General features: G+C 37.3%; 1 protein-coding gene and 1 pseudogene across 1 annotated transcript; one reads left to right on the top strand and one right to left on the bottom strand.

The window, feature by feature from the left end:
- Window positions 1–32472: 32472 nt before the first annotated feature.
- LOC120082069 lies at window positions 32473–35954 on the bottom strand (annotated as a pseudogene).
- A 4011-nt stretch (window positions 35955–39965) lies between these two features.
- On the top strand, window positions 39966–40469 carry LOC120081008 (secreted RxLR effector protein 161-like). Its single transcript, XM_039035690.1, has one exon. The coding sequence runs from the start codon at window positions 39966–39968 to the stop codon at window positions 40467–40469; it is 504 nt and encodes a 167-aa protein (XP_038891618.1).
- The last annotated feature ends 31620 nt before the right edge of the window (window positions 40470–72089 follow it).

The raw sequence follows: 72089 nt of genomic DNA, 5'->3' as shown, positions 1-72089 counted from the left end.
TAAAATATATCATATTTCACAGACTGTAGTAAATAAAATCTCATATTATTACATCACAAATGTTTGTTCATACATATGTTTGCAAACTACAGAACCCTACGAGATTTAGAGTATCAACCCCAACGACAACCTCTAGTATAAAAGGAAGTATGGAATAGAGAGCTCTGTTTGTGCAAATTACTCATGCCAAAAGAGAGAAGTTGCTGCCAAACTGAAGATTGATCAGTGCTAAAGTTGATCTAGGGCTGTCGAAAAGAAATTCTCATAGATTTGAGTTGAAAACTGAAAAATTTTACAAGTGCTCGAGGCTCTCGAGTTACTCGGACAAGTTAGAAAAATTTCAGAATCCCCAGTTCATTAAGAGGAATCAAAGGCTAAGACTTTAATGTAAGATAGTTAAAATGTTTAGGAAAAAATTCTTAGAAGGAAATTTCATGAGATAATGTCTATAATTTAAGTTATTTGAGCTAGAAGTTAAATCTAGAAATTTGGTTAGATGATCAAGCAGGCAGCTGCAACCCAAGCATAAGCAAGCAGCTGGTAGACTGAGGCTACGCATGGCTAGCGTGTGTGTTTACGAAAGCCCACGTTGGTGTAAACGGGCATTGGCCGAGGTGTATGTGCAGGGTAAGTGTGAGACTACATGCGATGATTGAGGCGTGCTGAGGGTTTCAACCATGAACGCTCATTGTGTAGGAAAGGTAGGCACATCTTGAAGCCAGTGAGCACCCGTGTTTGTGCTGCCATGCACTAACCTAGGTGCAAGGTAAAATTTTGGTTAAATGTGGTCTTGTGTTGAATTTACCCAAGTGTTAAGGATGCATTGAGCATGACTGAGTACGATGATGAGTTGAGTTAAGTTTAGACTTAGAATATTGTGAGGAAGTTCAATACAATAGTATTAATCCGAATATTGATGTTAAGCTTAAGATGGAGCTAAAGGCATTAACCAAAGATTTCTCTTATTTCCACAAGGTAGACGCCTATAGAGGAAGCCTACAACCATTGAGGAAGTAACTTAAAAACAGTGAGTGACTAGTTTTCATTAACTTGAACTTGAATTGACTCTCATGAACTAAGACTTATAGATCTATTAAGACTTCCGATGAGTTTTCAACGCATGACTACTCACTTTACATAGATGTTTACTTTTCAAAGATGTCTATTTTTTATGGAACGTTCTTGATATTGAGTAGCATCAATGCATTCTTGGTGATGGGTGGACGCATGGTCTCTTTTCCTTTTAAAAGCTTGAATTTTTATGTGAATTTGAGCATGCATGTTTTTCCTAGTTTCCAAACCCAGTTTAAAGCATATATGTGATGAGTCTTTAAAGAAATTGTGATACATACTTGGGTTTGAAGGCTTGATATCATGTTTATTAGCATTCCATAAGTTAAACTATTCTCTAATGATTTGACACTTATGATATAGATTTCCTACTGGAATGCTTTATACCTATGATTGATAAAGTTTATTTTAAGTAAATTTTTATGATGATATATTGAGGAAACCTAATACTGAAGGTATGAAAATATTCGGGTCTCCTGATACCTAAGGGGATAAAGGTATCCAGGGCATTGAGTAGCCTATGGGGCTTGACGACATGCACGTAGGTTCTTGATAGCTGGTAGAAATACAAGTTATTGTAGCCTTTTATTTAGAATTATGAGGGCTAACAAGCAGAATATGCGGTAATAATACTAAGAATTCATGTGAAAAGTGAGCTTGCGTCGATCAACACTGAAAATCTCTGCTAACCCAATATAATGCATTATTCTGCGTCAAAATGTCTTTTTTCGTAGCTATTGCGGGAATGATCGCATGCGTTCATCGCATGGATGAATCCAGACCATCGCAAAGTTAATCGCATGCGTTCATCGCATGGGTGTTGCGGCTATTGATCGCATGCTTTCATCGCATGGATTTTGCGGCTACAGAGTAATAACCATGATAGAAGGGTGATCACAAGGATGGTGGAATGCGATGATACTTCGAAAAAACAAGCATGAACGCATACCTTGGAGTATCAAAAGAATAAGATGATGTTGACATTTCTTCTACCGCGCCGAAAGTGGTAGTGATTCAGAGCAGGACCATCAATGCTATCGGCATTTAAGCTCTATAAATAGAGCCTTAGAGTCGAAATTCAAGGTATTCGGGAAACCTTAAGGCAGGTCCTCGTGATCAAAGATGAAAGCATGAGCAAGACATTCTTTGAGAGATCTTCATTCCTTCAATCCATTTTGAGTGATGACTGGAGCTTTGCCGGAGATAGAGCTCAAGAAAGATTACTCCACAGCCCATCTATGGCACACCTGCAGCCTTGACATACATTTGATGGAAGCAAGAGATTGCTGATAACGGGCAAAAATGCACGTTATTACAACGCAAAGATAAAAAAACAATGTAGGATTGCGACGGTAAAAATATATAAAATCGTGTCCAAAACTAATAAGTTCATAACATTGCGATTGCATGTGCCCAATACATTAAAGCAGCTAATTTACGTATTTTGTGCAGGAAAATGCATTGATGCAAGGCAGAATTGTGATCCAAGGAATTCAGCGTCCGAGCACAATAAGAGATTGCGACCGCAAGGCTATGCGATTGTATGCATTCGTGAAGATCTGCTCAAGGAGGTGGCTGCATAGAGACGGCGCATCGAGGTGAAAGCTTAATAAATCACGATGGGATAGAAAGCTGATGACGGCCGCATCCGAATTTAGTTGACAAGCTGTTAACAACACACTATAGCAAGTACACTCAACTTTTCGGTGACAATTAATTGGCGCATCAGATAGAGATTTAATGACATCCCATCAATGCAATCATTTGAGAGAAAAGCTTCTTCACCTTGATCTCTATAAATACCGAAGGCCACAACCGAAAAAGAGCTTAGCCATATAGAGAGTTCACCATATAGAAGATAAATTAGCCATTGTTCATAGTTTTCTTACACTTAGAAGGCGAAGGCGAACGAAGAGAGAAGACACTGGAAGATCGTTCTTGGCCAGCTTGAGAGAGTGTCGGGAAGTGTTGAGAACGAAGAGAGGGCCAACTCTTACAAAAGCAAGAATATTCTTTTGGGCAGAGTAGAGAAAAATGCAGTGTAAAGCCTTGGGAAGCAAGAAATTGCTACTAGGTTCCCTATCTTTATTTCCCATTGTCATTCTGTATTTTGTATTCTTATTTCATTTATAGAATGAAACTTGCATCTCTACATCTGTTCACTCTTTTTACATTACGCATAAGTAACTAAACCTCCGAATGGGTTGAGAAGCACTTAGCTAGCATGACCTAAGATCTTCATTATATGCGATCATCTTGTCTTATGTATGCGTCCATCACCCCTTTAGAGCTACTCGAGAGAGAGTCTAAGGAAAGAACCTAGACTTGCGAGAGCTAGGTTAGAATCTAGGCTTGAGAATGTTAGATTAAAACCGCATAAGCAAGAGATAGATTCTTAGAGATAAGTTCTGTTTGCTAATATGCATCGCATGCACCCTAGAAATATGTTATGGTAGTATGCGGTCGCCTTGTGTATGTGTGTGTCATTCATCATCACATAGACAAGAATAGAGGCTTAAACGTAAGTCCAATAGACATCATCGCATACATCGCATGTGTCCTAAAACTAGGAGCTATAGCATTTGTATTGAGAGATGACTTGCTGTTGTATGTGTGTAGCATGATCGCATAACGTGAACGCAATCTTAGGAAGTGTTAGCTAAATTCATTCTCAACCCGCTCCCCTACATACTCATTGTAACTTTCGTTGTTGTTAACTCTTTTCTCATTTCTGCCACATAGAATTTTTACCTTAAACAAACATACCAACCAACTCATTGTCTTATTTGTCACAACAAAGGAATCTGAAAGCACCGTCGCATGCTGTCTCCATAGTCCCTGTGTTCGACCCTGGGCTTACCGGGCAACCTAGTAGGATTTATACTTGGATTCTGCTAGAAAAACTTGCATGCACAACACATACACTACCATCGCAATATACACCATTATTTCATCATATTCACAACGCATCAATTGCCTACATCTAGCCCTCCATCTCTCTTCTTATCTCTGTATTGTTTTATATTTTGGCTTAAGACATTAATACATTTTGTAATCAATGCATCTCTTTATTTCCTTTGACTCCATCTTCATTAATTTCTTCTTTATCCCTTACTTTCATTGCAACGAACTAAGATTGCAAGAGTTATCGCATACTCAATCATGCGGCATAGAGATATGAAGCATGCAACAAACCACTAAGAGGTGTGCGTTGTGCGAGTATAGGGCATTAATCCTCTTTGCTTAGTGTGAGGTTGTCGCAATGCTTGTCTAAGCTGATTAACCGTGACTAGCTGCTCGAGAGGATAAGTAGTGGAACTCACTAAGCAAAGTAAGCAGTGTTCCTAGAGATAGGAATAATCTTATGCTCAACACAACCATGCGTTATAGAGATATAAGCATGCTGCTGACCACCGAAAGGTGTACGACGCGTTAGTGTGGCGAGCTGGGATTATCCTTGCAATCAAGCTTAATGATTCGGTGAATTTATTCCTCCACCATTCTATTTATTTTTCCATGCATCTTATTACGCGTTAACAATTGCCACGTTTCTACCAATTCTCATAATCATACTTCCATTGCTCAATCTGTTTAGTTAGAAGTAGGAGTAGTGCATAGTCTTTTAACTACCTTATTCTTTTATTCATCGCCTCAAATGCATTGCTTCGCAACATTTAGTTACAAGTCCCTGAGTTTGACCTCGGATCACCCCGAGAAACTTGCGATCTCGTTATACTTGGCGAAAGAGCAAGAAAACTTGTGATAGGAATGAATGATCATCACATACACGATTAACACATATTCTTTAGTTCAACGCATGATCATCGACGCATGAAGATCAACGCATATCATAGGACATGCATCACATATTTCCTCCCATCAGTTCTATATTGATGATGCTGATTACATTGAGATTACTTTGCACCAGCTAAGGACTTCGACGTTGAGCGATTAACAAAAGGGCTCTCTCTCAACTAAAGCTAAACAATGATGTTTTCCAAATGATTTGATTGATATTCGAGATTTTTAGGGTTCCTAAAGAATTTTCAAAGACGTTACGTTTCAATACTTTTTAATGTCTATTGATCCCTTAGTTTGTTAAGTTTCCACTCTGAGTATGTTTATGTTCTCATACCATGTTTACTAAAAAGAAATTTTTAAGAAGTCATTCATTGGTCGTTTAGCTCAGTATTTCCAATGTTTTCATTTTTCTCCAGGTAGTGGTCATCACCCCAGAGCCTAGTTGATCTGTTAGTCAGCCACTCAAAGATCAAGATCTCTAGAGGACATATAATATATGAACCTTAGATGGATAAGCTTGTCTTGTTTAGGTAAACTCTTATGTGCATATTAGGGCTAAGGGTAAACTTGAGATGGGTTTCAATGGTGTGTTACTATTTGGCATGTATATATATAGCTTATTCTTCTGAGTTGGCAGCTTATTGTTATTCGGGAGTGTTTAGTTGATTGTATGCCTATAAATTGTTTATCAAGTGCACAAGGCTTGGGAATATAGGATTCTAAGGTTGAGATGGGCAGTGGATGTCATTAGAGGGTTGACGTCTGTTGTCTTCACATCTCCTACTAGGAGGTAATTTGGGAGGGGTGTGACAATGGATGCAGAGTTGCTCGCTAAGTTCAAATTGTCAGCCATTAAACCGTATAACAAAAAGGATCCTGTTGAACATTTTGACACTTACCACTCTTGGATGAAACTCCATGGGCTGTAGAATGCAATAAGTGTTGAGTTTTGTATCCTAAACTCGTGGTTTGTAATAATGTAAATTCATCAATAAAATAATTGTTATTTTATTATGCCTTTTACAATTGTGTAACTCAAATCCAATAAACTAAAATCCTAGGTTATTTAATGAAACTTGAAGGGTATGTGGTTGACATATAGTGAATTCCATTCAAGTAATAACCTAAAGGGTCTATAGTATATAGATAAGATTAGGTGTCTTATTCTGGTAACACTATGGATACAACTCACTTAATAAAGGTTACAAACAATATAATCCAAATAGTTAATGTAGAGACATGTGAGTGGGGCTATCATATACAATGAGTTTGTATAAGATTGGACCACGAAATATTATTCTCTCTTTGTAACAGTATTGACTAAAGAGATTAATATTTCATTATGATGACCATATGTGACTCGATTTCAATCCTGAGTGAGTTATGAACTCCTGCCTATGAGGGATCATCCTTTGATTTTTATGGGTAAAAGTGGCCCGTGTCCCCAACTCAAGATGCCTACCATTTTCGGGATAAGACCAAATTGGGAGCTGAGAACATAATTACATAAGTTGGAATTCGCTCCTTCCCGCCTTTAGGGTAAGTAGATGAATTATTCCCTTAAGTGCTAACTTCAAGTTTTGAAAAATGGGGCCCTACTCTCTCACTGGCCCGAGATAGATTTGGTTTATGGTTGGATCATAAACAGATTGTTCATTAGAAGACCAGTAATACTTAAGGAGAATGAGGTAATTACAAGGGTAAAACAATAATTCCACCAAACATGCAACAATATTTCAGTGATAGCTCTCATGATCGCAAATCTAAAAGTTCATAGAGTACTTGTAGATGGAGGGAGCTCGGCCGATGTCCTGACTCTCATAGCATTTGGTCAAATGGGATTAGGGAGAGGGTAGTTAAGAAGCAGTTTGACGCTTTTGGTCGAGTTTAAAGGAGAGAAAGTAATCCCCAAAGAACTCATAGACCTCTCTCTCTCACATTTGGAGAAGGGGTAAATATCGTTAATAAGGTAGTAAGTTTCCTAGTGGTAAATTGTTCCACCACATACAATATGATAATAGGAAGACCTATTTTGCATGGATTAAAAGTCATCACCTCGACTTATCACCAGGCTATGAAATTCCCAACCTCTACAGGAGTGGGAATAGTTTGAGAGGGGTAGAAGACTTTAAGAGAATGTTACTTTGCAACATTGAAAGTGCTAAGTTAGACAAGGGAAAAGGTTAAGGACGACCCTTATCTTTTCATTGGTTTTAGTGTTTAATCATTTTTAGCTTAAACTTTAACTCCAGTTCTTAGGAATATTTTTCTTATTTCAAAAAGGGAATGGCCGAGGCCGACCTAATGTTTTAAAATTTTTGGCATTAGATTAATTTTAGGCTTAAAGGATAATTGTGTAAACTTATTGCTTAGAAGTAAGGTGGTCGAGGCCGACTGATAATTCTGATTTTTTAGAATTATTTAGCTTATAAACCTAAGTATTTTGATATAAAAATGCACACATTTAGTCTTTTTCATAGAAAAATCAAGTTTAAAATAGAAAATAATTCATTGATGGCATTATTTATCTTAGTTATGAAAAAATAGTTGAAGTTGGCAAGAACATTTTTTAATTTTGGCATAATTTTAGAGAAAATTTGTTGAAGTTGAATTATCGCAGCACTAAAATAGCAATCTGTCATAGCAGAATTAAATTTTCACATTCAATTTTGGGCTTAATTTTGGGATTTTCTCCACCAATCTTGGCAATCTAAGACAACCTATGAGCCCTAATCTTCAAGAGCAACAACCATCATTCATTTTGTAGTAGTGAATTTAAGAAATTGAAATTTTACTTCATTTTGAACTTATTTACTACCCCTTTGTTCTTCGTAGTAGTAATTTTTTATCCACATTATGGTTTGTCTGTCTTTAAGATTAATCTTGTGAGTTCAAGTTTTGTTCTTATTTTTGCATTAATCATTCTCTATCTCCTTTTCTTAATCCATTTCTACACATTATTGCTTAATCTTTCACTAATTTTGAACACTTTAATATAAGGTTTTGACCGAAATTTTGTGCCCTTTCCTTATTAATATTCCCTAATTATGCATGAAATAATGTATATTGATACATTATTATATAGTTAATATGAATGCAATTCATTCTTTTAGTACAAATTGAGGGATGGTGGGATTTGAACCATGGACTTCTTGGTCATCAACACATATAAATACCAATTGAGTTAAACTATTGTTGGAAAATTAGATTCAAATTAAAACTATAGAATATGAGAGGATTAATGCATTTGCCTATGACTCAAGTAACTAATCATTTTAATATAAGATATTAAAATTGATTAATTAAGTAATTAGATTTTAACATAATTAGATCCTATAAATAGGATCTTATAGTGAACTCAAAACCCTAAGTTATTACGTATTATTTCTCTCCTTCTCAAAAAGAATAAAAAATACATAAAAGAGTTATCTGAGTTTTTCCCTTCTAGTTTCTACATATTCTTTTAAGGATGCTCCCACAAGCTAGTCTTTGCCTGAGATGTAGAGAGGAAGATCTCGTGGAGGAGAATTGTCAATTCAAGGAGAATTCACTACTGAAAAGGGTTTTCATCAAAGGTAATATCTTATACTCTTAACATATTTTTTGTATCAACTATTTTTAGTTTTATCAAGAACTAAAGCATGCGATTCAATCACTTCCATTATGAGATCAAATTGCTTTATCCCTTCTGAACAACCAAATGTATGAGTAATGAAAAAATATGGATAAGTTAGGTCTATGTGCAAGCATGCACTGTCGAAGAAGTAATAAACCTTGGAGTATTCCAAGAGTCGAATCCACAAGATTAGTTCTAAATTTTTTTTTTTTTTTTTTACTGTAACTAAATGTGACCAGCGGTAACTGGTGGAAAATTGGGCTATGAATAGTTGAAAAATTAGATTAAAGCCAGTAAACAATGGTAATTGAACATGGGCTAATAATGCTTCAACCTTTCAGACTCTATGCCAAAAGTGATACGACCGCATCACATCAAGACAATGAAATATACATGAATAGAATACTACTCCTATTCGGTCTTGTGTCAAGTTCCTTTAGGAGATCTAAGCAACTAATGCCTAATGTTTCCATGGTTAGCTAAATCTTAGATTAGTTAAGTTCAAATTCTTTATCCTATTGTATCTCTTATTTCTAAGGCGACTAACCCTTCTATTTATAGGTCTCTAGTCCTGTAACCTTCTCAGAATTAGAGCTTCGCTAGATTGTTAAATTAAGTGGTCAATTTAATTTACCAATGCTATCTTCAAATTCAACAAAGAGATTGCATAAATCAAGTTGGTATAAGGTGCAACATTACTCAAGCTATAAAAATCCCAGGGCATCCACATTGTCAAACCCTTAGAGAAATGTAGCTTATGATAAATGAAAAAATAAATCAAGAATCATCACTACAATATGGAGTTCAATTGGAAGAATGAGAATAAACTCAGTGCAAGAATTAAATGGAAAAGAAAATTTCGAAAATACAACTCCAAAAAACTTGGGATGAACCCTTAAGCTCAAGTCTTTTCCTAGGTGGGTTCCCCCTCTTCCAAGGTGAAACTGCCCCTCAATGCACACTTTTGTGGGATGAGATAACCTAGAGCTACAACGCCTCAGTGGAACATTTGTTCTTAAAGCTACTGACTTAAAACACCGGGAAATGACCCAAGGAGCTGCTGTAAAAATGGCAGAAACTATGAAGGTGGTGATGGAATCGGTAGATGGGAGTTTTTATCGTGAAAATGGGGGCTTCCATCCCTTTTATAGGCCCCAAAATGGTTTAGGAGGACTGGATTTTGTGTTTTAAACATTTTCTAGGCCAAAACAGAGCTATCCAACTAATTAGATCGTGAAAATTGCAACTGCCTCTGACTGGTCAAATTCTGGAATTTAGGACTCACTGATGCGAGCGCATCACTTTACTGTTGCGGGCGCATCGAATAGAAAATTTGCAGAAACAACAAAAAACATGCCAAAATCCACCAAATTAGCACCAAATGAGCAAATAACATCTCTTAAGAATCATTATCCCCTAATAAACTCAATTTAATATATTATGACTAAAATTAAAGTAAAAGTGCATAAACAAAATCTCAAAGTGATGCATTTCATGGCATGAATCACCTTCATATTAGGCACACTCTAATAATAAACAATAGCTTAACAAGCGTCCAAAATTATGCTAAAAGGAAAGCAAGCCAAATTAATAAGGGAAATAGTGAAATTAGAGGAGTCAAATGACAAACAAGCAAAATATGTAAATAAGGAAGATCGTGGATAGAGGTGAAGAGAAGTGAAGAATGTCGAAACCCGATCAGCAGAAAAAGATGGGCAGGCTAACTCCGCCCAAAAAGGCAGGAGGATGAGAATTAGGGAACTGATTAAGACCGATGACAAATTAGACAATATTCCTCATTAAGCTCATAAGTTAGGGATGAAACCCACAATTGACAAAAGAAAAGTTAAGTTCTTTTTTGCTCATACCTTTGCTAGAAAAGAAGGTATGGGATAAACGTTACACTTAACATTGCACAAAACCATACTCGTTAGTGATTTGAGATTTCTAAAATATCCATACACAGAAAAATTCAGAAAAAATTACAGAGACTAAGAAAATTATAGCCTATAGTAAAATATCTTATTCTAGGTTAAGCATGCATAAGTTAATTCTACAAAGAAAGGAAAAGGAAACCTTACTTTTGTGGAATCAAACAAAATTCAATTCTCCAATTGATTTCACGAGCAACACCACAAGAGTTGCCTCCCTACCCTCTGAGATTTCTTGAGGTAAAATTTGATTTGTGGGAACAAAAAATGATTGGAAGAGTAAGGGAATAATTTTGTTTCTAGAGAGAAAAAGCTTCACAGAACCTTTATGTGTTTTCTAAAATCTATCTCAATTCACCTGTAAAACTTACGTTTTGCAAGTCCCATAACCAGCAGGAGAGAAATAGAGCATGAACGTGGAAGAGCCCACGATTCAGATAACTCCCCTACGTGGAAGTTATCTTTTTAATTAATTTAATTAATTAACATTAATAATTAATTAATAATTAATTAAATCTTTTTTAATTAATTATTTTATTTAAATATTTAAATGAAACATCTCTCACATAACCTGTAGTATTAATTCAATTAATTTAACTAAATTAAATGAAATGAAATGAAATTAAATAATTATTTAATTCTCCAATTAAATATTTACCAAATTAAATACCAAATATATAATTTAGCATACATTCGAATCATATTCAATTGTATCTCTCATAAACTATAGTCTTAATGCACATCTAATACACACTAATTTTAACCTATAGTTTTAATATGAATCCAATTCATATTCATTAATATTTGAACCCATTCAAATATTTAATTCTCCCATAAATTAATTTTGAATCATATCTAAAATTAGATTTATATTATAAAGTTTAACTAAAATATAGACTTTATATTATAATCTATTATTATATATTAATATTATTTCCTTAAGTGAATTTGAACATTTCAAATTCAAGACATAGTGTACCTCAATTCCCTTTACGAACTAGAAAGGGGACCTTATGGACCTACAAATCAGAATTCGTTAACTGTGGCTATACTCCACTAAAGACCCATAGTTCTACTCTTCTAATTGCAGATATATTTTTGTGTCCACAGATGAAGACCAATGACAGCAATGAAGGGAAACCGATGAAGGTCCCTGTGCGAAAGCGGGGATTGTTCCCAATTTTAATTTTTCACAGAACTTTAAATTACAGAAACAAAACAGTTATGCATTATCAAACATAAATTACATCATGTTTTTTTTGGGAATAACTTAGGGAAGAAAACGACGTACCCATGAGGCCAATTTTCTTTACGTATTCTCTCTTTATCACGATCTCTTTAGTTTTCAATTCGAAATTACCAATTGGACACCACCACTTGAGAACCCTCTAGTATTCTCTTTAGGGATTAAGAATTCAAACAAGAGTTGTGGGGTTTGCTTGAATTCATGGAAGAGGGAAAAGAGAAAAGAGAAAAGAGAATAATTTTCCCAGAGAACTTTTCTCTGTTATCTACAGGAAGAAGACGGAGAGTACACAAAAAAAAAAAAAAAATTATCCACTGCATGTAATGTTTAGAGAAATTAGGGGAGGGAGTTCTTTAATTAAATTAAATTAAATTTAAATAATATATATATAATAACTACCTTATTATAATATATATATATATATATAAACATAACATATAGTTTTATATTGTATCAAATACAATATAACCTATAGTTTTATTTCTCTCAACAATGCATGACATTTAATATAAATCATATTTATATTAAATTCAATTATATGAATATTATTCATATAATTAATATTTGAATCATATTCAAATATTTAATTCCTCTCAACTATTTATGATATTTAATAAAAGTTGTATTTATATTAAATTTAATTATATAAATCTCATTCATATAAGTAGTATTTGAATCATATTCAAATTGCTCTCAAAATACTTTATATTATAATGTATCAAATACATTATATTAATTATATCACATATAATTAATTTCCTCAATTAATTTGAACAATTCAAATTAATCCAAAAAATTAATTCTCAATTAAAACTCTGTTGAGCTACAGATGGGATCTTATGGACTTGTAGATTGAAGCTCTAATGGTACTTGGATAATTAATTAGAATCTTTAATTAAATTACCTAACATCCATTAACTACCGGTCATTCCACTAAAGACCGATAGTTGTACTCTTTGCACTACAGATATATTTCTCTGTCCATTAAGCAGTCAACAGTGTTATAACCCTTCACAAATTGTTTGTAAGTACAGTAGGGCCAAAATTACCATTTTACCCCTATAGTTACATCTAACTCCTTAAGTACCACTGGTTCTTCTAGTGAACAATAAATCATAGTCCAACTATGACCAAGTCCATCTCGGGCCAAGAGAGGGTGTGGCCACATTGTTCAAGCCCCGGAATCAGCCCTTAAGGGAGCAATTTATCTACTTGCCTCAACAATGAGGAAGAAGTGAATTTCATCTTGTGTAGATATGTTCCCAGCTCCTCAATCAGACAAATCCCCAAAATGGTAGACATATTGAGTTGGCAATCGAGCCACTCTCACCCATACAAATCAAAGGACTGCCTTCATGAGTATGAGTTCACAACTCACTCAAGATTCAGGTCATGTCACCTATGGTCATCCTAGTGAAATGTAAGTCTCTATTATTAACGGTGTTATATAATGAGACTAATCATTTCATAGTCCGGTCTTATACAAACTCTTTGTATAGAATACCCTCACTCACATGTTTCCACATGAATGATCAGGATCAGATCATTTGTAGCACTTTACAACACTTATAACATCTACAAAGTAGGTCATATCCTTAATGTCACCAGGATAAGGTACCCAACCTTATCCATCTACTACAAACCCGTTTAGGTTATTATTTAAACAAGATTCACCTGTATGTCTTTACATACTTGTTTAAATTACATAAAACAACCTAAGATCTTAGTTTATTGGATTGAGTGTATACTCATAAAATAACAATTATTTTATTAATACAATTTCTTTATACAATATTTACAAACTACAAGAATACAAGAGATGTAGGACACCAATCCCAATAAGCAAGTTAGTCCTTCACGAGTGTTCGTTACACCAACTGGGTCAAATTACTGTTTTACACCTGGTTTACCTCTACATCCTTCAGTACCAGTGCTTCTCTAATGAACAATCTATTTATGGTCCAACCATTAAACAGGAACCCCTCCCAGGCTAATGAGAGGGTATGGCCCTTTGTTCAAGTCCTAAAGACACCACTGAAGGAAACACTCATCTACTTACCCTAAAGTCAGGAAGAAATAAAATCCATCTTGTATTATTATCTTTCTAACTACCCACTCGGTCTTGTCCCCAAAATGATAGGCTTATTAAGTCAGTGAACTGACCACTCTCACCCACATAAATTAAAGAACAATCCCCCGTGAATAGGGAATCATAATACACTTAGGATTAAGACTAAGTTTCCTAAGTCATCCTATTGAAATAGAAACCTAACTAGTCAACGGTGTTATATCTAGTGGTTACTATTTCGTGGTTTGGTCTTATGTAAATTCATTGCATAGGATATTTCCATTCGCATGTCGCCTACCGAACGCGTTGGATCATTGCATTTATATCAAATACATAGTGGGTCATATCCATAGTATCACCAGGATAACGTATCTAGCCTTATCCCTATACTATAAACCCTTTAGGTTGTATCTTAAATATAGATCCCTATATATCTCCACATACAGTTCAAGACTTATAAGACAACCTAGGATATTAGTTTATTGGATTTAGGATTATTAAGACAAAATGAATACAATGCAATAGTAACATTTATCGAAATAATGTCGATAACTCTTTATTGATGACGATCAATTAATTACATTTACTATCTACGAGTTTTAGGGCATAAAACCCAACAAACTCCCACTTGAACTAAAATCTAGTCAGTGGGATGTATATAATATCAAAACCCAGAACAATAGGAATGGTAATATATACAATAAACTAGGGCATCCATATACCCATTACACATCTCCTGCTTGCTCTAGATTATACAATGTACATGTCTCGCAGACCTAGATTCTCTAGATGACTCTCGAACACTTTAGCTGAGAGAGCCTTCGTAAATGGATCAATAATGTTGTGCTCCGAATCGATCTTTGTGACGATCACATCTCCAAATCACTTAGGAACTTCCTGAGCCAAATTGCTTCCTTTGCTGCTTCACAAATAACTACATATTCAGCCTCTATAGTGGAGTCTACAATGCACCATTACTTGATACTACGACATACTATAGCTCTCCCATTCAGGTAAACACTGATCCTGACATGGATTTTATAGAATCCCTGTCAGTTTGAAAATTAGAGTTAATGTATCCCATAAGGATCAAATCCTTAGATCCATATATTGGTTTGTAGTCCCTCGTTCTGCTAAGATACTTTAGCCAATGCAAAGTCCTAACTTTGCATGCCCTCTTAAGCCTCCACCTAGCCTTGGCTCAAATCCTAACTCTCCCTTGTTCAGCCACATGTCCGGATGAGTTGCCATCTTAGCCTTGCTCTCTAAGACATAACTTGTCAATGCATACTTCATCGAAATTACCGAGGGTAAAACTTTTCATAAAATGCGTCACAAAATTATTCCCAACTAGGTTCACCTTTTCCTCCTCTCTTGTTTATTAACATCTTCCACCAATCCTCTGGCCGCTTCTGTAGTAAGAAGGTTACAAGATTTACCTTCCTATCCTTGGGGCATCGTATCACTTTAAAATATTTCTCTATTTGGTTAATCCATACCTTAGCATCAGCAGGGTCTGTTTTTCCTTCAAATGCAGTAGCTCTTAATGATCTTAGATGCTCTATCCCATACTTTTTCTCGGGATCGAGTTGTATGGTTCCCAGGATTTCTTGTAGTCTGTGAGCAAATTTATTCATTAACTATTCCTACTAGATTCTCCTTCACTCTGTTACTCTAACTTACTATTATTGAGTTGATTTTTGAAGTTTCTCACTTCTCAACATTGTTGTCTACGAATCAGATGGTGCCTTTGCACATGTCGCTTCTACTCCTGATAATCTTGACAAGTCAATTACAATTTTTACTGCTTATGTCTGTCAAAGGTTAATGTATGCTATTTAGCTTACAATGCTATCTAGTTATTTATCGTTTTCAACATTCATTGCTGGTATGAGGATTGATTAGAACCCCATTTTTTATGTCATGCATGTGATCTATCCTCATTTCCTTACTAAAATCAGAATTTCTATGACTTAGATAGCTCCATATCATCATTAATTTATATGAAGCTAGAATCTGGAGCTATGGTTTTTGCATTTAATTTGCTTGCCTTTTGTAATAGTTCTATTGTTAGGGTTTTCCATTATTGTAAATATCTTGTTATATTTTCCTTTTCCATGCTTTGTACACTTATATATATTCATTTCTTCAATGAATGAATAGAGTATTATGATTCTCTCTCAAACCTAAAAGTTTTACATAGTATGAGAGACCTCTAAAAAAACTTAGGATTTTGTAAACCTTAGGGTTTGAGAATTTAGAACCCGTTTGTATTACATCTAGGGTTTTATGGAGGGGTGAGTTTATACTTTTGTTCATAATTGCTGTCTTTGGTTCGTTCGTTGCCGTTAGCCGTCGTCATTGTAGCCGTTAGCTGCTGTCACCGCGGGAAAAAAATGGGGTAGCTTTTCAACACCGCCTAATCCGTCGAGGATCCCAATCACTGATTTATAGAACCCCAAAGTCTGTAATCCATTTGACCAGTGCGTGAGGCTCACACACCACTTTTCCCTTCTGCCATTTATCCACGAGCCGGCGCGTGTAGGGGCGTGCACCATTTTTTTCAGTTCGTCTTCTGTGGGTTTCCTCGGTTTGGTTGACTCTTCTTAGTGGTATGTTTCTTTGGGCTATATACTCATTGTTTGTAAAAACATCTCTTTGGTAAATTAGAGTTTGATTCTCTTCTATCTGATGTTTATTTTTAGAGGTAATGGCTGATAAGAAATTAGTAGTCATGCTTGAGATGGTTCCTATAGTGTCAAAAGTAACTGAACACAAATTGAATGGATCCAATTACTATTCATGGAGATTAAATGTTTGTCACTTTATTAGGAGCATGGAGATGGATAATCACATCACGGAAGAGCATCGATTGATGCTAATAAAAAGATTTGGTGACGGGACGATTCATGAATGTTTCTATAAATCAAGAATTCTATTGACCATCAAATTGTTGAACTAGTAAATCATTGCGAATCATCAAGGAATTACTAGAATATTTGGATTTTCTTTATTCTGGGAAAGAACATATTAATAGAGTGTTTGATGTTTGTAAGACTCTATATCAACCTGATTAAGGAGAAAAATCTCTTACAAGCTACTTTGTGGAGGTTAAAAATACAAGTGTGAAATTCAATGTCTTGGTGCCAATTAGCACGAATCCAAAAATTTTAATGGCTCAACATCAAAAGTTATTTATCATGAGTTTTTTAGTAGGTCTTGCACCTAAATATTAAATGGCCAAAAATCAAGTGTTGTCAAGCTCAAATATCTCATCGTTGGAAGAAGCTTATACTCGAACTTCGTACAGAGAAGACACAAGCAGTTATGTCATCTGATTCTAGTAGTGCTTTGATTGGGTGCACAAATGATTATAGAGGTAATAATAGGGTTGAATCAAATAGCTCCAAAGGTCATCTCAATAAACAAAGATCAAATCCAGGAGGTATTGTTTGCTATTACTGTCATAAACTGGCCATACGAAACGTGAATGTAGAAGATTGATGAATAACGGTCAGAGGGTGCCATCTGCACATGTCGCTTCTACTTCTGATAATCTTGACAAGTCAATTACGATTTATGCAGAGGAGTTTTCTAAGATGGAGATAAACCTAACTTAGGCCATCGTGAACTTGGTTTACGTAATATGGCATGCGCTCGATTATATGTGTTGAATTTCTAGTATGTGATAATTGTTATATGCTTTGCTGGGCGTGATACGAAGCGAGATGAATTCCTACTGCTCGGTCAAGGAAGTATGACTATAACGGAATATGAATTGAAGTATACTGAACTTTTAAGATATGCTTTTTGAGGACGAGAGGGAACATTGTAAGAGGTTTGAGGCTAGATTGAAGAAGGAGATTAGGACCCCCATGACAGTGAATGTTGCATGGGTAGAATTTTCGAAGTTAGTTGAAGAGGCGATGAGAGTAGAAAGGATTATGACGATGGAGGAACAAGGACCAAGTCTGTCGATAGGTAAGTGGATTAAAAAGGAAAATAAAAATTTTACTTTTGGAATTGGGAGTAAGAGTTTGTTTAAGCGGAAGGGAGCCGCAAAATCTGGATCAAGGTCTGGAAGAGCGAGTCATTTAAAGGAATCTGTGGCTAGTGCTAACCAAAGACACAAATACCATTGGAGAAGATGCCTGGAGCAAGTATATACTTACTATAGGTGCAGACAACGGGACATTTTAAGCGAGAGTGTCCCCAAGTAGTGGGCCATAAAGGAGGAAGCAGGTCACAAACAGTTAGTCAAGGAGTGAAATCTCCAAATTTAGGAGGGGACGTGGTGTTGGAAATCAGAAATATGAAATAGAAGAACAAAAACAGGGAAGATTATATGCTTTGACTCAGGATGGGGTAATGCCTGATTCTGGAAGGAATAAGAGCAAAACTCTGGAAGAGTAGTGTAAAAGCAAGTTTTGTAATTAACCTTGTTATTAAATAAAATTGTTGTGTGGTTTGTGTATAAGTGTTCGTTAAATTTGGAGGACAAAATTATTTTTAAGGATGTGATAAATGTAAAACCTTGAATTCCACCTAAATAAATTGAGTTAAAACTTGGTTAATAAAGAAGCTTGTAGAGGAATAAAAGAGAAGGAAAATGCCTTAAGAGTTGGAAATTGGACGTTAAAGGCTAAAACTTAAGTTGTGGCTAAGTGAAGTTTTAGGTGGAAAAAATTTGACTAAGTGTGGAAAGCATGAAGGCACCATGCGTTGGAAAGGATTGTGCATCGAGTACGCATTTTTATTATTTTCATATATTGAATTATATATATTAGTTCTTAAACAATGTTGGATTGCGTTGATAGAATATGTTAAATTGTGTCAATTAAGCATAAATTCTACAATATTACGGTCGCATGCATCCAACGCATTAGGGCAGTTGATTTCTATATTTTGTGCAGAATAATGCGTTATCACAATGGAAAGAATGCGATCCAAGGAATACATCGGTTGGGCACAACTTCACTGCAAGACTTTGCGTTGATCGTGCTTGCAAACATCCACCCAAGAAGAATCACCGCAACATGGTGGACGCATCCAGACGAAAGAACAATTAAGATCGATGGGACAGAAAGCTGATAGCGGTCGGATCCATCAACGCATATCATCTATTTTCCACACTTAATAAAATAACGCATCAAGTTTTTGGTGTCGTTGCCGGGGACTTCGGTAAAATAGTTGTTAACGGTAATTTTATTGAATTCTTTACAGAACTCTCAACCTCTAGCGAACTACGACCCAGAGATTGAGAGAACATTTCGAAGGAGACTAAGGAACTGCCATCAGCAACCACAATCCGATAAAGAAAAGATGGTGGAGCAGCCTAGGAATGAAGCACCAAACAACAATATTGTCATGGAAAATCTAATTCTGTTGGCCACGATCGCAATAGGCCCATTAGGGACTATGCATTGCCAAACCTCTATGATTTCTCTCTAAGAATCATGAGGCCTGCCTTAGATGGAAGTAGATTTGAAATGAAACCGGTGATACTGCAGATGATCCAGGCTACAACATCTGCAGGTCAATTCGGAGAAAGGTGTGGCGAGGATCCGCATGCCCATCTCCGAAGTTTTATTGAAATCTGCATTACTTTTGTGTTTCCGAATATCTTTGCTGAGGAGGTTCGACTAACGTTATTCCTATTTTCTCTCTGTGATCAGGCTAGGAAATGGGCTTATTCACTCGAACCAGGAGAGATCACTTCTTGGGAGCAGGTGGTGGAGAAGTTTATGAAGAAGTATTTCCCACCTACAGAGAACGCGAGACAAAGAAAGCTTATTACTAATTTTGAACAAGACATGGAAAAATTGCTCAGCGATGCCTGGGCGAGGTTTAAAAGGTTGGTCCAAGATTGTCCGCATGATGGGCTACCAGACTACCTTCAAATGGAAATTTTCTACCACGGTTTGAATCCTGCTTCACAGAATGCTGCCAATGCGGCAGCGACAAGACTTATGATGAAGCGAAGAATATCCTGGATCGCATCTCCAAGAATCATGAAGACTGGAGGGAGAACGACCAGAGATTAAGACTCACAAATTCTGACGCAAATAACGGTGCTATTGTTTCATGGTGACAGAGGGTATAGTGTTGGGGCACAAGGTCTCTCGAGAAGGGTTGGAGGTGGACAAAACAAAGATTGACACAATTGAAAAGCTTCCACCTCCAACCAACGTGAAGGCAGTACGAAGCTTCCTGGGGAATGTTGGATTCTACAGACGATTCGTTAAAGACTTTTCTAAGACAGCAAGACCATTGAGTGTGTTACTAGAGGTAGACAGAAAGTTTGAATTTGACAACAATTGCCTCAACGCATTTCGAATTTTAAAGGATGTGTTGATTATCGCACCTGTCTTAAATTGCGTCGGATTGGACACTGCCGTTCGAAATCATATGCGACGCAAGCGGGTATGCGATGGGAGCTGCATTAGCGCAAAAGAAGAAAACAATTTTGCACCCCATCGTATATGCGAGTAAAACCCTGAACCTTGCTCAACTTAATTACACCACCACTGAAAAAGAGCTCCTGGCTATAATTTTTGCATTGGAAAAATTCCGGGCATACTTGTTGGGAACCAAAGTACTCATTCATATTGATCACTCGACAATCAAATATTTGATGACAAAGAAGAATGCAAAGCTGAGATTGATCAGATGGGTTCTCCTCATTCAAGAATTTGACATCGAGATAATTGATCGCAAGGGGACAAAGAATTAAGTTGCAGATCGCTTGTCTTGACTGGAAAATCCTGAGGCTGACTGCAATGAATCTGAAGTGAGTGCCGTGTTCCCAGACAAGCAGTTGTTTTGCATAGAAGAACTACCATGGTATGCGGACATCGTTAATTATTTGGTCTGTGAATAATTTCCTAAAGATTACACCTACCATCAATGGAAGAAGCTCAAGAACGAATGCAGACACTACTATTGGGATGAGCCGAATTTGTATAAAAGAGGTGCAGACCAAATCATTCGATTATGTGTACCAAATGCTGCTCAACAATGCATATTTTCATAGTGCCACAATTCACCTTATGGAGGGCACTTTGGAGGACAACGTACTGTAGCCAAAGTTTTACAAAGTGGATTCTTTTAGCCTTCGTTATTTAAGGATGCTGCTGACTACACAATGAAATGTGATCGGTGCCAGCGCACTGGCAACATTTCATGGATGAACGCAATGCCGATGAATACTATCTTGGAGCTGGAACTATTCTACGTATGGGGGATTGATTTCATGGAACCATTCCCTCCTTCAAATGGTAAGCACTATATTTTATTAGCCTTTGACTATGTCTCCAAGTGGGTATAGGCAATTGCATGCGCCGTAAGTGATGCGGCCCCAGTTCCTGAAGAAAAATATTTTCATGTGTTTTGGCACTCTCCGTGCCATCATAAGTGATGAAAGATCACACTTTGTCAACCACAGTATAAAGGAGTTATTGCGCAAGTACAACATCCTCCACAAATTGGCCACTGCGTACCATTCATAAACAAATGGCCAAGCTGAAGTGTCCAATCAGGAAATTAAATCGATACTTGAGAAGGTAGTCAAACCTTCGTGGAAAGATTGGGCAATGAAGCTTGATGATGCGTTATGGGCATACCAGACCGCATTTAAAACACTCATAGGCATGTCCCCCTATGCGTTGGTATTTAGCAAAGCGTGTCACTTGCCCTTGGAGCTGGAATATAAAGCATTGTGGGCGGTCAAGAAATTGAATTTCGATTTAAAGGAAGCAGTGGAAGCGCGGAAAATGCAATTGGTCGAGCTAGAAGAATGGAGGAACAACACATATGAAAATGCGAAAATTTATAAGGAGCGCACCAAGCACTGGCATGATCAACGCATATGCGGCAAGAACCTCCAAGTCGGGCAGAAGGTCTTGCTTTTCAATTCACGTTTGCGACTCTTCTCGGAAAGCTAAAGTCTCGTTGGTCCGAAATGTTCATAATTCGACAAGTACTTCTGCATGGCGCGGTGGAATTATTAAATGACGACGGTACCAACATATTCAAAGTCAATGGGCAGTGAGTAAAGGTATACCATGGAGAAGACTGGCATCGCCAAGTCGACTCCATGGAACTAAGAAACTTTAAATAAAGAAGGAAGAAGGTAGTCCCTATGTTGTCACATGATCGCAATTTCTCAGGGACGAAAGTTTTGGAAAACTTCAAGTCTTCAACTCTTTTATCCACTACTCAAAATCTTCACTATCTTTCAGCTATCTTATCATGATAAAAAAAAAAAAAAAATTGCGTTAACGATTTTTCTTTTGTTTAAAATAATTTGACCCTCTCTTTATTTTTCTTACAACGATCAAGGCGCTGGGTTGCAGTGATGTTAGACGAAGAAGCATTAACCCACAGAAGAAAGATTGCCGCAAGGATGGATGCGTCAACACAATGCAGGCAACAACGCAAAAAATTTGGGGGTGTACTCTTTCTTATCTTTATTTCAAATTTTTGCTATCACATTGCATTTCTCTTTTCGAAGTTTTATCACTTCATCCTTCTTGATTACCACAATCATTTAACAAGTAGATAAATTTAATAGTTTACCGCATTTTGTTTCTTTGCCAAGTAAGATTTCAATGATGAAAAATATACTTCTATTTCTTTCGTATATATTAGAGTCAACTTAATCTTAAGATAGTCACCTCATAAAATATTTCTGAAAGTTAGGGGTTTGCTAGCTTTCTTTCAAACTCTCTTTACAACGCATTCTAAAACATCGCATAACTTATTTTAATCTTTTGACAATGGAGACATTGCCGTATATTTTCGACCTTGCTATTCTCAGTTCTAAAAAAAATATTTTTGAAAATAAAAACTCCACTGTCAACGCAAAGAGGAAACCCATGTTGATAAGAGTTAAGATGTGAAAGGCACTTACTCGTAGTTGGATGTCTGCATGACACACGAAAAAACGAAAGTAAGTTACCAGGGTCAACGCATAAATCAATGACCACAACTCTAATGCCAAATCGGTATGAGTTTTGTCTGAGAAAGAATGCATTGCTTGTAGTTAGATGTCTGCATGACACCCATGGGGGCAAGTCAAAAAGAAGGCAAGACACTCGGATCAGCGCAAGGTCAGAAAAAAAATAGCAATAAAGAAATTTTTTGTGCAAGGATAAATCTTTTGTCACCCAGGTAGAAAATTTTCTTTTTGAAATAAATCATGCGATGTTCCAGAATTTAGTAAAGTCCTTTTTAAAGTTAAACTTGCAGTCCCTAGGTCTTAGAAATATTTTAAGAGTAGACTTGAATAAGACTTAAGAAAATTCTAGTATATAGGATTGGAATGAAGTATCCTTGAGAAATCTAGGAAAAGAATTTTGCGGCTAACTTGCTAAAGGAATCTTTAGCTTATGCTTGAGGACAAGCATTGTTTAAATTTGGGGGTGTGATAACGGGCAGAAATGCACGTTATCAGAGTACCAAGTTCTTAAACAATGTTGGATTGCGTTGATAGAATATGTTAAATTGCGTCCATTAAACATAAATTCTACAATATTGCGGTCGCATGCATCCAACGCATTAGGGCAGTTGATTTCTATATTTTTGTGCAGAATAATGCGTTATCACAATGGAAAGAATGCGATCAAAGGAATACATCGGTTGGGTACAACTTCACCGCAAGACTTTGCGTTGATCGTGCTCGCAAACATCCACCCAAGAAGAATCACCGCAACATGGTGAACGCATCCACACGAAAGGACAATTAAGATCGATGGGACAAAAAGCTGATAGCGGTCGGATCCAAATTAAGTTGACAGCCGATAACGGTCACAAAGTACATCCAGCTTTATCGGTAACAACTATTCAGCGCATCAGTTAGGAATTAAAGTTGTCCCATCTGTACAACCAGGAGAGAGAAGCCACCTTTCACCTTTGATGCCCTATAAATACCAAGTGCATTATTCAGAGAAGGGGTTAAGCAGTCGATTACTTCATCACTTTACAAGTTCACGCCTCTGTTCATAGTTTTCTTTTCCATTTCACGGCGGAGCTAGAGAAGAGTGGTGAAACCGGAGATCGTCCAAGGCGGCTCGAGAGAGAACCTTGGGGTGTAAGAGCAGAGAGCGGGTTGACTCTCGCGTAAGGCCTGTCTCTTATACACATCTAGATGTGTATAAGAGACAGGAGTAGAACAGTATAACACTTGGTGGCAAGAAATTTCTCCAGGCTCTTTACTATACTTGCATTGTAATTCTATACTTCATCTTTTATCTATTCAATGGAAGTTCTATTTCTACATTTGCTCACTCTCTTAATACGCATGAGTAGCTAAACTAGTTGAATGGGTTGAGAGGAACTAAGCTAACATGATCTAGGAAGTTCATTGCTTGCGATTGTCTTGTTTTATGATGCTGTGTGAAACATCCCTTTAGAGTTGCATGAGAGAGAATATAAAGAAAGAACCTAATGTCTCGAGAGAGGTAGGTTAGAATCTGACTTGAAAGAGCAAGATTAGACCTGCATAAACAAGAAATAGGGACTTAGAGATAAGCTTTGTTTGTCAACTTGCATCGCATACATCCTAGGAATAGGAATGATATTATGCGGTCGCATATTTGTGTGAATGTCATGTTGTCATTGCATAAATAGAAATAGAGGTTTATGTGTAAACCCTGTAGACTTATCGCATATTTATCGCATGCGTTCTAGCCTTAGAAGCTGTGGCATTCACGTCGAGAGGTGGTTTACTATTGTTTGCATGTTGCATGATCACAAGGCATGAACGCATCCTAGGGAGTGTTGGCCGAAACCCTTCTCAAACCGTTAACCGCATATTAATCATATTTCCCATTGCCAACTCTTTTCGAACTCTGCCGCATTTATTATTATTTTTATTAACGCAACAACAAACCAACCACCTTATTTATTTTACCGATTACCGCAAGTTTTCATAAAAATCTCTAACGCAACTATTTTCATAAGTCCATGTGTTCGACCCTGGACTTACCAGGAAACTCAGAGGAATTTACACTTGAATTCCATTGGGGAAACTGGAGTGCACAACATAATTCCATCAACGAATATCATCCATTTTCCACACTTAATAAAATAACGCATCAGTAGCCCACGTTTTCCATGTTCAATTTTTCTTTTCCTCCCAGGTAGCGGAAGCGGAACGTTCTGGGAGAAGTCACCCACGGTCTGGAATTGCTACTTTCTCACAGAGCGAGACTCGGATCGGGTTAATTTGAAAGTCATTAAGATCACTAGGCTAATATTGTATAACAGTATAAATCTTTGTAATTGTTCATAAACTTATTAGTATTAATTCAAACATATTAGCTATTAGTGAGTTGGAAAAAGTTTGACAGTTGATATCACAAAAGGGTGGTATTAGCTGCCTTCACGCCCTCTTTCGTGTCTGGGGGATAAGGCTCGAAAGAGGGTGTGAAAGTTGGTATCAAAGCCAGGTTTACGTAAAACCTTATGAAATAAAATTGTTAAGTGGTTTATGTATAAGTGTTCGTTAAATTTCAAGGACGATTTTTTTTAAGGAGGTGGTAAATGTAAAACCCTGAATTCCACCTACATAAATTGGGTTAAAACTTGGTTAATAAAGAAGCTTGTAGAGGAACAAAAAAGGAGAAAAATGCCTTAAGAGTTGAAAATTAGACTTTAAAGGCTAAAACTTAAGTTGTGGCTATGTGAAGCTTTAGGTGGCAAACATTTGATTAAGTGTGGAATGCATGAAGGCACCATGCCTTGGAAAGGATCGTGCATCGAATATGCATGATCAAGGAAAATATCGTACATCGAGTATGCGTGAGGGAGGAAACGATCGTGTATTGAGTAATAGCCATCGTGTGTCAAGTAAAGGCCAACGTACATCGAGTAAAGACCATCATGCATCGAGTAAAGGCCATTGTACATCGAGTGAAGGCCATCATGCATCGATTTAAGGCCATCATGCATCGAGTAAAGGCCATGCATGAGCGAGGATACACCCGATTTCACGCAAGGAGTTAGGTGAGAGTTAGGCGTACGATTGTGAGTTGAGCATTGAGGCGTGCAATTGGTAGATGCAATGCCAAGAATGTTAAGCTAAGCATTGAGATGGTTATGCATTGATGAAGGCGTTGGTGTGAAGCTTGTGGCCAAGACACCAAGCAAGGGATTTTTTGCTTGGTAAGGCCATGGTGAACGCATGGTGAGGGTGGCCAAGACAAGGGACAAGGTGTTGGCCAAGGTAATTGAAAATTGATCGCATGAGGAGGGCAAGGCAATGCCTATGCATTGAAATCATATGATGGCTAGGTCATCGAGCAGTTAGGGAAGGCACATGGATGAATGTGACAAGGTTGGACTAGGCAGAGGTGCATGCATTTGTGGTGTTGTATGCGTTGGAAAACCATGCAATGGCCTAAGTATAAGTAGTGAAGCTCATGGGGATGTGTTTGCCAAGGAGGGCATACGCCAAAGAACAACCATGCATGGGGAAAGAAAGTATGGCCAAGGGAAGTCATGCAAAAGACTCAAGGCTAGTAAAAGCTAAGGAAGAGTCAAGCATTGAATGAGACCATGCGATCAAGAGAGCATGTGATCATTGGATGAAGTATGCGTTGACAAGTTATGTCTTGGAGAGCAAGGCTAAGATGACAACTCATCCGAACATGTGGCTGAATAAGGGAGAGTTAGGATTTGAGCCAAGGTTAGGTGAAGGCTTGAGAGGGCATGCAAAGTTAGGACTTTGCGTTGGCTAAAGAAGAGGAGGCCACTTCAGGGCTAAGGTGACAAGAGAAGGCATTGGCAGCACGAGATGAAAGCACATAGGCATGTAAGGAAGCTTGATGTGTCAAGCTGAGGGGAGTTCTGGGTGCCTATAAATAGGGCAATTTGGGGCGTTAAGCTCTCACAATTCACTTGTGTTATTTGAGTGAAACTGTGTTAGAATGCTAAGAAAAGAGTGACGTGAGAGGCTCCCAGCTACCCTGAGACTTAGAGTTCTGAAGAAAGAGGAATTTGCATTGAAAGTCAGGTGGCTAGCTGATTGCAACACCCATCGCCCAGCCCTGCTTATGTGTCATCGCGTCCTCCATACCCTAATGAATTTCGAATTAACCCGATCCGAGTCTCGCTCTATGAAAGAGTAGAAGTTCCAAACCTTGGGTGAATTCTCCCAGAACGTTCCACCTCTGCTACCTGGGAAGGGGGGGGGGAAATAAAACATGGAGAAAGTGAGCTACAAAGCTTAGTGGGTGGTGCCTTTTATTAAGAAAAATCGAAATTCATCTTTGGGAAAAACAATTCCACAATCAAACAATTATGACATAACAGAATGTAACTTGCCCAGCTTGTTAGTTGGATCGCCCTAGCATGATCATGTATTTCCCTGTGAATTCCTTGATCTGAATGATGTCGAAATAATCCCAGTACCAAATAACCCGTCAAATGTGCACATATCGAAAATATCCCGTTAGTCATACTCGAGTACGTTGATAATTCTAGCCAGTTAAACTGACAATCCTAGCCAAGCGTCCAAGTCGTATACTAACAATATCCTGGGTACAATCCCAGTTTCCAATGCAAATCACAACAAGCAAAATAACAACAATTACAATGACCAATAAAATCCAGACGAACAAATTTCTCGATTATGCCAATTTTTCAAACATTATATATATATAATTACATATATATATAGAATTCAACATACGAAAATAATAAAAATAACCACTCACAATTCCTCCTGATCAATTCCTCAGGAATTCCCTAAACAACTCTCGGCCTGGATTTCTTGAATTCCTCATTTTTTCAAAGAAATTCCAAATTAGTCCATAATTCCTTCAATAATTCCAATTTAATTTCAAAATTACCTTAAAAATAGAAATAACCAGCTTACCCCCTTTAAAATAACCAAAATATGCCTAACTTTCCATACCACAGCCTTTTGAGATTATTTTTGCAGGTCATGGGTGTAGGGCAATAGGGTAGGCATGGCCGCGTGTGTAGATAGGCACTGCTGGATGGCAGACCTCGCTCAGGGGCAACGTTGGGCATTAGTGTTGTGCTGGGCATACGCCTGGTCGGTCGCACGTGAGGCTGGCCAGTGGGATGCACGTAAGCATGCACTGGGATGTTCGCATGCCTTGTGTTGCGCGTCCGGGTGCCTGGCGATGACATATGGGCAGGGCTGGGTGATGGGCGTATGTGATCAGCTGGGCCATCTGACTTTGAATGCAAATTCTCTTTTCTTTAGAACTCCAATTTCACGGCAGCTTGGGGATCTCACTTCCATCTTTTCTGAGCACTCTCACACCAGTTTCACTCAAATAGCACGAGTTAATTGTGAGAGCTTAACGCCCCAACTTGCCCTATTTATAGGCGCCCATAACTCCCCTTAGCTTGACACTTCTAGCTTCCTTACATGCCTTATGTGCCTTCCTCTCGTGCTGCCAATGCTTGCCCTTGCCACCTTAGCCCTGAAGTGGCCTCCTCTCCTTTAGCCAACACAAAGTCTAAACTTTGCATGCCCTTTCAAGCCTCCACCTAACCTTAGCTCAAATCCTAACTTTCCCTTGTTCAACCACATGTCCGGATGAGTTTCCATCTTAGCCTTGCTCTTCAAGACGTAACTTGTCAATGCTTACTTAATCCAATGATCGCATGGTCTCATCAACTGCTTGACTCTTCCTTAGCTTTTACTAGCCTTGAGTCTTTTGCATGACTTCTCCTGGCCGTACTTTCTTTCCCCATGCATGGTTATTCTTTGGCACATGCCCTCCTTGGCCAACACATCCCCATGTGCTCACTACTTATACATAGGCCATCACATGGTTTTCCAAGGCATACAACACCACAAATGCATGCACCTCTGCCTAGGCCAACCTTGTCACATGAGTCCATATGCCTTCCCTAACCTCTCGATGAGCTAGCCATCGCATGATTTCAACACATAGGCATTGTCTTTCCCTCCTCATGTGATCAACTTCCAATTATCTTGGCCAATGCCTTGTCCCTTGTCTTAGCCACCCTCATCATGCGTTCACCATGCCCTTGCCAAGCACAAAAGCCCTTACTCAGTGTCTTGGACACAAGCTTCACACCAATGCCTTCATTAGTACATATCCATCTCAATGCTTAGCTTAACATTCCTGGCATCGCATAGCCTACCAGTCGCATGCCTCAATGCTCAACTCACAGTCGTATGCCTGACGTTCACCCAACGCCTTGCCTGAAATCGAGCGCATCCTCGCTCACGGATGTCCTTTACTCAATGCACGATGGCCTCTAATCGATACACGATGCCCTTTACTCGATGCACAATGGCCTTTACTCGATATACGATGGCCTTTACTCGATACACGATCGTTTCCTCGCTCACGCATACTCGATGCATGATCCTTTCCTCGATCATGCATACTTGATGCACGATCCTTTCCAATGTATGGTGCTTTCATGCATTCCACACTTAGTCAAACTTTTGCCACCTAAAACTTCACTTAGCCACAACTTAAGTTTTAGCCTTTAAAGTCCAATTTCCAACTTTTAAGACATTTTCCTCCTCTTTTATTCCTCTACAAGCTTCTTTATTAACCATGTTTTAACCCAATTTATTTAGCTGGAATTCAGGGTTTTACATTTACCACCTCCTTAAAAAAAATTTAGTCCTCGAAATTTAACGAACACTTATACACAAACCACACAACAATTTTATTTAATAACAAGGTTTTAATTACAAAACTTGCTTTTACACTACTCTCCAAAGTTTTGCCCTTGTTCCTTCCAGCATTGGGCATTACCTCATCCTAAGTCAAAGCATATAATCTTCCATGTTTTTGTTCCCCTATTTCATTTTTTCCTGTTTCCAACACCACGTCCCCCTCCCAAATTTGGAGATTTCACTCCTTAACTAACCATTTGTGATCTGCTTCCTCCTTCATGGCCCATTACTTAGGGACACTCTCGTTTAAAATGTCCCGTTGTTCGCACCTATAGCAAATATATAATTGCTTCAGGCATCTTTTCCAACGGTATTTGTGCCTTTGGTTAGCACTAGCCACAAATTCCTTTAAATGACTCGCTCCTCCCGAGCTTGATCCAGATTTTGCTGCTCCTATCTGCTTAAACAGACTCTTATTCTTGATTCCAAGAGTAAAATTTTTATTTTCCCCTTTATTCCACTTACTTACCGACGGACTTGGTCTTTGTTCCTCCGTCGTCATACTCCTTTATACTCTCATCGCCGCTTCAACTAACTTCGAAAATTTTACCCATGCAGCACTCGCTGTCACGGGGTCCTGGTCTCCTTTTTCAATCTAGCCTCAAACCTTTTACAACGTTCCCTCTCATCCTCAATAATACTTAAAGTATACCTCGAAAGTTCAGTATACTTCAATTCATATTCCGCTACAGTCATACTTCCTTGTACGAGTTGTAGGAATTCACCTCGCTTCATATCACATCCAGCAAAACATATAACAATTATCACATACCGGAAATTCAACACATATAATCGAGCGCATGCCATATTACGTAAACCAAGTTCATGATGGCCTAAGTTAGGTTTATCTCCATCTTAGCAAACTCCTTTGCATAAATCATAATTGACTTATCAAGATTATCATGAGTAGAAGCAACATGTGCAGATGACACCCTCTGACCCTTACTCATCAATCTTCTGCATTCACATTTCGTATGCCCAGGTTTATGACAGTAATAGAAAACAATACCTCCTTGATTTGATCTTTGTTTATTGGGATGACCTTTGGAGCTATTTAATTCAATCCCCTTATTACCTCTATTATCATTTGTGTGCCCAATCAAAGCTTTACTAGAATAAGATGACATAACTGCTTGTGTCTTCTCTGTATGAAGTATTCGAGTATAAGCTTCTTCCAATGATGAGATACTTGAGCTTGAAAACACTTGATATTTGGCTATCTCATATTTAGATGCAAGACCTACTAAAAAAAACTCGTAATAAACAACTTTTCACATTGAGCCATTAGAACTTTTGAATTCATGTTGATTAGCATCAAGGCATTGAATTTCACACTTGTATTTTTAACCTCCATAAAATAGCTTGTAGGCTGTAGGAGATTTTTCTCCTTGATCAGGTTGCTATAAAGTCTTACAAACATCAAACACTCTATTAATATTCTCTTTCCCAAAATAAAGGAAATCCAAATATTCCAATTTGACTGATTCGCAGTGATTTACTATTTCAACGATTTCACAGTCAATAGAGTTCTTGATTTGTAGAAGCATTCTTGAATCGTCCCGCCACTAAATCTTTTTATTAGCATCAATCAGTCACTTTTCCGTGATGTGATCATCCATCTCCATGCTCCTAATAAAGTGACGAACATTTGATCTCCATGAATAGTAATGCGTGTGGATCAATGGCAGAAGGGAAAAGTGGCACGTGAGCCTCACACACTGGTCAAATGGATTTCGGACTTTGGGGTCCTATAGATCGGTGGCTGGGATCCCCGCCGGGTCGAAAAACTACCATTTTTTTTTACAGCGATAGCGACTGACGGCTGCGATGGTTAACGACAACGAACAAACCGAAGACGGCGGCGGTGAGCAGAAGTGTAAACTCACCCCTCCACAAAACCCTAGATGTAACACAAACGGGTTCTAAATTCTCAAACCCTAAAGTTCACAAAACCCTAAGTTTGTTTATAGGTCTCTGATACCATGTAAAACTCTTAGGTTTGAGAGAGAATTAGAATGCCCTATTCATTCACCGAAGAAATGAATATATACAAATGTACAAAGCATAGAAAAGGAAAATATAACAAGATATTTACAATAATGGAAAACCCTAACAATATAACTATAACAAAAAGCAAGTAAATTAAATGCAAAAACCACAACTTCAGAAGCTTCATATAAATTAATAATGATATGGAGTTCTATCCAAGTCATAAAAATTCTGATTTTAGCAAGGAAATGAGGACAGATCACAGGCGTGACATCAAAAATGGGGTTCTAATCAATCGTCAGACCAGCAATGAATGTAGAAAACGATAAATAACTAGACAGCATTGTAGGCTAAATAACATACATCAATTTTTGACAGACAACCAGCAAAAACAAAATGTACTCGTGTTAATAAAGTACTGAGGCATAATCAAAGAATATACCGGCTAAAAGAAGATTTTAGCCACAATGGAAATGGCCCGTCTCTTCAGTTAGAGAATGACCATGGCGAGTGTAGGTTCGTAGTGAGCAGCCTTTAAGTTTCGTGATAAACTGTGCTCAAATTTGTCTAGCCATGCTATCCGCAACCATATTAATTTCTATACCTACCTCTGCAAATCAAAAATCCAAAAGCTAAACATTTTTTCAATGAAAAGCTACATTTGCATTGAGAACAAATGAAAGAAATAGAAATACAAGGGAAATTTTAAAACAAAAACCTCCCTATGAGGAGCCAATTAACCTAAAAAGGAGTTCCAATCCAACAAAATAAGACATAAAGGGTAATTACAAAAAGCTTTACACACGGATACCCAACGAGAGGTATGATATCTAAAAAGAGACCACACCTTCACATGGAAACTGCTAATTAACGTTGTGAGCAAAAGCCTAAACTGCAAAGATTGAGTCCATGCCTGATGGCAATTATGCAGTAATGAATATCCATACAACCTGCGAAATGTATGACTCTCCTGGTAATGAGAGCTCAAGTCCATTAGAAATTATAGACATGCTTCATTTTACATTTTAAGCATAACGATTATGCCGACTTTCCAAACAAAAAATTAATGACATTTCACAGTCTTCTCTCCAGTAGCCGTATCAAGAAGATTTGTTGGTTACACAATCTCACATTAAGAAAATATCTCGGTAAATTCCATCCTTGTTATGACAATGCAGATCTTCAATCACCAAATGAAGAACTGAGGACAAAGTGACCTCTAGAGTTGACATGACAGCACCATCTTCACTGTTGCTCAGTAGTAGATTGGTCTGTCACAAAAGCGAACGAGAGTTGAGAGTAAGCATTATCACCAAAAGCGCATTAACTTATCGTACATCAAGTGACAATTATAAGCAAATATTTGTTTATTGATCCATGAGATTGTGGATGAGGGTTCAAATCCAAATAGTAAGAGAAAAATGAGTTCATACAAAAACATACCTGGATAAAGACATTACCCTTGAAAGAACCAAGTTTCTTCAGTCCAGTAATTGTGATGGCTTCAACAAGCTTCCTCGGTATCAAAAGCATAAACCGACTCAACAATAAAGTCCATAGGGAAGCCACATCACCAAAATCATTGCATGAGCAAGCATCACTTTTAAATGGTGGAATCTATGAACATCACGAATAACTAGTTCTCGATTGGTGATACTTGATATAAAAGCTTCATGACATCATGGCAATCTCCACAAATACGTAAATTTTTTAAAAGACGAATTTTCTTCATTGTGTTCATACTTATAAGTGCAAAAGCAAGAGCCAATCTTTCACTGTGAAATCGAAGGTTTTCCTTTTTTTCTGTTTCTCCAACATTATGAAGCACGTATTCAGTTTTGGGCACATATCCTATGGAGGTCAGTTCTCTATCAAGCTCCTCTAGCTTTAGAGGCATTCCATGAATTTGTGGATGTGAACAATCATGAGACACAAATGTGTGAACTTGACCATTTGCCTCAACCCAGCTACACCCTGGTTCCTTTTTAACTCCTTTACTAGACATCAAATTCCGAACTCTTTTGATATCATCCCACCTTCCTTCTGTTGCAAAGATATTCGAGAGTAAAATATAATTTGTCTCCTCCTCCAGTTGAAGCTCAAAGAGTTTGTTTGCAGCTTTCTCACCCAGTGCTAAATTGACGTGCATTTTGCTAGCTCCAAGGACAGTCTCCCAAATAAGTGCATGTTGTGATAGTTGCATTTTTTGAATGAAATCTTCAAGCTTATCAAATTTTCCCACCCGGCCTAGAATATCGACTACAAGCACAATGCTCTACGGTAGGAGAAATACCAAAATCTCTGTACTTGTTAAAATGTTCTTTTCCCTCTTCAACTAATCCTTGATGACTGCATGCAGAAAGAATGCCTATGAAGGTGACCTCATCGGGCAATATTTCTTCATCTAACATCATCTTAAAGGCCCTGAGAGCTTTATCGCCTTGCCCATTTTGTGCATATCCACATATAATGGTGTTCCATGCAATTGTATCTCGCCAAACCAAAGCTTCAAATAACGTTTCAGCTTCTTCCATACAACCACATTTTGTGTGCATGTCAACAAGGGCACTACCGACAAACATATCACTTATGTGTCCACTCTTTAAAGCCATGGAATGAAGTTGTTGTCCACTTTCTAGAGAAGCCAAAGAGGAGCAACCACTCAAACAGCCAGCGAGCGTGAACTCGTTAGGCTTTACACCTTCTTGTTGCATTTGTCTGAAATAACTAAGAGCCTTTTCTCCTTGGTTTGTCTGTGCATAATTAGTAATGATAACTGTCCAAGTGAAAAGATCCCTAACAGCTAATCTGTTGAAAGCTACATCAGCATCTTCCAAGTGCATACATATGGCATACATGTCAAACATAGCTGTTTGAACAAAATCATTGTCATTCATATTATTTTTAATTATATGTGCATGCACTTGCCTCCCAAAGTGCACGTCAAAAAGACAAGAACATGATCTTAAAATACTAATAAAAGTATACATGTTCACAATAAAACCTTCCTCTAACATGAGACGAAAGATAGTAAGTGGACGATCATACATTCCAGAATCATGAAAACCAGACAATTATGTATTCCATGAAAACAAATCTCGGTGAACCATTGATTCAAATAACCTCGCACCCTCATGCACACATCCATTTTTAATGTACATTGTGACCAATGCATTGCTGACTGAAACATCAGTTTCAAATCCATATTTCCAAACACAAGCATGGATGCTTTGGCCATATTTCAAGTCTCTCATATTTGTAGCAGCACTTTTAAGGCTGCAAATAGTATACTGATTTGGTCTAGTACCACTCGATCTCATTTAGTGAAATAACTTAATTGATTCCTCACTTTGTCCTTGCTGATCAAGGCATGTAATCATGGCACTCCAAACAACTATATCAGGCTTTTTAATCTTCTTAAATACTTTTAATGCATCAATTGCAATCCCACAATTTGAGTACATATCTACCAAACCACAACCTAAGAACTCATCGCCTTCATACCCACATTATAATCAAGGAATGGATTACCTGCCCTTGTCTTAAATTTTTGGAGTTTGCACAACCCTTGAGAACCGTAGTTAAAGTGAACTTGCTACACTTCACTTATAATTCCATCATACTACAAAATAATTTCAAGACTCCTATCCCATTACCCCCTTGAGCATAGCCATTGAGTAGCACATTCCATGTCACATCATTTTGCTCAGGCATACCAATAAACATTTTAGATGCAAGTTCCATCTCTCCACATTTAGCATAAAGGTCAACAAGTGCAGATCCAACAAACAAATCTAGTAATAATCCAAGTTTAAAAGCTTGGGCATGCATCTGCTTTCCAAGAGCAAAGGCCATGCACAAAGAACATGCTTTTAATCCAGTAGCTAGAGTGAATTCATTGGGCATGATTCCTCCATTTTGCATCTCCTGAAATGAATAAATACTATCATTAGCAAATCCTTCTGCTACAAGACCTTGAATTAATGCCGTCTAAGAAACAACATCACGATCAGGCATTTTAGCAAGCACTAGTCGAGCATAGCAGAGTACCTGCATTTTGCATATACATTCACCAACGAAACCCACAAATGGGAATCTGGATTAATTACATCCTTCACAATAAGCCCATGAATGGTTTTGGCAGCACCCAAAGACCGTTTTGATGCACATTCATGCAACATGCTTGAATAATATTTCAACTTCTCCTTGCTACTCCAGCATACTCGATTTTCCATGCCATCTTCAGTCTTTTGGTGTTCAAAGTTACATCTATATGGGCAATTATGAACCGCATTCTTAAATTCATGACCAAATTGGCCTTTTGACATTGAAATTCCAATAGAGTCGGAAGGATACCTGGGATTTAGTAGTACTTTGAAACTGCTCCGTCGAATGGGAAAGAACAAAGATCTAGTAGTATTTTGAAACTTGTTGGGAAATTGAGGCGAACTGTGTAACCAACTTGATATCAAAAGATTTTGAAACCTAAAAGGTGAACCATGAATTCTCATAGCAATGAAGTTTCGTTCCATCAATTCAAACAAAAAGAATTCCTCCTAAAACAAAACTAAATCCAGTGAACATCCATTTAAAGAAGGAAAAATATCAATACCTTTAAGCTCAAGTACAGAAAAAACAGTGACATGTGTGCAACTAATAGTGTTTTAGGGTTCTATCACAAAGAACACCTTCTACTAGTACCAATGTAATTGTACAAAATCCATGTTAGAAACGATGCATGATCATGCGTATCAAGTATGGTGGATGACAAAACAGATCAAAGCTATTTGAAGTGGTTAAAAAGGAGAGGGAAAAAAAAACATAATCCTTAGAAGACCCAAATCAGAGATACTCCGAGGGAACTGTTAGAAATTAATATGCTAGATACATTATGGATAACACATTCCTAGATACATTTCTAATTTCAAGATACATGCATTTCTAGATATATGTAATTGTTCAAGTACATGAATGGTATGTATACATGTACTTCATTTATTTTGTGTCTTTTAGGAAGTGTCTCTTGAGTACTATATAAAGAGTTCACTTCCCTCATTTGTAAGCAAAAGAAAAGAATCAAAATCAATAGAAGCAAATTGATGAAAAGAAACTGAGTTTCAAGAGAACAATATTCTTCTCTTGTGCGTTCTTGAGTTTTGTAAGAGAACAAGTTTCTTCTCTTAAAAGTTTGGGAGATTCAGAGTGCATTTAGAGTGGGCTCGTCAACGCTTTCAACAAAGTGGTATCAGAGCAAAAAGATTGAAAGATGTCATCTAACATGTTGCAGCCTCAACTTCCTCGTTTTGAGGGAAAAAACTATAGATGGTGGAGCCAACAAATGAAGGTTTTTTATGGATCTCAAGATCTTTGGGATATTGTTGACAGAGGATATTCAGAGCCAGAAAGTGAGGATGGTCTTTCACCATAACAATTCAATGAGTTGAGAGATACTAGAAAAAAAAGATAAGAAGGCATTATTTTTCATCTACCAAGCTGTGGATGAAAATATTTTTGAAAGAATATCAGGAGTCTCTACTGCTAAAGCAGCATGGGATGCATTACAGAATTTGTACGAGGAGAAGAAAAGGTAAAATTGGTCCGATTGCAAACACTTCGAGCTGAATTTGATACCATTCGAAGGAAAGATGCTGAAACTATTGAAGATTTTTTCAACCGTGTTCTCTTAATTGTTAATCAATTGAGATCAAATGGAGAAACAATCAAAGATCAAAGGGTGGTTGAAAAGATCCTTAGAAGCATGACTAGAAGATATGAGCATATTGTTATAACAATTGAAGCATCCAAAGATTTGTCAACTCTCTCCATCAATAGCTTAATGGGATCTCTTCAATCTCATGAACTCAGATTGAAGTTGTTTGATTCTACTCCTTCAAAAGAAGATTTTCATATGCAATCCTCCTCTAGAGGGCGATCTGGTGGAAGAAGAGGCGGACGTGGCGGTAGAGGCAATGGACGATCCAACGTTGTAACAAATTCAGAGTCAGAGAGCAGAGACAATCAATCTTCTTTAAATAGAGGAAGGGGAAGAAGTTCAAATAGAGGAAGAGGTAGAAGTGGTGGTCGTGGATATTTTTCTCATATACAATGTTTCAATTGTAGACGTTATGGACATTTTCAAGCAGACTGATGGTCTAAGAAGGCTAATTCTAATCAAGCAGAAACCACTCTAAAGCATGAGCAATAGGATAATGATCAAGGTCTTCTCTTCCTCACATTCAACGTCCAAGAAACAAGCACTGAGGAAATATGATATCTTGATAGTGGTTGCAGTAACCACATGACAGGAAGAAATGATATTTTTATATCTTTAGATGAACCTCATCAAAATGTAGTGAAGACTGGTGACAACAAAAAGCTTGAGGTCAAAAGAAAAAGGAGATATTCTTGTCAAGACAAAAAAGGGAGCAAAAAGAATTACCGATGGGTATTATGTTTCAAGTCTCAAACACAATCTTTTAAGTGTTGGGCAACTTCTCCTAAGAGGACATGATGTTATCCTTGAAGATAACATATGTGAAATTAGAACCAAGAATGGAGGTCTCATAACGAAGGTACGCATGACTCACAATAAAATGTTTCCAATTAAAATATGCTATGAGAAGCTTGTTTGTTTTGAGACTTTAGTAAATGACTCTTCATGGTTGTGGCATTGTCGATTCGGGCACCTGAGTTTTGACACTTTGTCTTACATGTATCAACAACATATGGTGAGAGGAATGCCAAATATTAAAAAGGAAGATCAACTTTGTGAAGCATGTGTTTTCGGAAAGCATCATCGAAATTCATTTTCGACTGGAGGTTCTTGGAGAGCATCAAAACCTCTCGAGCTTGTCCATACAGATTTATGTGGACCTATGAGAACCACTACACATGGAGGTAACCGTTATTTTCTCACATTTATTGATGACTACAGTCGAAAAACATGGATTTATCTGCTAAAAGAAAAGAGCTCTACTTTCGAATGTTTCAAGACATTCAAAGCAATGGTGGAAAATGAAAGTAACTTGAAATTGAAAGCATTGCGTTCGGATCGTGGAGGAGAATATATAGTCTTTGTGGATTTCTTGAAGGAAACTGGAATCAAGCATCAAAAGACTGTTCGAAGAACTCCTCAACAAAATGGAGTTGTAGAGAGGAAAAACAGAATAATAATGGAACTTGCAAGAAGTATGTTGAAGGCCAAGAAGTTTCCAGATCAATTTTGGGGAGATGCAGTAACGTGTACTGTTTATCTCCTAAATCGAGCTTCAACTAAAAGTGTGCAAGGTATTACTCCTCAAGAATCATGGAGCGGATTGAAACCAACTGTTATTCACCTAAGAGTGTTTAGGTGTATTGCTTACTCTCATATTTCATATGAGAAAAGAGGTAAACTAGATGATAAATAAAAAAAATGCATTTTTGTTGGGTACAGTGAGAACTCCAAGGCTTACAGATTATATAACCCTGTAAGTAAGAAAGTTATTATTAGTCGAGATGTCAAGTTCGATGAAGCAAAATTCTGGCAATGGGATGCACCAAATAAAGACTAGAATCCATTATTTGTTGACATGAATGGCAAAGAAGATGCTCGAGACTTGGAGCTTGAAGAGACTCAACCACTGACTTCACCTTCTTCATCACACTCCACAAGTGATGAAGAATCTACTCTAAGGAAGACAAGAAATATTCAAGAGATCTATAATACTTCAAGAAGAATACAAGATGATGAACATGCTGATTTTGCTTTATTTGCAGATGTTGATCCTATATACTTTGAAGAAGCAATTCAAGATGAGAAATGGAAAGATGCAATGGATCAAGAGATTGATGCAATCAGAAGAAACGAGACATGGGAGTTAGTCAAATTACCAGAGAATAAAAAAGCTCTTGGAGTCAAATAGATCTATTGAACAAAACTGAAGCAAAATGGAGAAGTACAGAAATACAAGACCAGACTCGTTGTAAAAGGTTACAAACAAAAGTTTGGTGTGGATTATGAAGAAGTTTTTGCACCAATAACTCGCTTGGAGACTGTTCGTTTGATGTTAGCCCTTGCAGCACAAAATAAGTGGAAAGTTCATCAAATGGATGTTAAGTCAGCATTTCTAAATGGGTATTTAGAGGATGAAATTTATGTTGAGCAGCCCCCTGGTTATGCCAAAATTAGAGAAGAAAATAAGGTGTGTCGATTGAAGAAAGCATTGTATGGGCTAAAGCAAGCACCAAGAGCCTGGTACAAACGTATCGATATTTTTTTCTTGAAGGATGGTTTCAGAAGATGTCCATATGAATATGCTCTCTACATGAAAGAAGATGAAAATGGTAATTTCTTGATGCTTTGTCTATATGTTGATGATTTAATCTTTACGGGAAATTCAAACATGATGATTGACGAGTTCAAAAAGAGCATGAAGAAAGAATTTGAGATGACTGATATGGGTTTACTTCATTACTTTCTTGGTATTGAACTTAAACAAGGTGATAATGAGATTGCAATTTCCTAAAAGAAGTATGCAAAAGCTTTGTTGATAAAGTTCAAAATGGAGAATGCTTATCCTGCTAGTACTCCTATGGAACTGGGTTTAAAGTTAAGTAAGCATGATGATAGTGAAGCTTTTAATGCCACCATTTATAGAAGTCTTATTGGAAGTTTAATGTATTTAAATACAACTAGACCTGATCTTATGTTCTCAGTAAGTTTATTGAGTAAATTTATGGCATCACCAAAGGGAAGCCATTGGAAAGCTGGAAAGGGAGTTCTTAGATATATTCTTGGAACTGTTGATCATGAAATCCACTATAAAAGAAATGTGGATAATGTTCTAGTTGGCTACAGTGATAGTGATTGGGGAGGAAATGTTGATGATTTCAAAAGTACCTCTGGGTATGTATTTAATATTAGTTCTGGAGTAGTTTTGTGGGCATCAAAGAAGCAAGATGTTGTAGCATTGTCAACAACGGAAGCTGAATACATTTCTTTGTCTGCAGCTAGTTGTCAAGCACTTTGGCTTAGAAAGTTACTACATGAATTGAAGTGTCCTTAAGATAAAGGGACCGTCATGTTCTGTGCCAATAAATCATCTATTTCACTTTCGAAGAATCCAGTTTTTCATGGAAGAAGCAAACATATACAGATCAAATATCATTTCATCAGAGAATTTATCAAAGATGGAGAAGTATATATCAAGTATTGCAAGACACAAGATCAAGTTGCAAACATATTCACAAAAGCATTAAAGATAGACTTATTCTTGAAAATGAAAGAGAAGCTCGGAGTCAGGGAAGTCTAGCTTAAGGGGGCATTTTAGAAATTAATAAGCTAGATACATTATGGATAACACATTCCTAGATATATTTATAATTTCAAGATACATGCATTTCTAGATACATGTAATTGTTCAAATACATGAATGGTATGTATACATGTATTTCATTTATTTTATGTCTTTTAGGAAGTGTCTCTTGAGTACTATATAAAGAGTTCATTTCCCTCATTTGTAAGCAAGAGAAAAGAATCAAAATCAATAGAAGCAAATTGAAGTTTGAAAAGAAACTGAGTTTCAAGAGAACAATATTCTTCTCTTGTGCACTCTTGAGTTTTGTAAGAGAACAAGTTTCTTCTCTTAAAAGTTTGGGAGATTCAGAGTAAATTTAGAGTGAACTCATCAACAATTTCAACAGAAACGATAAATCCTTCTCAATAACAAATTCAAATTGCATGAGCCAAAAGATTCAAAATTGAGATGGAATGATTTTTCTATTTATAAAAAGCTTCCTTATCGAAACCTCATACGTAACAAGGAACATACTATATCAATGAAAAATTAGATAGCAAGCGAAATATACATGTTTGCCACATCAATAACCTCCCTCGAATTCCCAACCATTCATTTAAATTATAAAACTGAAAAGGCAAAGAAGGGTGGGAAATTTATACGGATGACCTATTTTTTGGGTCCAAAATATCAAATGACTCATTTTTAAAAAACAATGTCAATTGACCATCTGCTGACATCATCATAACAAATTATGTAAATTGCCTTCACCTTTTTGTCTTCCTACCTTTTTACTGAAAACCAACCAAAACTAAAAATGCTTCAAGCGTAACGGCTTCGTATCGCTCATAAGCTCCGGACGGTTTTGCTACATTTTAAAATCCATCATTTGGGCTTGCAAAAGCTTCCACCACTGCCGACAAATCGAATCTAATCAATAAGTGATTTCAATCTGTGCTTGCAAATGTCTTAAACTGATTGGTAATGGGGAAAGGATGGGTCGTTCTGGGTTTAGAATTACTGTAAACCTATGGTTTTCTTGTTTATTTTTTTTGGTTTTCAATGTGTTCTGAGGTTGAAGACGAGTAAAAAAAGAGAATATGAGCAAGATGAGTGAGAGTGAAATCGACGAGAGTGATACTAAAGAGAGTGACACCGAAAAGGATAGGTCGTTTTGGGGTTTAGAAATACTATGAACCTATGATTTTTTTTGTTTGTTTTTTTTTGGTTTTCGATGTGTTCTGAGGTTGAAGATGAGTGAAAAGAGAGAATGTGTGTGAGATAAATGAGGGTGAAATCGGCGAGAGTGATACTAGAGAGAGCGGCACCAGCGAGAGCGATACTAGAGAGAGCAACACTAATGAGACAATGTCCAGCGATATTGGTTCTAGCGAGACTTAAATAGAATGTTTTTTTACAAATTTTTTCTGAAGAAGATTATTGATTGAATCTTTATTTTATGCAAGTGTGATTTAATATGTCAACACGTTTCAGAATACCTTTAATGAACCGATTTCTTGATCAAGTAACGAGCTTGGCCCATATTGCTAATGTGAATAAGACTATGAAGGAGAAGCTAACAACGGAAGTTAGAGATGTTCAAGAGAATAGTTTTTTTGGCGATTTGTACACATTGACATGGTGTTCAATAGCCCAATTATCCATCATATGTTGTTGAGAGAAGTGAAGAGCACGAGAGTTGACTCAATGAGATTCTTTATTGGTGGAAAGGTCGTCATGTTTTCGAAGGATGGTTTTTTTATTAATGACTGGTTTGTGGCAATCCCCTACGCGAGTTTATCATAATGAGCAATCCTCATATGAACTTGCAATCAAGTATTTCGGTAATCGAGTGATGAAGGACACCTTACATATTAGTCTACTAGAAGAAAAATACAAGGAGTTGAAGTTTGAAGATGGCGAGGATGCTGTAAAGACTACATGAAGGTTGTAGTGATGGGAAAGAACAAGCAGAAAAGTGTAGTGGACCTTAAACATTTTAAGGACGTTCATAACATAGAGTACTACAACATTCTAGATTGGGGTACCATTATTTAGGGAGGACATTCGATGCCCTAAAAACTGCATTGAATGATAATAGTAGTTTATACAAGACGAAGGTGAAAGGAAATAAAAATTATGTTGTGAAGTACTATTTGCATGGATTTCCACAAGCATTCTAGGTAAATTTGCTTAACATAATAATCGTGTTGTTTGATTTAACATTACTATTGTTCTTAAAATATGTTAAATTTTATTTAGATATGGACGTACGAGATCTTAGCAACATTGATAGCTGGGAACATTGCGGGGCGAAGGAGCAAGGTGGCTTTGCCTCGTATATTATGATGGTCATGCTACCACTCAGTATCCTTCAAAGTACTCGAGAAAGATATATTCGAGTCTAACAATGTAAGTTTACTCTATGCATAATATATTTATTTGGTTGTTAAATTGACACTAACCATTTTACTGGGATGTTAATGCAGACAAAGGTTAAAGACAGTCTTGTCATGATCGATGCTGAGAGAGAGTTTTGGGATACTCCAATGGACAGACGACCTATATTTGATCTAGGTGCCAATGATGATAGTGCTGAAAGTGCCAGTAGGTCGAGTAGTAGGGGTAGTTCTGAAAGCGACAATGATGATCATCGTGGAGGTAACAATGATGAACACGAGCATTCTAAGCACGAGGATGTTGAATGTGGAAGGGTGGTGGGAGGGACATACACACCTAGTGATGATATGTTTCATGATGTGGTGGGGGACGTACGCGATGAGGATGAGTTGAACCCACATGATGTCCATCTTGCGGATTCCCATAGAGAGCGATCTATGGATGAAGAGTGTTTTGAATGTGTTGGCTGCAAGAAGAGAGCCAATCCCAACGATTCTATTTATTCGTACATGCAGAGCATTGACAGCTCACTATCGAGGTTGGATGGCCATATATCGAGTTTAGATAGTCATGTATCGAAGATCGAGAAAAACATGACAAACATGAAAGGACAATTGTCGGCCATCTTGTCACTGTTGCAGTCTATGTGCAAGGTTTGCATTTACTATCATTTTATGTTTTTACGTGTTTGTGAACTCATCATTGTAGTTTACTAATTGAAGGGTTCCATGGTGATTGAGGAGACGACAAGGTCACCCATCCCACATACAGGTGATGATGCCACAATGTCACTCATCCCATCTCGGGATCCCGATACCACTGATACGACTGCCTCTCATACTCCCATCTCCCATATAGAGCCTCAAAATACCACCACTACACCTACTCACATCCCTCCTTTAGAGCCCTGAAGGAAAATCAACATGAGGAGATCCTTGAGCAGAAGCAGATCTCCAAATTCAACTAACTATTGAATACAAAATTTACAGTGAACATATAAATAGATATGCATTCAAGGTTAAATTACAGCATGCTTTTAGATGAAAAATAGGTTTCAAGAAACCTCACATTTGAAGAACCTTTCTTCAAGTAATCCCTCGTATGAGCCACGAACAGAGCTCCTTCATCGCGGATCTTCTTCTTCATGCACAGACACTACTAAGCGAGAACCCTCTGTATTCTCTTTGGAATTAAATGATTCAAGCAGAAGTTGTGGGCTTTGCTTGAATCCTTGAAAGAGGGAAGGAGAATGAGAGGATGAGAGGGAAATTTTCTCAGGGAACTTTTCTCTTTCAGAGAACCATTCTCCGTGTTGAATTCTTGGAAGAAGATGATCTCTTAACTTCTTTTATCATAAGTTAGTTATTGAGAGAATAATGGGAGAAAGTTATAACTCCTTCCCTTTTATTAATTTCAAATAAATTAATAAAATATAATATATTATAACTATTTTATTATATATACACTATATTTTATATCGAATATAACATATTGCCTATAGTTTTATATTGCATCAAATACAACATAAACTATAGATTTTATTCTCTCTTAACTATACATGGCATTTAATATAAATCACATTTATATTAAATCCATTTATATGAATCTCATCCATATAAATGATATTTGGATCATATCCAAATATTTTATTTCCTCTCAATATAAATCATATTTATATTTAATTACATGAATCTCATTCATATAATTGGTATGAATCATATTCAAATTCCTCTCATATATAATGTATGAAATACATTATAATTAATTATATCATATATAATTAATTCCGTCAATTAATTTGAACACTTCAAATTAATCGAAAGATTAAATCTCTGTTGAGCTACAATAGGGACCTTATGGACCTATAGATTGAAGCTCCAACGGTACTCGGATAATTAATTAAACTCTTTAATTAAATTAGCCAACATCTGTTAACTGTCAGTCACTCCACTAAAGACCGACAGCTGCACTCTTCAAACTACAGATAAATTTTTATGTCCATTGGATATAACCAATCAATAGTGTGATGGTCCTTCACAAATTACTCGTAAGTATAGTTGGGCAAAAATACCGTTTTGCCCCTATAGTTACATCTAACTCCTTAAGTACCACTGATTCTCTAATGAACAACAAGTCATAATCCCACTATGACCAAGTTCTTTTGGCCAACAGAGGGTGTGGCCACTATGTTCAATACCCTGAATCAGCCCTAAAGGGAGTAATTTATCTACTTGCCCCTACATCGAGGAAGGAGTGAATCCCGTCTTGTGTAATTGAGTTCCTAGCTCTCTAGTCAGACGAATCCCCAAAATGGTAGGCTTGTTGAGTTGGAAATCTGGCCACTCTCACCCATACAAATCAAAGGACCGCCTTCATGAGCAGAAGTTCACAACTTACTCAGGATTCAGATCATGTCACCTATGGTCATCCTAGTGAAATGTAAATCTCTATTATTAACGGCGTTATATAAAGAGACTAATCATTTTGTGGTTTGGTCTTATACAAACTCTTTGTATAGGATACCCCTGCTCACATGTCTCCACATGAATGATCGGGATCAGATCATTTGTAGCACTTTACAACACTTGTAACACCTACAAAAGCGGGTTGTATCCGTAGTGTCACTAGGATAAGGTACCCAACCTTATCCATCTACTACAAACCATTTAGGTTATTATTTAAACAAGATCCACTTGTATGTCTCTACATACTTGTTTAAATTACATGAAATAACCTTGGATCTTAGTTTATTGAATTGAGTATATGCTTATAAAATAACACTTATTTTATTAACAATAATATGTTTATACAAAGTTTACAAACTACATGATTACAAGAATATTTAGGACACCATTTCCAACAAGCTCGATACAACAACATCACCCACTGACGTCCAACCTATAGAGGCCAACGTCCCACATACACAGTCTGACGTGCCTACCTCACCCACTAACATCCCACATCCAGAGGCCGACACGTCTGACTTACTTACCATGCCACATACAGAGGCCGACATGTCTGACATCCCAGAGGCCGACACTTCTAATATTGTTATGACCACGGAAGGAGTTAAATTGGTGAGTAATTTATTGATCAGTAATCTTTTATATTTCGTGATTTGAAATTATATTTTTTTTATATTTCTTGATGAGTAATTTTTTTGTTATCTGTTTATGTAGGAATCTCGAAGAACTACTCGTAAGATTAAAGGTGTTGACAAATATACACCTTCAGCTCAACTAAAGAAGAAAAGTGTGGATTCTAGGGTACACCTTCCATTTGAAAAGGTTAAGTATTCTCTCCCGAGTGTGCCTACGTCACTATTCGAGCAATTGTCGGGTACAACGTAGCACATGAAGTTCCACTTAATATCTTTATAGAAATGATGGGCTGGATCATAGATGAGAATACCGATAACGAGCTTCAAGAGAATTCTTTTAAGCCACTATCAAAGTAATTTTTCAAGGAATTAATTGAATAGAGTTTGTGGGTTGAGTGCGATGTAAGTTTCCTAGTCTGGACTTCTTTACAATTAGATATCTTGTACTTTGATTGACATAGTAATTTTTCGTGCATACCATAAATACTTTATTTCATTTTATGAAAGAAACGTCTTATACCCCACCTGACATGTGCATACACAGGTTCACCATCTTGCCAATTGAAATAACGGTAAACTTTGATATATTTTGTTGTGCAAAGTCATTTTACTATTTGTTACTTAACTTCTCATTTTATTTTGCGGAGTCACCTTAATGCTCGTAGCGGGGTATTTAAACGAATAAAGAATAAGTCGAGACTGGAGGCTGCCCTAGTATGGGAGGATGAAGACACGTACAAAGACTACGTCACCGGTAAATTCGATTTCAAATAGGCAGATATGGATTTTTTGTATACGACAATGGACATCAGTGAGCACTGGATAGTCCTTACAGTGGACATTAACAGAGCCCATATATTTATGGACATTAACAGAGGCCATATATTCGTGTTCGATTCACTTTCGTCATAAACACCAATGACGAAGTTGGGGACTTGGCTGGAGCCATTGACTGTCATACTACTATCACTACTTCACTACTGTGACGTGGATCATTCAAAGTCAGACCTATCCACATCCTGTTGGAAAATCATCCAACCTATGAACGGAAACATACAGCACAGGTCGCTTTATTGTGGCATCTTTGCAATAAAATTACTAGAACATTTGGTGACTGGTGTTGATCCTTTTGTAATCACTCAGGAGAAAATGAGTGAATATAGGATGCAGTTAGCATGTCAATTGTGGGCGAACACTCCGTATTTTTTATGTGTATAAAAAATGTATTTTTATTGTATTTTTTATGTATGTAAAACATGTATTTTTTATGTAGATAAAACATGTATTTTGTATGTATGTAAAACTTGTATAAAACAATTTTATCAAAGTTCAAAGTTCAATATTATACATTTTATCAAAACATGTATAATTGAGCTATTGCTCTTTTCATTATACCAATGGTATATAAAACATTATATCAAAGTTCAAATATTGAGGGAACGGGATTTTGGGAGAGTGCGTGATTTTGAGAGAGAGTGAGACTTTGAGAGAGAGCAAGATTTTGAGAGAGAGCGAGATTTCACAGTCTAATGGTATTCATGAGTGACATTCTAAGAGTCTATACATAAATTTGTACGGATGAGTGACATTGTAAGAGATACAAATTGAGTACATAATTGGGTTTATATTTAGACAACCAACCTCGACCAACATTTGAGTCATTTCTACCATTTTCAATATGTTGCATAGTTGTGAGCGGTTCGCTACAGTTTTGGCGGTTATGCCCATAATTCCCACACCTACCACATTTTATTTGTTTGCGAAATTCTCCTTTGGATGGTATTCTTCTCACTCTCCATCACCCGACTTGTGCCACAAACTTTGGAGGAAGAATAGTCTTTTCTACATATCCAGGAGCTCTTTTCCATTTAGGTATGTGCCCGAGTGGATTTATAGGCTCCGTATACACAGTCATTAGAGAGTCCACTGTATAAAATCGACTGCAAAGACTCTGAATGGGTATGTTTCGTTCCTGCCAAAATTGCATGCGAATACAGGATACCAAGTGAGTCGAATTCCTTACACGTGCATTCCTTCGTGTGAAGATTCACAATACTGTCCAATCGATTATCTCACACATGAACCCGATAACAATCAATAGGCTCAACTCGATATCGTCTACTCTTATCGGCCTCATTTACCAATCGGGTTTCACAGTAGTCAGAGTGCAATGTCGTTCGAGATGCCCAGTAAATCCTCTCTTCATAGAACCACGATTGGAGAATTTCTCTAACATGTTCAATCAAGCATACTATGGGCAATAGCCGATACTCTTTAGTTAACAAATTGAAACACTCTGCACTGTTGGACGTCATATTGTCATATTTTCGTTCTCTTTGGTAAACCCGTGCCCACCTTTGAAGACCGATGTCTTCTAGATATTTCGTAACAGTACTGTCTCAAAAACTACAGAGTTCATCCCATTTTGTCTGGAACTCTGTCATGCGAAATGCTCTTGTTGCATCTCTAAATATCCCAACAACCGTACTATCCTTAAAGTTTGTAATAAGATTCTGTTCTTTGTGCCACATGCACAATCCATGAAATGTCGTGGGAAAAAAATGCATGAATAGCATTGCTGATAGATACCATCCGATCAGACACAAACGCCAGATTATCGGGTTCTCCGATACTGCATTTCAAATTCGACATAAACCATTTCCATGATTGATCGGTTTCATTGTCCACTATTGCATATGCTAGTGGGTATAATTGATTGTTCCCGTCCATAGAAACTGCAACCAACATGGTCCCTTTGCACTTTCCTTTCAAGTGCGCCCCATCAACAATTATCACAGGCCAACAGCTTGCGAAACCTCTAATACAAGGCCATAATGTCATAAACATATACTTGAAATACACATCATCTTCAAGTTCGATCTCAAACACTGTACCCGGATTCTCTATTTTTAACGCTTCCCCATAAGCATGTAGTATGGAGTATAAGTATTCTGGAGTACCTCTAGTGAGATCATAAGCGGCTTCCCTTGCATGCCATGCTTTATCATAACTTATATTCACACCATAATCTCTCTTCATATCCTCAAAGATATGACAAGGTTTATAAATACATCCTATGCCTGTAAAGTTATCAGGTTTATAAATCCTATGCCTGTAAACTTATCTTTAATCAACTGACCAACAACCATAGCAATTGCTTGTCTATGGTCGTGATTCAGAATTCCGATGGAATATGTGTGCGAACATGAGTACTTTGTGATCTTGAATATATCGACCCTTCTATTTTCACTGCACGAAGGCTCCACTTACAAGCCTCCCCAATACATTTGACAGTGAACACAGATTTGGTTGACTTCTTGACCCTAAATTCAATATTTTTGTTGATGGATAAAATAGATAATCACATTTTCAAGTCCTTTTTACTTAAAAATATTTGACCAACTTCAACGTCTGTCCCAGATGAACCCAGGCATAATTAACTCTCCCCTATGACTTGAAGACACAAATGGTGGAACCACTGAAGCTACTGTAGAACAATGCACATCTCTATGATCCCGATCCATTTCATTCAATCCTATTTGTTGCTCATGACCATCCACTGAAGGACCACAACGTTGCTCTGGAAAACCACAATCCATATAATCAAGTCTAGATGATCTCTCATTACCAACAACTGAAGTACCGCCAAATTCTGTACAATCGTAGTTCATTGAATTCAATCCTGTTGGATTAGTGCGGTTGTTGTCTAGTGATAATGTTGATGGTATAGTGTTGGTAGACAATCGAATATCATCCTCTTCCCGACGAAACTCATATGATTCCTCGTATTTTCTATCCACAGTCATATCATCATAACTCACATTTTCAAATGCCATTCTAATATTTTCGTCCTAATTGGATTTTAGCGTTACAGATAATTGAAGTCTACTAAGCTCTTATCAGAAAAGAAGGAAGCGAACATCATCATCATTCTTTATGTATTGTGAAGGGGCTTCATATTCAAGTTTATATTTAACTCTCATTATAAGATCGAACTCTGAAGAACTAACATTTGTAACCTTGTAAATGTGAGATTTAAGTTCTTCATACTTCATCATAACAGGCACAATGATTCCTGTCAACTCGCCTCTAGTATATGAACTTTCATTCTCATCCCAATCACCTTCATATCGAATAAGTAGACATTTTTCTGTCATCCTACAAAGTAAGAGAACATTTTTCATTAAGTTGTACAAGCAATTGAAGTGTACTCTTGCTCTCTCTTAATCCCGCTCTCTCTTTTAATCTCGCTCCCTCTCTTAATCTCGCTCACTCTTAATCTCACACTCTCTCTTAACCTCGCTCTTTCTCTTAACCTCACTCTCTCTCTTAATCTCGCTCTCTCTCTTACTCTTGCTCTCTCACTCTCGTTCTATTTCTCGCTTTCTCTCTCTCAATATAAATTTCGTAATGCTCAATTCCTACCTTTTCAAAAATAACACAACAAAAATAATGAAACAGACTCAAAATAATGAAACACCGTTATGAAAAACCTGTTCCGTTCTGAAAAAGCCTCGTATTGGAAATTTCCATTCGAAAAAACTTTGTTCAACAAAACACCATCGAAAACCAGGGAAGTAATCTCCGTTGAAATAGAGTTTCAAGTTTAAAGAAATCACCATTGGATTGTGTTTAGGTATTATTGATTTGAGGTTTCATTCGTGAAAATTGTCAAATCATTCATATGCTAACAAGCAATCACACCAAACTAGGGAATTTAAAGCGAGAGCGGGAGTGTTTGACCAAACGAGAGCGAGACTTATAACGTGAGGCACTTGTGAGGGAAATTTATGTAATTTGGTATGACGATAATATCAGCAGAGGGTCAATTGATATTATTTTTAAAAAATAGGTCATTTGACAATTTGGGCCCAAAAAATGGGTCACCCGTACAAATTTCCAAAAAAGGGTAAAGAACAATTAATTGTAAGGTAAGAGACAATTCATTGATAGAAACAATAAACATTCATATATTTGCAATACTTTTCATGGTAATAGAAAGCTTTCAACTATTCTAAACAGTCTTCAGGGAAGAGGTAGAAGATTACCTCCTTCGTTATGACTCCAAAATCCCAATAATAAAGAGTGACATAAAAATCAGGATTGTTCTAAAACAGAGAAACCAGATACGGCTACTTGCTCCCAGTACCTCCACAGGAGTTCAAAAAACTCTTTGGGAGAGTTCAGCTCTCAAAAGAGAAGGGTAGTTAAAAATGGTGAAATAACTGAGAAATTTTGTAGATTTAACTAAATAAATGAAAAAAGTCCAAAAGTTTAAGCTTACCAGTGCGAGGAGGAGTATAATAGAAAAGAATGAGTGGTGAAATAAGATGATGAATGTTTGTTATGGGTATTTGAAATTAACAAAAGAATCCCAAAACTCCACCCCAAACCCTTACTCACAGCCACGATTAGCAACAATAGCAACCCGAGACGTGCCAAAACGGCGTCGAACAGTGAGCGGCAACAAAGATGGGTGAGAGTGGCAGCTAGGATGGCAAGTTGTGCAATCAAGAGAGAGAGAAGAGAATGGGATGAAAGGTGACAACTTACACACATTGGCCGAGGACGAAACTAGGGGTCGTCGGCATGCAGCTGTTGACAGCGCAACTGGTTGCAAGTTAGGTGGGGAAAATTTCATAAAATTTCCCAAAAACCAAAAACTTTTCTATAGATGACCACTTTTTCCACATTTGAAATATCAGATATATCCTTACTTTTAAAACCAAAGAAGCGCCTATTCCTTCTCATTTATAAACATACCTTTTTTTATTCTCATTCACTATCACATTTGAGAACTCCTCTCAGTTTTCTCTCAATGTCTCCCTTCATCTTCAACGTCATTCATTGCTCGTTGGTCGTATCTACACATTTTCACCTTCGTTTTAACTCCGTCTCTACCATTATAGTCATATGAAAGAAACTTTGTATAATCAATTGTATAGATTCATATACTAGGTCACATAGATTTATATAATCAACCGTATAGCAAAAGCTAAATGATCGCATAGCACAAGCTATAAGATCGTATAGCTTTTCATATACAATCATTTAGCTTTTTGCTATATGATTGTATAGTTTTTGAAACTACAAGAGGGTAATTTAATTTAATAAAAGGATCTAATTGCAACCATTTTGAAACTACAAGAGGAAAATTGATCAAATTGAAAGTTCAGGGGTGTGATTGTAATCAATTCCATAGTTCAAGGGTGGAACACCAACATGTATTCAATGCAACACCTACATTCCATCAAAGCATATATTCTCAACTAATATTCTACCAATAGCATTGAATAACATTGATATGAACAAAGTGGAAGGTCACTCTCTATATTCACTTTCTTTCAAACTCCCCCACGAAGTTATCCCATTGTTCTCTCGGTGTTTTCTCTCAGAGTTTCAGTCCAACATCCTCATCGTCGATCGCTTTCATCATCAGATTCATAAATGGAGAGAATATAAGTGATATTCTATAGTATTTATCGTCCCAAATCGCTTTTATAATAAGTGTTGTTTAGTATCAAATGAACGATCATATAATAATATATACACGATTGTTCATTACAATATAAACGATCGTTTAGTAATTTATAAACGATCATTTAGTAATTCATAAACAATCATGTTATAACATATACATGATCACATATATAATACTAAGCGAACATTTATCAATTACTGAGCAATTTCTTAAACTTCTATGGGACATTGCTTGAGATTTGCTTATCTGATTTCATATCAATGATGCTACTTCGCATCTTTGTACAATTTGGTGGGGATTGGGATGAGCCTGGAAGAAATTATGTTGGAGCTCATATGAAAGGTTTGAAAATCAGAAATGATATAACAGTCAGTGAATTAGTGAGTATTATGCACGAACGATTGAATATCGGTCTGGATATGTTTGATATACACACCAAATGTTGTTAGAATTTGTTGGTCCCAGTTATCCCAATTAACGTAATTGATGATGAAGACCTTAGCTTTTTCTTAGAAGGCAGTGATGCATCCCGGATGTCATTATTTGTATCAGTTACACCTCGTGAAAGTCATGGAGTACACACAAACAATATGTACCAGTAATGCAATCCAACTAATCAACCCATTTCAACCAGTCAAAATTTTGGGTTTACAACCATTCCAACATGTAATATTCACACCATTTCTTTACTTGATGATCATATGGGTCATGTAACTTGGGGAATGACCGAAGTGAAGCTTGGTTTGGTCACAACAATGAACCCATATGTACTCCACAATTTGATACTGGACATGAATATGGACAATCTTCAGGACCACAAACAAGTCCAACACCTTACATTCATGTTCCAACCCCACCTGCTCCCGTCCCACCAATGGTGATGCCTTCGATTCAAATGCATTCCACCATTCTGAAAGAACTCTTAAACAAGAGTACCTCTGAGCGGCTGCGGAACTTTCCAAAACATTGTGACAGAATTTCCACATTTACATTGACACAAACAGATATGCATTAGACAACTAAATTACTGGCATGCTTATAGATAAATTAACAAGAGAACGAGGAACTTACCAGTTGAAGTCTCTCTTCACACATGTGCTGGACAACCCTAAATTCTGAAGTGACGTAAATTTTCTTTATGTCCCATCCAGAGCTCGTAAGGCGTTTTAGAAACGCTTTTCGAGGGAACTATGTTCGAAATATACACCGTAGTCCGAACTGCGTGTCTCCAAAAAGAATTTGGTGACTGAGCGTAACTCATTATGGAATGAACCATGTCCAACAAGGTTCTGTTTCTTCTATCTGCCACACCGTTCTGCTGAAATGTGCCAGGGGCTGTGAGTTGAGACTGAATTCCATGTCCAATCAAATAGTTCTGGAATTCTATGTCCATATATTCATACCCTCGATCCGATCGAAGTGTTTTAATCGTTCTACCTAATTGGTTTTCAACCTCAGCCTTATATTCTTTGAACTTTTCAAAAGTTTTTAGACTTTTGGCGCATTAGGTAAATATGCCCATACCTAGAATAATCATCTATAAAACTGATGAAATATTCATACCCTCCTCTTGCTCTAACATTTAGAGACCCACAAAGGTCTGAGTGAATCAGCTCTAAGGGTTCTTTGGCTCTAAGACCTTTTCCAGAAAAAGATCTTTTTGTCATTTTACCCTTAAGATAGGACTCACATGGTGGTAATGAACTGTCTTCCAACTTACTTAGATGACCATTCTTAACCAATCTCTCAATCCTGTTGAGATTTATGTGACTCAGTCTCAAGTGCCAAAGATAGGCATTTGGAGAAATCTTCCTTTTCTTATGAGTCCCAGCAATTTTAAACATCTCTATGTTCAAAACAGCTTTGACCTCAGTTGGTTTTAACATGTACAAGTTATTTTCTAATTTTGCATAGAAAATCTGTTTATTTCCCATTTTGATGAACACTTCACCATTTTCGAAATAAACTTTATGATTTTGTTCTAGCAAATAAGAGACAGATATTAAATTCCTTTTCATAGAAGGAATATAACATACATTTTTCAAATAAATGTACTTATCTCCTATAAATAACTTCGTATCTCCCACTACTTTGGCTAAAACAATCTCTCTGATCCCTACCTTAAAGACTGTTTCACCTTCTGTCAACTGTCTCCAGGAACTTGTTTCCTGTGAGATAGTACATACATGATTAGTGGCACCTAAATCAATTATCCAGATTTTATCATTTTCCACTAAACATGCTTCGATAACAAGTAAATCATATTTATCTTGTTGTTCGAATTCGACATTCTCATCTACATAATTCATAATTTTAGATGAGCTGGGAGATAGAAGACAATCCTCTGTTAAAACTCTGTTGGTGTAATCAACCGCTAGTAATTTGTTTGTTGATTTGATTTTACTGTTAATAATATTGGAAGTGAGTATTCTAGAATTCGACATGCTGATAAAATTCAAACAAATTCTAATTAGAAAATTGTAACTAAATCTAAAATCAAATTTTTAGCAAAAAGTAATAATGTACCCATAACCATTATTTATTTGCCACGATATTTTAGTGAGTCAGAATATGTGCTACCGTGGGGCAGTCAGATACTCCTTCACTAAAACAAACAATTTTGACTAAACACTATCCTCGGAATAACCCTTATTCCTATAGTCATTTAGTTATCGTTTTCGGTCAAGATCTTTACTAACAACTTAGTAATTCTTGTAAGTGTGACCTGCCATTTTCAAATCTTATAGAACGGTATGAACCTGCCACCAAAATAGAAGACAATATCCAAGACGGAACTATAAAACCCTATTCATTTTACTGAAGCCTAGGTTGTTGCGAATCCTATGTTACAACCCTCCGTGGAGATAGCCGTCACTAAACGACTAGCAAAGGGCCGCTTAAAGCTAACCAGTAGGTACAACATAGGAATCTCACGGTTCAGACTAATGGAGGAGACCATAGGATATATTGACACATATCCTTCACCCACTTACTATGAACTACTTCCTCCATTTATCTTGATATTGACTCATACAAAACACTCTCCGTAGGGAGGCCACTTCCAGGGTGACACGAAGCGTCATATGAATCTCACGGTGTAAACTATGTGGAGACGTGGTAGTTGAAAACAAATTCCTCTTATTCACCGAAATCTAGATTTAAGCTAAAAATACTTTCCGTAGGGAGGTCACTTCTAGGGTGACACGAACTACCGCTTAAATCTGGATTGTGAACTCTTAGAGACGTGAGAGCTAAAAATAACGTATCATATATGTTATTAATCTCCCACTGAAGTTTTCTAATAACTCTATCATATAGAAGTTATTAAACTACCACTGAAGTGTTCTATTTTGGATAGATTTATACTTAGGTTCTTTTCGGCTAATAAAATAACCCTAAGTCTATGTGGTGTATCCAAGTATAACTCTTATAATTGGATTTTAACCTACGATGTCTAGGTGATAAACCATTTTATTACCTTACATCACTCACATATGCTCATAAAACTGGTTACCAACGCTCAATTATTCGGCCATAATCTCCAAGTAGGAGGTGTTCCGTAACCCATCAACTTAAGTACCCCTAGCCTTAGACAGAATTATATACCGTTGAGTTTGTAACCTAGGTTTTACAAGTTTTAAAAATTAAAACAGGTGGTCAACCCACGTGAGCATGCAGTTGTTGTTTATAGATTTTAAATGTCTAACCCAATTTTATAACAACTTATAAAACGTTAGACATGCTATTCATCCATAACATACATGAGGCATTCAAATTTAATATAACATTTATATTAAATACAAGAAAACCTAACATGCATACTATATATTATAACAATTATAACATACTTTCAATGCATGTAACATGCTTCCTATAGTAGGATTTTAAATCTAAATGGCATATTATATGCACATACAAGATTTATTTAATATAACATACATCAAATGCATAAATAATTAAACACAGACTGATATGGTTTTAGTTTTGGCAAAAAAAAGCAAACAGAAGCATAACTATTACAAATTAGCTTCAAAACCACTTTGAACCGCTCGAAACTGAAACCAAAAATCTTGAACCGGACCATCAAAGTCTGAACCGGACCAGCCAAAACATTTTAAGGCTAAACCGGATTGGACTTTGAGAAAACCAGTCAAACCGGCTACTTCAGTCTAACTCAAAATCTTGCAAAGGCCATCGTATAGGTTGAAGATTTGTCTTGCTCCATTGCCTTGTGTTGTGGAAATACTACACGATCGCTTAGTGTTTGCCTCAACTAAACGATTGTTTAGCTTTATCACATAAAGCTACACGATCGCTTAATGTCTGTTGAAAGAAATCGGATTCGAGATTTCCATGAGTAGCGAAACAAGATTATCCAAATAACAATCATGAATGAACAATACATTTACAATCGACTTCAAAAAAATGATTATACAATTCATATAGAGAAATTACAGCATGAATAAACTCAAATGAACAGAGAGCAAACTCTACACACATTTGAAGATGCGTCTCCACTCTCCGTTGCACGACCGCCAATCGAACATCAACAACCTCGAATGCTTGATCTACAAGCCGCAACACAAAGAACTCTTTGTACTCGTCCTCAATGATCCTCGGCCACAAACTCCTCCACAACAACGCGAACTCCTCCGCAGTACACAAACGACCTTCAAAAAACCTCGAGGTGTCAGTTGAGTCTGACACCACCAACAAGGCTACCTTAATATTCTCGATTTGAGAATCCAGAGGGTGGGCTCTGTTGGACTTGGTATGAGGCAAACGAGGAGGAAACACCGATCGCATTCACAACTGGGCAAGTGGAGATAACGGAGACCTATCGTATAGGTTGATGCCCAATCATTTAGATCAAGCTAAGCGATCTCGAGCAAAAGCTATGTGATCGTTTAGCTCATCGTCTAGCTCGTCTGTCACCTACAGACACTACACGATCGTTTACTTAGAGCAAGCGATCGTCTAGCAAAACTATTCGATCGTTAGTAATACTGCACGATTTTAGCTCGCCACTTATGATTGTTCACTCGCCCAGCTGTTGCTTAGTAAATCTGTATATTACTTGATGACGCCATATATCCTTTGCGCTGAGAGAAAAATTTCAAAAACTTTTCAATAGTTTTTTCAATCTCTTTCAAAATAGGAAAAACATTTTCCTTTTAAACTCACGTTACCATGAATCCAATAACCACCCACTACTTTGTTATTAAAAGAAAAAGAATTAATTATCTAATATTATAAATAATTATAAATATAATGATAACCAACTTATATATTATATTTATAACTATTGTTTAATATTTCATCTCATGAACATATAAACCATAGTTCTTTTTTTTTTTTTTTTATTCCATGGACTCTAATGTAAAATCTCATTTACATCAATCCTCCACTAGATGTATCTCATACGTCATGGATACCGATATATCATATATAATCAAAAATACCTTATTTCAATTTGAACATTTCAAATCACACCAAGAACTGATCCTCAACTCAATCTATTGAGCTACCATGGGACCTCATGGATCTGTAGTCCGAAGCTCCAACAGTACGTGAATAACTGACTAAACTCTTTAGTCACGAATCCACCATCTATAACTGCCAGGTACTCCACTAAAGACCATTTTGAACTCTCTTTATCATAGATATATATATGTTCCATCTTAACCAATCAGCAGTACGAACACCCTTCACAGATCGCTCGTAAGTACAGTTGGGTCAATACTATCCTTCTATAGTACATCTATCTCCTTAAGTCACATGATCTCTCTAATGAACATAAGTACATAGTCCTACTTATGACTGAGTCTTCTCTTCCAAAAGAAGTTCTTGCCACTATATCAAGCCCTGGAATCAGCCTTTAAGGGAGCAATCTTTCTACTTATCCCTGCTTCGGGAAATGAATGAATTCCATCTATATGGATTGAGTTTCCAACTCCCAGCAATCAGACAAGTCCCCAAAAAGTAGGCATGTTAAGTTGGCAATCTGGCCACTCTCACCATACTAATCAAAGGATCGCCCTCAAAGGCAGGATTTTCCCAAACACTCGGATTGAGGTCGTGTCACCTATGGTCGTTTAGGTGAGATGTAAGTCTCTAGTATCAACGGTGTTATATACAGAGTCTAGTCATCTCGTTGGTCCAATCTTATACAAACTCTTTGTATAGGACACCTCCGCTCCACTCCACATGAATGGTCAGGATCTACCATATATAGTAGTTTACAACACTTGCAAACTTCTATAAAGTGGGTCGTATCCATAGTGTCACTAGAATCAGGTATCCCACCTTAATCCTTATACATACATACCTATTTAGGTTATAACTTAAGCATGATCCACTTGTATATCACATATACATGCTTAAGTTCACATAAGATAACAAGGAGCTTTTTTATTGGATATGAGTAAATGCCAGAATTAAATATGATTTCTTTATTCATGAACAATGTGTATCTTTACAAAAACAACGAGACTCTGGAGAATAGGACACCAATCCCAACATCTGCCTCAACTAAACGATCGTTTAGCTTTATCGCATAAAGCTACATGATCGCTTAGTGTCTGTCGAGAGCTAAACGATCGCTTATCAACCATCGTCTAGCGCTTCATGTCATCGTTTAGTATCCACCGTAGCTAAACGATCGCTTAGCTCCATCGTATAGAACATCATTGTGTCGTTCAACATCGTAGTAAGCGATTGTTTAGTTCTATCGCATAGAAACTTCAACGCATCACTTAGCACGTCGTCTACACGATCGCTTAGCCCGCTTCTAAATGATCGCTTAGCGTTATCGCCTAGCACTTCATCGTATTGCTTAGCGTCCATCATTGCTAAAACGATAGCATAATACCATCTATAGTAAATTCAACATATCGTTTAGTTCCCATGCCAAAGCTAAACGATCACTTGATGCTATCGTATTAGCAAATTGAACGTATGGTTTAGCTCCTAGCGTACATGATAACGGGCAAAAATGCACGTTATTACAGTGCTAAGTTATTTAAACAATGAAGGTTTGCATTGATAAATATATTAGATTGCGTCCAAAAAGCATTATGTCATAACATTGCGGTCGCATCGTGTCCATCGCATAGAAACAGTTAACTTTTGTATTATTAGCAAATAATGCATTGAGGCAAGGCGGAAAGCGCGATCACAAGAAATCAATGAACAAGCACAGCATTACCGCAAGGCTTTGCGATGATTTGTGCTCTAAACATCTGCTCAGAGAAGGATTGCCGCATAAAGCCGATGCACTTGTGGGCGCATCTGGGTGAAAAGTATAATTATCACGATGGGACAAGAAAGTTGATGACGGTTGAATCCAAATTAAGTGACAAGCCGCTAACAATAACAAGATCACTCAGCTTTTCGGTGACAGATATTCGGCGCATCAGTCAGAGAATTAAAGCCTTCCCATCTGTGCAATCATAAGAGAAGTCGCCTTTCACCCCGAAGCTCTTTAAATACGAAGACAGCCTTCAGAAAGAAAGTTCGACAGTTCAGCAAGTTGGAACACTTAGAGAATTTTCCCTTAGAATAGCCTTGTTCTTATTTTTCTTTTATTTTAAGGCGAGCGAGAGAGAAGGAAGAGATGCCGAAAGATCGCTCAGGAACTCGAGAGAGAACCTGAGAGCGTGTGAAAAGCAGAGAGCGAGTCGACTCTTGCGAGAGCGAGACTATTTTTGATCAGAGTAGAAAAGACGTGTAAAAGCCTTGGAGAAAGGATTGCTACCAGGCTCTTTTATCTCATCTTGAATTGTTATTTTGACAACTCTATATTTATACAGTGAAGTTCTTATCTACATCTATTCATCTCTTGAAAGCACGCATGAGTAGCTAAACTATCGAATGGGTGAGAAGAAACTAAGCTAACATGACCTTAAGATCTTCATCGCATGCGATTATCTTGTTCTGTGTTATGCCCAATGTCACGTCATGGCTTGTCCAGGGCCTGTTGCCCATGCCGCATGCCCGATCCAACCCCCTCTAGCATACTTTCATATCTTGTATTGTATTAGCTTAGTTAGCTTGCTTTCTTTACATTTTCATTGTAAGTGACCACTCGCCTTTTGCATATGCAAGGGCACCAGTTGGCTTTTTGTTCAGAATGCACTATATGGGGATAAACTAACCATCACTTCCTCATACCCGGAGTAGTACTCTATAAAGCTGTTGCCTATTGCCTTCTAGTCTATTACAATCTTTCTTTCTTTATTCACACTCACAAAAACTTCTTACGAAAACCTTTTCTCCAAAACCCGTTTTCTAAAACCGTTTTCCCTAAAAACGGGGTGAGGTGCGAGAGGCACTCGGTGTGCATCGGCAGTCCGTATTCGAGTTGGCTGACTTGTTCATGAGCGGGAACAAGTGGTCGCACAATCGCTAAGAGAAGCTCCGAAAAAACGATTGTGACACCCAACAACCCCTTTAAGAGTCTAGACTAAAGAAAGAACTTAAGACTTGAGAGAGCTAGGTTAGATCTAGCATCGAGAGAGCAAGATTAGATCTGCATAAGCAAGAGATAGGGACTTAGAGATAAGCTCTGTTTGCCAAACTGCATCACATGCACTCTAGAGATAGGTATGATATATGTGATCGCCTTATTTGTGTGTGTGTTCTTTTGTATCGCATAAATAAGAATAGAGGCTTATGTGTAGGTCTATAGACTTATCGCATATATCGCATGCGTTCTAGTATTAGAAGTCGTAGCATTTGCGTCGAGAGATAGTTTGCTATTGTATGTGTTGTTTCATGATCACATAACATGAACGCATCCTAAGGAGTGTCACCCAAATCCTCTCTCAACCCGTTCACCGCATACTCACCGCAATTTCCATATTATCGACTCTTTTTAAAACTCTGCCGCATTCGTTTATTTTATTACCGCAAACAACAACACCAAACAACTATTTGATTTATCGATAACTGCAAATCTTTTGAAAAATATACACCACATACCATTTTCCCAAGTCCTTGAGTTCGACCCTGGACTTACGAGAATCTCAGTGGGGTTTATACTTGGATTCCACTGAAAACATTATTTTCTCAATGCAATTCCATCACCGCATTTCATTCCATATTTTCACCTCATAAAATAACGCATCACGTTTTTTGCGTCGTTGCCGGGGACTTCGGCAAATCAGTGTGCTAACGGTAATTTTTCTAATTTCTTTGCAGTCTTAATCTCTAGCAAATTACAACTCGGAGATTGAGAGGACGATCAGAAGAAGATAAGAGCGACTGCCAACCGCAACAACCAATAAAAAACGATATGGCAGAGCAGCCTGGAAACGGAGCATCAAATAAAAAACAATGTCATGGCAAATCCAATCCTACTGGCAAACATCGTAATAGGCTCATTAGGGACTATGCATCACCAAACCTTTACGATTTCTCTCCAGGAATCATGAGGCCTGCCCTTGATGGAAGTCGATTCGAGATGAAATCAGTGACGCTGCAGATGATCCAGACTACAGGACAATTCGGAAGGATGCGTGGCGAGACCCGCACGCCCACCTCCGAAACTTATTAGAAATTTGCAACACTTTTGTGTTCCCGAACATCTCTCGCGAGAATTCGACTAACTCTATTCCATTTTCTCTGTGTGATCAGGCAAGAAAATGGGTGTATTCCCTCGAGCTGGTGAGATCACTTCCTGGGAACAGGTCGTGTAGAGAGTTTATGAAGAATATTTCCACCTACTGAGAATGCTAGACAAAGGAAACTAATAACCAATTTTGAACAAGACATGGACGAATTGCTCAGCGATGCCTGTAGCGATGTTTAAGAAGTGGTCAGAGACTGTCCACACAATGGATTACCAGACTGCCTACAAATGGAAATCTTTTATCACGTTTAAATCCCACTTCACAGGCCGCTGCCAATACGGCAACCGCTGGTGGTCTGCTAGATAAAACGTATGACGAGGCTAAGAACATCCTGGATACAATCTCTAAAAATCACGAGGATTAGAGAGAGAGTGATCAGAGACTGGGAATAAAGGATAACGACGCAAACAATGGTGCGTCGCTTCACTACAGAGTCAGTGACCGCAATGATTAACCTAATTCAAGGAATTGCGATCAACAGCCCAACACCAACAAATGGGCAAGTAAACGCAATTAATTAGAATGCACCAACGCGACCAACTTGAATGCGGTGACAACCAAGGACCCGTTGACTTATAATTCAAAAAACCCGAGAGAATGAACCCTGAAGTTGCGTCCACCCTCAAGCCTCTAGAACATGAGATAGAAGAAGTCTAGCTACCACCAGCTCTGAAATGATTGAAAGAGAAACAAAATGATGAAGACAATCACAACAGTGGCAGCAACGCAAAATGCTATGATCCCACCTAAAATGTGCGACCCAGGAATTTTCACGATACCATGCTCCATCGGAGGGGTCTACAGTGGCCAAGCACTATGCAATCTTGGGGCAAGTATAAACGTAATGCCGCTATCAATCTTCAAACAATTGAATATTGGCACACTCACGCCCACAACAGAGACTCTTCTACTTGCGAACAGATCCCGAATATATCCTAAAGGAGAGTTGAAAAATGTCGCAATCTTAATTGATATATTCATCTTGCCGACCGACTTCATCATTTTGGATTGTAAAGCAAATGAAAATGCGCCCATCATATTGGGACGACCATTCCTCTCGACCGGTCGCGCTCAAATTGATGTGCGCAAGGGGGAGATTGTAATGAAAATTAATGGGGAAAAGCTCCAGATCAAGGCAGTCAAGATTCCTGAGGACATAGAAAAGAAGAAAAAGCCGTCGTGGACGAGAAAAGACTAGCTTGGAATAAGCAATCCCTGAGTCAATATGTGAATCAACCTCATCAGGGACGCAAACCTTTTGAATTTCCTTTTTCATCATCATATTATTATCTATTATCGCATACCTACTTTTAGTTCTTTATCCCAAAAAAAAAAAAGCGATCGAGCTGAACGATTACGGTAAGCGGTTTTGTTAACTTTTTTTTAAAAAAAATATTTGACCCTCTCGATATTTTTCTTGCAAACGATTGAGGCGAACAATTGTGGAGGCGCTACACAAGGATGCGACTACTTTATTCCGTCACCACATAACAAAGAAAAAAGATCGCCGCAAAGTAGGATGCGTCAACAAAACAATGCGGGCAACATCGCAAATTTGGGGGTTGTATTTTTCCTTCACTTTATTCCAAATTATGCACTATCGCATCGCATCTTAATTTTGAAAGTTTTATCACCGTATCCTCTTTGATTATCGCAATCATTTAACATTGATAAATTTAGTAAGTCACCACATGCTATCTCTTTGCCAATTATGATTTCAATGATGAAACACATACTTCTATTTTTTCGTATATACTAGAGTCAACTTAATTTTAGGACAAGTCACCTCATGAAATTTTTCTAGAAGTTAGAGGTCTGCTAGCTTTCTTTCAAACTGACCCTTTACCTAACTTCCTAAGAACATCGCATAACTTCTTTCAATCTTTTGGCAATGAGGACATTGCCGCATTTTAAATTTGGGGGTGAGGTATTTATTTTCAACCTTGCTATTGTTAGCTCTATCCAAAAAAAAAAAGTGAAAATTTTTTAGAATAATAACTCCACTGACAACGCAATGGGGAAACCATGTTGATAAGAGTTAAGTTGTGAAGGGCACTTACCCGTAGTTAGATGTCCACATGACACACGTGGGGGCAAGCCAAAACGAAAGTAAGTTGCCAGGATCAATGCATAAATAAATGATCGCAACTCCGTTGCCAAGTAGGTATGAGTTTAGTCTAAGAAAGAGCACTTTGCTCGTAGTTGAATTTCTGCATGACACGGGGCAAGCCAAAATGAAGACGAGGCACTTGGATCAATGCAAGGTCAGAAAAAATAATAATGTCAAAAATATGCAAGGATAAAAATCATTTGACACCCTGGTGAAAAAGTTTTTTTGAAATAAATCATGCGATGTCATGGAATCTAGTAAAGTTCTTTTGAAGGTTAAACTTGCGGTCCCTAGGTTTTAGAAATATTTTAAGAAGAGACTTGAATAAAAATTAAGGAAATTTTGGTGTATAGGATTTGAATGAAGTATCCTTGAGAAATCTAGGAAAAGAGATTGAGGTCGAATTGCTAAAGGAAATCTTTAACTTATGCTTGAGGACAAGCATTGTTTAAATTTGGGGGTGTATGCGGTGATAATTTTTCAAAAGACTTTGCGGTAACCGGTAAATCAAATAGTTGTTTGGTGTTGTTGTTTGTTGTAATAAAATAAACGAATGCAGTGGAGTTTCGAAAAGAGTTGATAATACGAAAATTACGATGAGTATGCGGTGAATGGGTTGAGAAGGGATTCGGCTAACACTCCTTAGGATGCGTTCATGTTATGCGATCATGCAACACGCATACAATAGCAAACAATCTTTTGATGCAAATGCTACGGCTTCTAATACTAGAATGCATGTGATATATGTGATAAGTTTATAGGACCTACACATAAGCCTCTATTCTTATTTATGCGATGACAAAAGAACACACACACAAATAAGGCGACCACATAATATCATACCTATCTCTAGGGTGCATACGATGCAGGTTGGTAAACAGAGCTTATCTCTAAGTCCCTATCTCTTGCTTATGCAGATCTAATCTTGCTCTCTCGAGCTAGATTCTAACCTAGCTCTCTCAAGTCTTAGGTTCTTTCTTTAGACTCTCTCTCGAGTAGCTCTAAAGGGGTGTTAGGCATAACACAAAACAAGATAATCGAATGCGATGAAGATCTTAGGTCATGTTAGCTTAGTTCTTCTCAATCCATTCAATTAGTTTAGCTACTTATGCGTGCTTTCAAGAGAGTGAACAGATGTAGATAAAGAACTTCCATTGTATAAATATAGAGTTGAAATACAAAATAACAATGCAAGATGAGGATAAAGAGCCTGGTAGTAATTTCTTGCTTCCCAAGGCTTCTACACTGTCTTTTCTACTCTGATCAAAAGATAGTCTCGCTCTCGCGAGATTCGGCCCGCTCTCTGCTTTTCCACACCTCTGGGTTCTCTCTCAAGTTGCCCTAAGCGATCTTCCGGCGTCTCTTCCCTTCTTTCGCTCTGCCTTAAAATAAAAGAAAAACTAATAACAAGGCTATTCTAAGGGAAAATTCTCTAAGTGTTCCAACTTGCTGAACTGTCGAACTCCTTTTCTGAAGGTTGCCTTGGGTATTTATAGAGCTCCAGGGTGAAAGGCGGCTTCTCTCTTATGATTGCACAGATGGGATGGCTTTAATTCTCTGACTGATACGCTGAATATTTGTCACCGAAAATCTGAGTGTACTTGTTATCGTTAGCAACTTGTCAACTTAATTCGGATTCGACCGTCATCAGCTTTCTGTCCCATCGTGCTTAATTATGCTTTTCACCCAGATGTGCCCATCAAGCTACGTCGGCTCTATGCAGCAATTCTTCTTGAGCAGATGTTTGCAAGCACAAATCACCGCAAAGCCTTGCGGTAATGCTGTGCTCATTCGTTGATTCCTTGTGATCGCACTTTCCGCCTTGCGTCAATGCATATTCTGCATAATAATACAAAAGTTAACTATTTCTATGCGATGGACATATGCGACCGCAATGTTATGAACTTAATGCTTTTTGGATGCAATCTAACATATTTTATCAACGCAAACCTTCATTGTTTAATAACCTAGCACTGTAATAACGTGCATTTCTGCCCATTATTAGTACACGATCATCTAGCGTTCAACATTACAATGACCAGCGCCCATTGCTATATGATCATCTAGCTTTTCTTCACATTGTGTAGCTTCTGGTGCTAGATGATCGTTTAACAACTCGAACCTCGACAACGATTTTGAGCAAAAGTTGAAAAACTGAACAGCAGTTCGGCCTCCTTCATTTGTTTCTTCAATTCCATCTTAATTTCGACTCTAATGACTCCAAATAAATTATAGACTCTTGCCAACACAGATACACTCATCATACAAGAGCCAATTACAAATTTAAATAAGAAATTAAAGAGAATTAAACAGCCAAATCTCAAAGAGTCATATCAGTGCACCAGTTTCATATTTCTCATATAAAACACCCACCAAACAAAAAGTAAACTGAATTGAATGCTTATTTGATGCTATGATACCAATTGAATGATTGTATCAACAGTGGCAGAAGCACAAGAATCATTTAAGCACTCAAATTCACTAATTTTGATAAACTATAAAGCATGCTTTTATAGAAAAAAAATGAGTTTCAAGACATACCTCTTGTAGAACTTCTTCAAAGCTCCTTCACCAACTGCTATCTTCTCCAAATCTTGTTGTAGACCAGCTCAAGATCTTCCCCACTATTCTCTTGGTGCTCTAGATTGAGTTGTGGGACTCAAAACAAGCTTGAATCAAGGGTAGAAGGAGAAATGCTCACTGCAAAAAATCAGCTGAAGAACTCTTTCTTCAAACCAAATTTTCTCCAAAAATCTCTATAGATTGCATGCCGATTTTAACTCCAATCTCTTCACTATATTGCAGATCAACTTGCAAAGAGAAGAGTTTCATAAGTTGCAGCTCATGCTTGGAGAAGACAAGGCAATGATAATGCCATTTGAGTGAGCTACTTGATGATGGATAATGGAAAAACTTCTTTTTTTCATTTTATGTGTTTTGTTTGTTTTGTTTTCCTTTTTCAATTTTATCTCAAAAAATCAAAATTTGATTTTATTGAATCTATTTTGATTTTAAAATGAAAATTTTAATTAATTTCATAAATTAATTATTAAATAAAACTTAATTAATTTAATATCAAATATTAAATTAATTTTAACACATATCCATCTTTATAATTCAAATCATATTTAAATATATAAATTCTCTTATTCTGTTTAATTCTAAAATTAAACATATAATTATATCTAATATAATTACTAATTCCCTTAATTCTAATTTGAACATTTCAAATTAACTTATCACGCTATTCTAGAGCTAGTCCGTTATGAACTACTAAGGGAAACCTTGCAGACCTACAGATCATGGGCTCCAATGATCCGAGATTAATTGACTAAACTCATTAGACCAAATTAATCATCATTCGTTAACTAATGGGTCACTCCACTAAAGCCTATAGTTGCACTCCCCTCACTGTAGATATATTATGTCCACATGATTTTACCATAATCAGCAAGTCGATCCTTCACAGGTTGTTCGTAATAACGGCTGGGGTCAAATATCTGTTTTACCCTCAAGATTATGTCTTATTCCTCAAATCCCTACTGATCATCTAATGAACAATTGGTTTGTGATCCAATCAGTAAACCAAACTCTCTCAGCCTAGTGAGAGGGTGGGGCCCCTTGTTCAAGACCTGGATTCAGTGCTTGAGATAACAACCTTTCTCCTATCCCTAAATTGGGTAGGTGTGAACTCCGTCTTGGATCTTATGTCCCTAGCTATCTATCCAGTCTTACCCTTGAAATAAGAGTCTTACTAAGCCGGTGCAGTTGAGCCAACCCTCAACTATGCAAATCTAAGGGCAATACCGAATAAACAGGAGTTCATAATTAACTCAGGATTAAGATCGAGTTACCTAGGTCATTTAGGTGAAATAGTCAGTCTTAAACAATAAACAACGTTATAAAGTAAGAGTGACTTATTTCTTGGTCTTGATCTTATGTAAACTCATTGCATAGAACACCCCCACTCCTCATGTTATAACATGTATGAATTAGGATCACATCGTATGTAGCAGTTTACAACTCTTTGTAACAACTACAGAGTAGGCTGCATCCAATTGTGTTACCAGAATAAGGTACCCAACCTCCTTCATGTACCTTAGATCATTTTGACTATTTACTCGAACTTGATCCACTCTTATGTCTCCACATAAAGTTCAAGTACTCATACAATAGTCATTGGTCTTAGTTTATTGGATTTAGACTTTCATACAATTTATGAGATCAATAACAAGTATATTGATAATAGAAAATGTTTATTATTTTACAAACTGCGAGTTTATAGGACATAAAACCCAACAATATCGTCTACATACAACACTAAGGAAACTACTGAACCATTGACGATCTTCTTGTAAATACAAGGTTCATCAACATTTTGGTCAAAGCCATACAATTTTATCACAGTATCAAACTGAATGTTTCAAGATTGAGACGCCTATTTCAGCCCATAAATGGACTGATTCAGTTTGCAAACTATTTGCTCTTGACCTTGGGCAATGAATCCCTCGGGCTGAACCATGTAAATGGTCTCCTCAAGATTATTATTTAGAAAGGTTGTCTTGACGTCCATTTGCCAGATCTCATAATTATAATAAGCGGCAATGGACAGGAGGATACGAATCGACTTTAACATGGCAACAAGCGAGAAAGTCTCCTCATAGTCGATTCCTTCCACCTGGGTGTAACTCTTTGCCACAAATAGAGCCTTGAAGGTTTGCACCTTCCCATCAACACATCGTTTTCTCTTGTAGATCCATTTACAACCTATAGGTCTTACCGCATCAGGCTGATCTACAAGATCCCATACTGAGTTGAAGTACATCGACTCCATCTCGAGATCCATGGTTTGACCCATTCATCCCGATCTATATCCTCCATTTCCTTCTGATAAGATAACGGATCCTCAACGTCGTCATCTGCTACTATAGCTAGGATTTCTGTGAAACCCAGATAGTAAACGGGTGGGTTTGCAACCCTCCCACTGCGTCGAGGTTCCTTCAACTCTTGAGGTGGAACCGACCTACCAAATGAACTATCACCAACAACTCTTGTTGATGAAGCAGGTGATAACTTGTAGAAATACAAGTTATTTATACTGCCTTATTCAGATATTGTGGCCAAAAAGAGAAAATATGCCTTGATTATATGAAAATTAGCTCAGAAATACAATAATTATAAATCATCGCAATTACACCCACTAACATCATTAAGATGGAAGAAAAGGAGATTTCTACTCTGTTTTGCAGGAAACCAAGTTACCATTTGCGATCAAGGCTCAACGAGAAACTGAACAACATATCTCTGTCATATTGCGCCCGTCAATAACAATGAAGAGACGATTAACGCAATGACGGTGCAATGCGACAGTCGATCCTGAGCTGACTTTCAACCGCATGCGGTAATAACAACAACCCCGCATGCGAGCATCCGATCGAAAGATACAAATGAGCAACACAAAGGCGGAGGATTGAAACACGTGTACAACTAACCGTTGTGCAGATTTGAAGGTTTGACTGCATAACAGAAGGAATATTTATTCCTCCATCTTCGGAATTTCCATAACAAGAAGTGGGGTCCACAAGCCAAGAGTCAAAGCTTTTCACCTATAAATACCCCCATAGAATTCAGAGAAAAATATACTTGATACGGGAATAATTGATACGAGGCTAATTGCTGCTGGATTACTAAGAGAGAGGCTGAGCTGAGTACTGATCGGAAGAAATCTGGGAAGAGAAGAGACAAGGCCGAGAGGTGAGTCTCAGTGCGATTCTGTCAGATCCCCGTCGCGAAGCTCTATACTCAGATCCCTGCTACCGGTTGAGTAAGCTTGAGAGGGAAACTCATCCTTCCGCACGATCCATCCACATTGGCAAGCAAATCTCTATCCAGATCGGCGCCAAGACGTTGGCGTTTATTTGTATTTGTTTCTAATTCTATTCATCACTGTATTTCATCTTCCTAATCTCTTCATTCACAAATCATGTATCAGACGCTGAATAAAAATATTGAATGTCTCGATCGTTTTCATATCCCCTTCTCTGTCTATTTTCGTTCCTCTGTTTATCATTTTCTTCATAAAGTCTTCTTAATCCCTTGGTAATTAATATGGATTAAACGAGTAACTTAATATGTGTTAAAGAAATAAAGATGTTTAGCTAAAGCATGCTAGACGGCATCTTCACCTGTGAGAGCAGAAGTGAAGATGCCATTCTGATCTGTCAAGAGAAGGTTAGAAGAATGTGTTAACTAAAGCAAGAAGTACTTCCAGAGATAGAAGCAACCTTGCATTCATTACGTTTTTCCCCGTTTCACCACAGAGATGTGGGAGCACGGCCGATCACCGAGAGGTGTATATCAAGGGAAAAGCGGAATCGTATTTATGCCTTTAACGCAATTAAGGAACTTACGATGTTTATACTAATTATCCTTTCTCTTTCTGTTTCACACATAAGACTTGCCACCGCATAACACGATCTTTGTATTTCTTCATAGTCAGCCTTGACCTCAGTATCTTGTATCATCTTAGATTAGATTTACTTTATCGCAATTTACTTTAACGTAATTTATTTTATTATCGCATCTTTACTGCTTTACTTTACTTTATTGTATGTTTATATTCTTGTACACAACAACTTTTATAAATTGAAAAACCCCTAGTCGCATGTATCACAAGCATAATGCAATAACCTCAAACAGTCCCTGTGTTCGACCTCAGATCACACTGAGATACTTGCGGTGAAATTATACTTGGTTTCAATGCAAGGAAACTTGTGACAACGCATAGCATACTACAAGAACATTGTTAATTAATGTATATCTAGAAGTAGTATCACATGAACTTGCATCATATGCATCCATGCGTTGTGTGACATAATATATAAATTTTTGCATTACAAGTTTATCGCGTAATTGTCGGGGAACTGGTTATGGGGACATGGACTTGTTCATTCATTGACATTCATATTTGTCCACATGTTTAAGGATATAAATTTTTGTGTTACAAGTTTATGGTGCCGTTGCTGGGGAACTGGTTACGTGGACATGGACTTGTTCATTCATTTACATTCATATTTGTCCACATGCTTAAAGATATAAATTTTTGCGTTACAGCAGGCCCTTCAACAACTTTTGTTAAAGTTTCATTAGTTTCGTTGGAAAGCTCATGTAACACGACTTTACTACGTGGATTGTGCTCCCTAATATGATCCTCCTCTAGAAAAGTAGTGTTCGTGGAAACAACATCCTATTTTCCGACAGATCATAAAAATAACCCCCTCGTGTACCTTTAGGGTAGCTTACAAAGAGGCACAACCTCAACTGTGGTTCCAACTTCTTGGGATTTGCCTCAAGCACATGTGTTGGGCAACCCCATATGCGGAAGTGATGCAAACTAGCTTTACGCCCATTCAACAACTCCAAAGGTGTTCCCGTAATACTCTTGGAAGGAATACAGTTGAGTATGAAACCCCAAAATGAGTCTGGTAAGAAAGTGTAACTCATCATCGAATGAACCATGTCCAACAAGGTTCTATTTCTCCTCTCTGCTACACCATTCTTCTGAGGTGTACCCGGTGATGAGAGTTGGAAACGATTCCATGTTTTATCAAATAGTCCTAGAATCTAGAATCCAAAAACTCTCCACCTTGATCTGATCGAAATGTCT

Source organism: Benincasa hispida, chromosome 7 (assembly GCF_009727055.1).
Source record: "Benincasa hispida cultivar B227 chromosome 7, ASM972705v1, whole genome shotgun sequence".
NCBI lineage: Eukaryota > Viridiplantae > Streptophyta > Magnoliopsida > Cucurbitales > Cucurbitaceae > Benincasa > Benincasa hispida.
The sequence above is the reverse complement of the archived record's forward strand: the minus strand, read 5'-3'. Positions and strand labels throughout refer to the sequence as shown.

Bases quoted from the DNA above. Each gene is read 5' to 3' on its own strand.
- LOC120081008 (XM_039035690.1), top strand. From the start codon at position 39,966: ATGGAGAATGCTTATCCTGCTAGTACTCCTATGGAACTGGGTTTAAAG.